Source organism: Nerophis lumbriciformis, linkage group LG09 (genome assembly GCF_033978685.3).
Source record: "Nerophis lumbriciformis linkage group LG09, RoL_Nlum_v2.1, whole genome shotgun sequence".
Lineage (NCBI taxonomy): Eukaryota > Metazoa > Chordata > Actinopteri > Syngnathiformes > Syngnathidae > Nerophis > Nerophis lumbriciformis.
Window position 1 is genome coordinate 38,939,349 of NC_084556.2, and position 69,615 is coordinate 39,008,963.

General features: G+C 41.1%; 1 protein-coding gene across 1 annotated transcript; it reads left to right on the plus strand.

The window, feature by feature from the left end:
• The first annotated feature begins 4,726 nt into the window (after positions 1-4,726).
• On the plus strand, positions 4,727-57,498 carry b3gat1b (beta-1,3-glucuronyltransferase 1 (glucuronosyltransferase P) b). Its single transcript, XM_061961825.2, has 5 exons — positions 4,727-4,756; positions 27,708-27,841; positions 47,671-48,050; positions 56,832-57,125; positions 57,209-57,498. Exons 2-5 carry the CDS (start codon positions 27,733-27,735, stop codon positions 57,293-57,295), a joined length of 870 nt encoding a protein of 289 aa, XP_061817809.1. The 5' UTR covers positions 4,727-4,756; positions 27,708-27,732; the 3' UTR covers positions 57,296-57,498.
• Positions 57,499-69,615: the final 12,117 nt, after the last annotated feature.

The window sequence follows — 69,615 nt, forward strand, 5'->3', positions numbered from 1 at the left end:
ACCCCCATAGCCATAGAAAGGGTGTGTTGTCTGTTGTAGTGTGTCCTGTATCCCAAGCCTTTGGAAAACATTAGTGGGAATGACATTAGCTGAGGCTCCAGTATCTAGCTTGGAGGTGACAGTAGTTTTACTTGGTCCAACCAACACATCTGCATATGCCTGTTCAGTTTCTCTTTTGTTACCCCTGCCTTGTGTAACTGCATCAATAAACAAGTCTTCATTGTCTGTCTTGCTGAGTGAGTCAATTTCACTTACAGTGTGCACTCCTGTACTCTGCTATGAGTGCCATACTTTTGCAAAATTATTCCATTTGCTGCATATCTTGCACTGTTTACCTTTGGCTGGACAGCTGTATTTGCTCCATGAGGCTTGTTTCCGCAGTAGCCACAACTTTTATGACGGTCTCTGTCCCCATCAGGTCTGTAGGTGTTCTCTGTTGCCTTGTCATGGCGCGTTTTCCAAGCTGTCTTCCTTGGATAATGGCGACTGATAGCATGGACAGTCTGCTCGTGCAAGCCGCTGTTGCCGCTAGCTATAGTTTTGAGCTGTGCTTGTGCCATGTCATGAGACCTGACTATATCTATAGCTTTATCCAACGTCAAAACGGAACCGACACTCAGTAGCTTTTCTCTTACTTTAGGTGAGTAGATCCCAAACACGACACGGTCTCTCACCATCTCCTCCTTGTTTGCATAATTACAGTCCTTCACAAGCAGTCTCTAATCTGTCAAAAACTGTTCAAATGGCCCGTTAGCTCCTTGGACTTTTTCGTGAAATTTATAACGAGCAAATATTATGTTTGACTTCAGCATGATGTATGCTTCATAGCGCTCATAGTACGTATTCAGTACCTTTTCGTTTGTCGTCTGTCAGTGTCCATGTGTTATATATGTCCCGTCCTCTATCGCCAATCCAAATGAGAAGGTAGTTGCACTTTTCGTCCACTCCTTTTTTCTTAAAAGGACCAGAAAACATCAACTCTACATGCAGCTTAAATTTCCGCAATGCTTCGGGCAGGTTACTCGCATCCCAATCCATACGAGGTGACGGAACTCCGGCGACGTCCATCTTGTTGCAAAGTTCTTCTTTCCTTTTATTCTGACACCATGTCTTGTTCCGTATTGTGGAAATAAGTTGAGCCAACACACGACGTGCTGCTAACTGTACTTTTATTCACGACTCCTGGGAATAACACATCACATTTCAGGCAACGCTAAAACAGGAAGTTCCTCGTTCCTTGGGCCAATCATATTCGTGTATACTTCAGGGACCGCTCGGAGATCATATTACCTAAGAATATTACACACGGTGCATTTATCCGTGTAAAAAATTTTCAGAGGAGGATGACCTTAAACGCTGATTTAGTGTGACTGAAACGGGGCTTAGGCCAAATAATTATTCGTTTAAGGAGTTATCTGGCTTAGTGTAGACATAGTTTTAGGAGAATTTTTTTTGACAAAGATTATGCAAAAGCCACATTTCCACCTAGTGATCTGGCATGTATACCCTCCTGAGAACCGGCATTGATTGCACTGTTATATACTGCAATGACCTAATTATCTTCATAACATGGTCAGAAGACAACTAGAAAATAGGACACCACCAACATGAGACTGCATAAATATCTATTTTAAAACTCCAATGCGGAACAGGCCACCACCTGTACAAACACACGCATTGTTTCACCATGAAATTAGCTCCCGGGAGCAAAACCCACAAACAAACCATTTAATACTCATTTAATACACAGCTTCATTACACATCAACCACTAGGCACACAATCTCACAACACAGAATGAATAATTTGAAATTACTTTGTTGTTAAATGAAATATATTAAATATATAGATTATTATTTTCAAAACAACTGACATCTGACAAATCATACTGTGATTATCATACTGTCTATAAAACACATTCTCATCTTCAATAGATTGATCGGTTAAATCATAGTCGGAAATTAAAGGGAGGGAGGGCGGTACGGATTGTCAGAAGTCATGATGCATGATGGGAATCCGGATGTTGTGTGTCAGTGTATTAACGTGCCGGCTGGAATAAACACACGTAGAGAAATAGCTCCGTGCCTGCCTACTTTATGGGTTATAGATAAACCTATGGATAACGGAGACATATATAATAGTCTCCTTCTCAGGTGAGAGAGGATGCTAAAGGCAGTGGCTTTAAGGCACGCCCCCAATATTGTTGTCCGGGTGGAAATCGGGAGAAATTCGGGAGAATGGTTGCCCGGGAGATTTACGGGAGGGGCATTGAAATTCGGGAGTCTCCCGGGAAAATCGGGAGGGTTGGCAAGTATGGATGGAGGAAAACATGACTTTTAATGTCAAAAATAAAATGCAGGAAACAGGCAAACTGGAAACAGCTCAATATTTATAAATATTAATCATGAAATGATGTTATTATATTAAATAAATACTAATAAAGATATATTTTACAAACATAAAGTTACAGGTACAGGTACAAATTATTTCCAAAGCAGGACCCCCACCCAGACATACAATACTAGTGCACAGCTCATGAAAAACAATATTTTTTGTTATTGTCATTGTAAGTGGGCCAAAACACTTATATTAGAAAATAATCTCATGGAAATGACTGCTGTCATTTGATTATAATAATACACCATTTAACTTATTTAGTCAGGTTTGAGACAGGTGTGCTGCTGGTGTGGCCACAGTGCATGTGCACGTCTGACGTCGCTCACGTGCTCCACTGAATGTTCAAGGAGTTTTTACGTTTGCTCATGTATATGGAAAATTAGAGGGAACATTGTTTGGGGGTATCCATAATACGTCGATAGGGAGAAGTTTTTATTTACACGATGAGTCTGATGTGTCTTGACCCCTGAGGCCGACTCACTGAACCCCTAGGGTTCGATCGAACCCAGGTTAAGAACCACTGGTCTAGGGACTGTAACGTTATGCACACACCTCCAATAAAAACCGTTGAATCGTATAATCCTGGTTTGATTGTACTATATTTTCATAAAGCCATAAAGGACTAGTGCAGGGGTCGGGAACCTTTATGGCTGAGAGAGCCATAAAAGCCAAATATTTTAAAATGTATTTCCGTGAGAGCCATATAATATTCTTTAACACTGAATACAACTAAATGCGTGCATTTTTAAGTAAGACCAACATTTTTAGAGTACCGTATTTTTCGGACTATAAGTCGCAGTTTTTTTTCATAGTTTGGCCGGGGGTGCGACTTATACTCCGGAGCGACTTATGTGTGAAATTATTAACACATTACCGAAAAAAATCAAATAATATTATTTAGCTCATTCACGTAAGAGACTAGACGTATAAGATTTCATGGGATTTAGTGATTAGGAGTGACAGATTGTTTGGTAAACGTATAGCATGTTCTATATGTTATAGTTATTTGAATGACTCTTACCATAATATGTTACGTTAATATACCAGGCATGTTCTCAGTTGGTTATTTATGCGTCATATTACGTACACTTATTCAGCCTGTTGTTCACTATTCTTTATTTATTTTAAATTACTTTCAAATTTCTATTCTTGGTGTTGGGTTTTATCAAATAAATTTCCCCAAAAAATGCGACTTATATATGTTTTTTTCCTTCTTTATTATGCATTTTCGGCCGGTGCGACTTATTCTCCGGAGCGACTTACACTCCGAAAAATACGGTATAATAAGTCTCTTTTTCTTTTTAATAACAGTAATTCTGGAGGTAACCAATAATAAATAAAATACTTCTTACCATTAATGCGACTTCTGGGGCTGTATGGTTTTGCTGATGGCTTTGTAGTCTGGTTGATACGTGGTTATTTTTAACACTGTGATTACCAGCGGAATTATTCATTACTTATCGTGTTAAGCAATGTCAGCTAGGATTTATCTGAGAGCCAAATGCAGTCATCAAAAGAGCCACATCTGGCTCTAGAGCCATAGGTTCCCTACCCCTGGACTAGTTGAACATTCTTTTGGATCAACTTCATTTTTTTTCAACTCACGTCTAAAAACCGTAGTTGCTCTCACGGATTTCGGCAGTATGAAGTCTTCCGCCGCTGCCTAATCGCAGTGCTTCTCGAACATAAAGAAAATATTTTGCGCCTCCTCACTCCCACTCTCCACCGTGACTATAAATAGTATAATTTTTCTATCAATATGTTATAACTTTACTTCTGCATTACATTGTAAACGTATTAACATTAAAGAAAACAACACACAGGTCTTTCCTGGTCTCCCAGCGTGGTTACAGTGAAGCCAAGTGCTACATATGCTTCATCATATTCTGGTAACGTGCCCCCCACGCCCTACTATTTGAGAAGGACTGACCTACTAGAAGTGTGGTCTTGTTTCTACCAGGGTGTTATTAGCCGATCATCACTCACTTGATAAAGACTGACAATGTCCCATTTTAGTAAAGTCAGATGTTTTTCAGACAAGTCACACTAAGAAGGTCTGATAGATCTTAGGAAGGCGGAAGTGTCAGCAGTAACCATCAAACAGGTAAAGTTGAATATTAAACTACATTTCATTGTAAAAGAATCTTGAACCGTCGATGAGAAATGATGTCTCATTGTTCTCGCTTACCGTACTTCTTTGATGCTTAGACACACCCACATGACACCTGTCAGCCTAACATTCCCTCCCACACTTAATGCAGGTATGAATACCCGTTTCATTCATGAATATAGCAGTCTACTAGTTTATTGGACTGTTCTTCCTGGTGGCGTAAACAATCTCTCTTCTGCTGTTATTCACAGGTGAGTAGCCACTTGGTTTATGCGGCTAATTAATTCTTATTATTCACTGTTATGTCCGCAGTTATTTGCGGTCCGTGGAATAGGGCTGCAACTATTTTGACAGTCATCGACTATCTTAACAATTAATCGATAAATTGAATTATAAAGCATGTTCAGTCGCTCTATTTAAGTCATTAGCTTTTCAATTTATCTTGAGATATTTTAAGGCATGCGCTAACCAACAATGAATATGACTCATTCATCCATTCACCATGCGTGTGTGCCTTTTTGTCCGTTAGTTCAGTAGACTTAATTATGTTCCTGTTTGTTTCTGACAAGGGTAATTTTTTTGTTTGAATGGGTTTATATAATAATTGTACTTTGTTACTCATTTTTGTATCATTGTTCAAATTGAATTGTATTATTTTTTGTTTTTTTATTTCTTGACTTGACTCTAGGTTCATGTTAACTGGTAAAAAAACACAAAAAAAAAACACCATAGTGGGGCGATTTGTTTTCTTTTATCCTATACCACAAAACTAAAGCTCTATAGCAGGGGTCGGAAACCTTTTTGGCTGAGAGAGCCATGAAAGCCAAATATTTCAAAATGTATTTCCGTGAGAGCCATATAATATTTTTTAACACTGAATAAAACTAAACAATTAAACATTTTTAAGTAAGACCAACATTTTTAGAGTATAATAAGTCTCTTATTCTTTTTAATAACATTGTTATTCTAAAGCAGTGGTTCTTAACCTTGTTGGAGGTACCGAACCTCACCAGTTTCATACGCGCATTCACCGAACCCTTCTTTAGTGAAAAATAAAATGTTGTTTTTTTCAAATTTAAGACAAAGTTATATGTTTTTGGTAACACTTTAGTATGGGGAACATATTCTAAGTAACAAAGACTTAATTTAGAGTTATTTGGTTAGGGTTAGCGTTAGAGGGTTAGGGCCAGGGTTAGAGGGTTAGGGTTATAATAAGGCCATGCCGAATAAGGTATTAATAAGTAGAGGTGGGTAGAGTAGCCAGAAATTGTACTCAAGTAAGAGTACTGTTACTTTAGAGATTTATTACTCAAGTAAAAGTAAGGAGTAGTCACCCAAATATTTACTTGAGTAAAAGTAAAAAGTATGTTGTGAAAAAACATACACATATCATATATATATATATATATATATATATATATACACACACACACACACACACACACACACACACACACACACACACACATATATATATATATATATATATATATATATATATATATATATATATATATATATATATATATATATATATATATATATATATATATATATATATATATATATATATATATGTATATCCACACACACATATATATATATACACACACACACACACACACATATATATATATATATATATATATATATATATATAAATAAATAAATAAATGGGTTGTACTTGTATAGCGCTTTTCTACCTTCAAGGTACTCAAAGCGCTTTGACACTACTTCCACATTTACCCATTCACACACACATTCACACACTGATGGAGGGAGCTGCCATGCAAGGCGCTAACCAGCACCCATCAGGAGCAAGGGTGAAGTGTCTTGCTCAGGACACAACGGACATGACGAGGTTGGTACTAGGTGGGGATTGAACCAGGGACCCTCGGGTCGCGCACGGCCATTCTTCCATTGCACCATTGATATATACAGTATATAATTTATATTTATTTATTTTGCCGTTTTAATGAATATACATGCATGTTTAACATATAGATTCCTTTCTTTCATGAAGACAATAATACAAGTTGGTGTATTACCTGATTCTGATGACTTGCATTGATAGGAATCAGACAGTGGTGCTGATAACGTCCGCATTTTCAAATGGAGGAGAAAAAAAGTTCCTCCTTTCTGTCTACCACATGAAAGTGGTTGGTTTTTGGCATCTTATTTGTCCAGCTTCCATATTCGTTTTTATACACTTTACAAGAAATACATTGGCGGCAAACTCCGTAGCTTGCTAGCTTGTTTGCGCTAGCTTTCGGAGACTCTTATTTGTTAGCGCATGCGCGATGGAGCGGCACTTTTATTGTGAAGACAGGAACTGTGCAGTCAGTCTTTAGGCTTTTGACGGGAGGTACGGTCATACTTGCCAACCCTCCCGGATTTTCCGGGAGACTCCCGAAATTCAGCGCCTCTCCCGAAAACCTCCCGGGACAAATTTTCTCCCGAAAAACTCCTGAAATTCAGGCGGAGCTGGAGGCCACGCTCCCTCCAGCTCCATGCGGACCTGAGAGAGGACAGCCTGTTTTCACGTCCGCTTTCCCACAATATAAACAGCGTGCCTGCCCAATCACGTTATAACTGTAGAATGATGGAGGGCAAGTTTTTGGTTTCTTATGTGGGTTTATTGTTAGGCAGTTTCATTAACGTCCTCCCAGCGCGGCAACAACACACAACAGCAGTCAAGTTTTCGTCTACCGTAAAGCAGTTCATCTGCCGTAAACAGCAATGTTGTGACACTCTTAAACAGGACAATACTGCCATCTACTGTACATGCATGTGGCAATAACATCTACGGCTTTTAGAGAGTGCAGTGCACAACTGCACACACAACAAGGAGACGAAGCAGAAGAACAAGGAAGATACAGCCATGGCGACGCCGATGACGAGTAAGATGAAGAAATATGCTTGTAAGTTCCAAGCCGCAGCTGCGATTGGACCTGGATAGCCTCCGGGAAGAAGTAGTGGAGTACCAAGTGCTTGGCAGTGAGGATCTTCCTCAGGAAGCAAAGATGGACCGGTTTTGGGCCATGCTAGGGAGAGATGGAAGATTCCAGACTCTAGTGCATTTGATGAAAGCACTTTTGTGCGTGCCACACAGCAATGCATCATCAGAGAGGGTGTTCAGCATGGTTAGAAAAATAGTGACAGAGAATAGAACAAGGATGGACAATTCAACCCTTAACTCAACAATGAGTAGATGAGTGTTATGTGTGTGTATATGTGTAAATAAATGAACACTGAAATTCAAGTATTTTTTATTTATATATATATATATATATATATATATATATATATATATATATATATATATATATATATATATATATATATATATATATATATATATGAAATACTTGACTTGGTGAATTCTATAATAGTAAATATACTCCTCCCCTCTTAACCACGCCCCCAACCACGCCCACTGCCCCACCTCCCGAAATCGGAGGTCTCAAGGTTGGCAAGTATGGGTACGGTTGAAATAAAAAAGTGTCTTTTTTTCTTCACACTTTTGATTGATTGATTGGAACTTTTATTAGTAGATTGCACAGTACAGTACATATTCCGTACAATTGACCGCTTAATGGTAACACCCCAATAAGTTTTTCAACTTGTTTAAGTCAGGTCATGTGACCGCCTGGCTCTGTTTGATTGGTCCAACATCACCAGTGACTGCATCTGATTGGTGGAACGGAGTGAAACGTCACCAGTGACTGTATTTGTTGAAACGCAGGCACTTTGAAGGTCTGTCTGACAGACCAAAACAAACAAAGCGTGCATTAACAGATCGATAAAAATTAGTAGCGAGTAGCGAGCTGAATGTAGACAAAAGTAGCGGAGTAAAAGTAGCGTTTCTTCTCTATAAATATACTCAAGTAAAAGTAAAAGTATGTTGCATTAAAACTACTCTTAGAAGTACAATTTATCCCAAAAGTTACTCAAGTAGATGTAACGGAGTAAATGTAGCACGTTACTAACCACCTCTGTTAATAAGTACTTAATAATGACTAGTTAAGAGCCAATATGTTACTAATTTGCATGTTAATAAGCAACTAATTAATGGTGAATATGTTCCCCATACTAAAGTGTTACCATGTTTTTTTACTGTTGCACAAAATGAACCATGCATGAACATCACCTTGTTCAAACAACAAAACCAACACAGTGCATAAACTCACAACAAATTACACACCTGCAAATCAGTGTGACTTCTGCTGTTGCCGTATCCGTAATACGCCGATAGGGAGAAGTTTTTATTTACACGATGAGTCGGGTGTGTCTTGACCTCCGCCGAACCCCTGAGCCCGACTCACCGAACCCCTAGGGTCCGATCGAACCCAGGTTAAGAACCACTGATCTAAAGCTAACCAATAATTATAATTAAACTGATGCTAATATGTCCTCACGTGTGTTTGAATAAAACATGTGTTATGCAAACATATGATGGCATTAGCTGCCAGAATAAACTTTTGCTGTGTTTCTGCTTGTTTTCTCTATAAATATGCCTGATGCTTTTTTTTTTAGTTAATCTAAATAAACAAATCTAAGCTTCTTTTTTTTTTACAATCAAATTAATCAATGGATTGCTGTAGCCCTAATTTTTGACCAATGAACTGTTTGATTTATGATGAGAGATGTTCTGATCCCGGGATTGGATGGACAGCTTAAATTTGCCCTCTTTAACTGATCGACGATGGGCTGGTGAGTTGATCTTTACTGCAACTGTGTCCCAATGTTTACATGCTTAAGATTGTACTCACGTGAAAGATTCCTTCAAAAGGGATGCACGCTCAGGGAGACAAAATTACATTTCCATATTCCTTGTTACACACATGTAGGAGATGCATGAATTCCAGGAGATACATGTCTTGCTAGAACACCAGCTCGGATTTGAAAGCAAGCTTCAACAAACGTGTTGTCTATCCACAGTGAGAAGCCGCTTCTAAGACACTAATACTCACCACCATGGCGGAAAATAAACCAAGTTTCTTTGAAGTACCATCATCACTGGAGGTCTAGAGTGAAAGGAATGGCTAAGCAGGCTACACTCACATACATCGAGCAAGACGACACTAGAGGCTAACCACTAAAGCTTCAATATAAAGTATGGGTGATTGATTCATATGCCAATACTATCAATAGTATCAGTTTATAAACTTAGACTTAGACTTCTTTTTTATTGTCATTCAAATTTGAACTTTACAGTACATATAAGAACAATATTTTGTTGCATTAGCTCGTGGTAATGCAGGATAAAAGAGCAATAAGTTGCAGACATAAATAAATAGATTACTGTACAGATAAATATATTGCACTTTTGCATATGCATCCACGTTTATGGATGTATGTTATATTGTCTTTATATTCCAGCGAGTTAATTCATTTTGGGGGGGAATTGAGGGGATTATTGTGATGCGTTCAAGAGTCTTATGGCCTGAGGGAAGAAGCTGTTACAGAACCTGGAGGTTCTTCTACGGAGGCTGCGGAACCTCTTTCTAGAGTCCAGCAATGAAAACAGTCCTTGGTGGGGGTGGGAGGAGTCTCTGCAGATCTTCTGAGCTCTGGTCAGGCAGCGGCTTTTTGCGATCTCCTGGATAGGAGGAAGAGGTGTCCTGATGACCTTTTCCGCCGTCCTCACCACTCTCTGCAGAAACTTCCAGTCTGAGGCACTGCAGGCTCCAGTCCAGACAGAGATGCTGTTGGTCAGTAGGCTCTCTATAGTGCCTCTGTAGAATGTGGTGAGAACGGGGGGAGGGAGCTGTGCTCTTTTCATCCAACGCAAAAAGTGCATTGGCTGCTGAGCTCTTTTTACAAGAGCTCCGGTGTGTAGGGACCAGGTTATATTGTCAGTTATCTGCACCCCCAGGAACTTGGTGCTGCTTACGATCTCCACTGCCGTGCCGTTGATGAAGAGTGGAGTGTGGCTGGACTGGTGCCTCTTGAAGTCGACGATGAACTCCTTGGTCTTGTCGACGTTCAGGACCATGTTGTTGGTTCTGCACCAGTCAACCAGATGTTTCACCTCCTCCCTGTAGTCCATTTCGTTGTTGTCACGGATGAGGCCCACTACTGTTGTGTCGTCCGCATACTTCACAATGTGGTTAGTAGTGGACCTGGCGCAGCAGTCATGGGTCATCAATGTAAACGGCAGCGGACTCGGACGCAGCCATGGGGGAAGCCGGTGCTCAGGGAGATGGCACTGGAGGTGTTGTCATCCACTCTCACAGACTGCGGTCAGTCTGTGAGGAAGTCAAGCAGCCAGTTGCATAGGAGGGTACTGAATCTAAGGGGGGGAAGTTTGCTTACCAAGTGCTGCGGGATGATGGTGTTGAATGCCGAGCTGAAGTCCAGAAACAACATCTGCACGTGTGTGTCCTTTCCTTCCAGATGTTCTAAGCTCAGGTGAAGTGCAGAGGAGGTGTCCTCTGTGGAGCGGTTAGGGCGATAAGCAAACTGGTATGGGTCGAATGTGGGGGGAAGTCTGGAGACAATGTATTCCTTTACCAGCCTCTCGAAGCACTTCATTATGATGACGGGGCGATAATCATCGAGGGAGGAGATTGTGGATTTTTTAGGTACTGGGATGATTGTGGCCATCTTAAAACATGATGGTACCACAGCCTGGGTCAGCGAGATGTTGAAGATGTCTGTGAGAACCAGTGTTGGGTTAGTTACTGAAAACCAGTAACTAGTTACAGTTACTAGTTACTTTATTTCAAAAGTAACTCAGTTACTAACTCAGTTACTTACACCAAAAAGTAATGCGTTACTGTGAAAAGTAACTATTTAGTTACTTCTTTTTTTTCTTCTTTTTTTTTTAAATCTCCCATTAATGCCCTTTTAGCCTTCATTTCAGTACTGTTATTGCACTGGAGAATAATACAATCTGTTGATCAACTTGACATGCATTTTTATTTTCCTTTTAACATAATGAAAAACAGTGCAACATAAAAAGGCATTTCTCCTTTCTTTAAACTTGGACCAATGACCATTAATAAAAAACAACTTAAAGTGCAACATAAGAAAGCACATCATCTTCCTTGAAAGATAGGTAGTGAAATAAAGCCTGACATCTGGAGTGATGCTGCTGTCTTCTACACTTGGAGCCATGGATTGTAGAATCCTTATTTTCAGTGGCAGGATCATTGACACAGATGGTGAAGTTTCAGTGCTCAGTAGAGATGTAACAGTTTTGAGGGGTTTAAGCACCTGGACGACCTCCTCTGCCACTCTCACATCATCATCAGAGAGGGTGATGATGTCTTTGACATTTGTCTTCAGGGTGTTGTGGGTCAATGCAGAGTATATAGCTGCCTGCTGCTCCAACACATCATAAGTGGAGTTCCACCTCGTTGGGACATCATGTATGAGCTTTATGAGTAGTCAGCTTTAGCATTTCTTGCTTTGTCTTAAACACATGAGCAGCTGTTGTGCTTGGGTGGAAGTAGGAAACATCCTTTCTGATCCTCCCAAGGAGGCGCTCCATCCTATTGACTGAGATGTGATGCCAAATTCACTACATGTGCAAAGCACCTATCTGTGGTCCCAGTCCTGCCTCATTCACTGCATTTATTTGATTTTTGGCATTATCACGTGTGACTGGGATATCTTTATCTTCCATTCCTCCACTGCTTGTGTCAGTACCTGCGCAAGGTGACTCTCGTAGAGGGGGCGTGTCTTCTCATCTCCTAGTCTGCTGTGACGAAGTGAGCGCGTATAGTTCCCCTGGACGTCCACCCGTCTGTCGTGAGCGCAACAGATGATGCTCGGGATAGTTCATCCACAACTTTTTTGTACTCCTGCTCATAAAGATCTGGCACAATCTTATCGCTGAAGTAGGTGCGCGACGGGGTGTCGTAACGTGGCTCAAGCACGTTCAGCATGTATTTAAAACCCTCGTTTTGCACAACGGAGTCTGCACCTATAAACACACCGATCTATAAACACACCGATTCAATGGCGCAGGGCGTTCAAGCTCCTCCGTTACTCCGCTCGCCATGACCGCGCTGTGTGTGGACTGAACGTGCGAACAACATTTTTTTTTTTGATGAAGTGGCGACTTGCCGCCTTCCGCCCGAATGCAGCTGAGATAGGCTCCAGCACCCCCCGCAACCCCAAAAGGGACAAGCGGTAGAAAATTGGATGGATGGATATCAAACCGCGGATCACGTGTGTCCCTCCCCTCCCCACACACGCCTCTTTTCTTCTCTCCGGCGTGTGACAGAGGAAGATTCAGAAGAACGACACCGCAGCGCTTGTTTCTAGTCGATACTAAAAAATAACGTAAAATAACGCAGTAACGCATCATGTAGTAACGGTAACTGAGTTACTGGATATAAAAAATAACGCGTTAGATTACTCGTTACCGCCGAAACTAACGGCGTTACAGTAACGCGTTACTTTGTAACGCGTTAGTCCCAACACTGGTGAGAACCCCAGCCAGCTGGTCTGCATTTCCCTTTAGCACCCTGCCCGGAATGTCATCAGGTCCCGCTGCTTTCCGGGGGTTCACTCTCCTCAGGGTTTTCCGGACATCCGCTGTGTCCAGGTTGAGCGGCTGCTCATCAGGGCGAGGAATGGATTTCCTTGCCGGAGTGGTGTTAAGTGCCTCAAACCTTGCAAAGTGGTTGTTGAGGTCATTCAGAAAGCTGTCGCTGTTGTCACAGGGACGGGGGGTGGCTTTTTAGTCCGTGATGACATGTATGCCCTGCCATATTCGTCTAGTGTTCGTGGGGTTCTCGAAGAAGTCCTGCATTTTCTGACTGGGAGCACGCTTTGCAACCCTGATGGCATGGTTCAGGTTAGCTCTGGCAGATTTTAATGCCACCATGTCGCCATATATAAAAGCGTTGTTCTGAGCCTTCAGCATTGCAAGTACCTCACAGTTCATCCAGGGTTTCTCGTTGGCCCGTGTGGGGATGTTCTTGATCACACTAACATCCTCCATGCACTTTTTAAGTTATGCAGACACAGACTCTGCATACTCCTACACATGTGTGATGATTTTCGGTGGCAGCTGCCTTGAACATGTCCCAATTTGTGCTTTCGAAGCAGTCTTGTAATGCTTCCATTGCTCCCTCTGGCCAGGTCCTCACCAGCTTCACTGTAGCTTGTGTATATATATATATATATATATATATATATATATATATATATATATATATATATATATATATATAAAGTGTATATATAGTCAAGGTTTCTGTGGTTTATCCGTTATACAGTGCTTAATACCGGGGTAGAGCGGAATATACATTAGGTCAGGAAAAAACACAGAGGCTATATCATCCCTACAAGCCTGTTCCGCAGTTTTCTGGTTTCTACAAGGTTTGTACCCTGCCTTCCGCCCGAATGCAGCTGAGATATGCTCCAGCAACCCCCGCAACCCCGAACGGGACAAGCGGTAGAAAATGGATGGATGGATGGATAGTTCTATTGTACTTATATTGTTTACCTTGGTTTATTTTTATATGTTTTGTTTAATATTGCACCATAAAACAAATCCTGGCAATTGACAATAAAAAGCTTTTGCTTTTGAATATGTTATCTTAGCTATGGGAAAAAAATGTAAGCTTTAAATATAAACACGTACCATATTTGTGGAGTATAAGTCGCTCCGAAGTATAAGTCACACCGGCCTAAAATGCATAATAAAGAAGGAAAAAAACATATATAAGTCGTACTTATATATGGTACGTGGCCGAGTATAAACAATAAATCTCCCCAATCTTTTTGGGGAGATTTATTTGATAAAACCCAACACCAACAATAGACATTTGAAAGGCAATTTAAAATAAATAAAGTATAGTGAACAACAGGCTGAAGTGTATGTAATATGACCAACTGAGAACGTGCCTGGTATGTTAACGTAACATATTATGGTAAGAGTCATTCAAATAACTATAACATATAGAACATGCTATACGTTTACCAAACAATCTGTCACTCCTAATCGCTAAATCCCATGAAATCTTATACGTCTAGTCTCTTACGTGAATGAGCTAAATAATATTATTTGATATTTTACGGTAATGTGTTAATAATTTCACACATAAGTCGCTCCTGAGTATAAGTCGCACCCCCGGCCAAACAATGAAAAAAACTGCGACTTATAGTCCGAAAAATACGGTAGTGATCCGACACATCGTGTTTACAGTACACTTAAATGGCTTTTGTTTTTTTTCATTAATCCATCAATCAGTCAAAGTCTATTTATAGAGCCCTTAATCACAAATGTCTCAAAGGGCTGCACAAACCACAGCGACATCCCACATCAGGGCAAGAAAAAACTGAACCCAATGGGCACAATGACACCTAAATACCTAAATGTTTCTATTGAGGTAGCATCTCTAACTGTTGCCCTAACCAGTAGGGCATTCTAGACTACTGGAGCCCGAATAAATAACGCTCTTTAGCGTGTAGACTTTTTTGGGGCTCTGGGAATCACTAATAAGCGGTAATTTTTGGAACATAGGTTTCTAGACGGAATGTAGTATAATACAATCAGCAAGATAGGATGGAGCTAGACTGTTAAGTATTTTATACGTAAGTAGTAAAACCTTGAAGTCGCATTTTAAGTGCACATAGAAGCCAGTGCAGGTGAGCCAGTATAGGCGTAATATATCAAACTTTCTTGTTCTTATCAAAAGTCTAGCAGCCGCATTTTGTACCAACTGTAATCTTTTAATGCTAGACATAGAGAGACCCGAAAATAATACGTTATAGTAATCGAGGCGAGACAAAATGGGACGAATTTTAGCGATAGTACAGAAATGAAAGAAGGCTGTTCTAGGAACACTAGAACACTAGAATGTGTGACTCAAACGAGAGAGTTGGGTTGAAGATAGTGCCGAGTTTCTTTACCGAGTCGTTTTGTATAATAGTTTTGTAAAATTTGGGACGGTCCCTAAACAGGATGCACTCCGTCAGCACGTGCTGCTTCAGTCAGCTGGCGACAAATTGACAGAAAGCTGGTACTTCTGACTTGAATGTCTGTCCGGGAATCGAGGAGGTGAATATCCGTCTGTGTGTCGCTGATTTTGAGCTTCTAATCCTCGGCACGGTTCGCCAAACAGTCGCTGTTATTGGAAGTCCGAATGTCTGTTGAAACTTCACCTTGGCGGTTCGACAGCGATCGTATCCAAAACAGCTGACTGTAATTAGCGCTGGCGGGAGTGTCGCAAAGCTTATTTTGATGCATCTTTTTTATCAAGCACTTTGTGTTGCACATGTATAAAAAGTGCTATATGAATAAAGTTTCATCATTTAAATCTGGGAACGCCGCCACAATCAGGCAGACTCAAAAAGGGACTAAATGTGACTACACCAAAGCATATCCAATATGTATTATCTGGACCATAAGAAATTGTTTTAATTGTAGTTTAAAATCCTCATAGATAGCAATTGCGTTTTTAATTCATACAGCACATTTTTTCCCCCATTCACAGTACCCGTGTGAGACAAGAACAAGCGCTTTTCTTTTTTTATGCATTCTGATTTGTAATATACGGTAAGTATATGGTGGCTAACAATGCAGCTAATGAGAGTCATCTATTGCGCCCATAAAGCCCTCTAAAAAAAACATCCCTAAACCGCCAACAGTACTCTATTTACATGTCGTGACCTGAATATTAACCAGGTATTAGCAATATTGTTATTATAAGTGCTAATGTCAAAGAACAACTTTTAGTGGCACCGTGATCACAGAGAGCTAACTTGCTTATCCAACTACTGATGTGTGACAAATAAAGCTCATTGAATCCTTGAATATACTGAGCTGCTAATGCATTTCCTCTGATTTGGTGAAATTGTATTTTAAATGAATATATGGTCTATTAATAACACTAATAATACTAATTCAATTCAATTTTGACATTCAACTTAGAATCGGATAGTTTTTGTGTTTGTGCCCACTTTTTTTCCCACCTGCATGAGGATTGTGACCATTGGCGTTGTTAGGCCTATTTATATATTTTTTTATTTTTTTTTATTTTTTTTACAAATTCATTATAAAGTGGCCCGAATATGAGTTTAAATAAATAATCATATAACCTGTTATTATTCACTCAGTTTCCCCTCACTTTGTAGCGTAAGGTAGAGAGCCCCTTTAGTGCGTCAGTATCCAATCCATTCCACTTGTTCATATAGAAAATGCCCACATCACTCAAATTCCAGTCTGCATTTTCTCTGCGACCTTGCTTGCGGTCCCGCAGGTGTACGAAGCACATTATCTTCCTTTACAATAAGTGAAGCTGCACGAAACCTTGTGTGTGCAATTGTAAATAATTTAGTTTTTACGTTTTGTGTTTCTTGTAGAATCTATATAAAGTAATGTACATTAGCCTATTGTTAAAATAATGAAAAAAACGTCATTAAATATATTTGTTTTATTGTATTGTTACATTAATAGCTGTTGTATTATTATAGGATGGCTTGTTAAACATTTCATAGAATTTTCAGAGGGAGGAAAAACCAAGACATTTAATATAAAATGTAAAATGAATAAATACATAAAAAGAAAAAGAAAAAAAATGGTTAAAAGCCATCGTCCCGGGGAGCATTTCATTTCGTCCCGTGCATTTTTTTTAAATACTAATAATAACAATGAATAATTTCTAAGTCTTTGTTAGCCATTTGTGAAGTTTTGTGCTTGTGCGTAACGTTCGCTCGCATCCTGTGCATCTCCTGGGGGCTAAGCCCCCCTGTCCTTAAAAGCTAGTGACGCCCCTCATTGTGACTAATTCTTATATTGTGTTGATATTGTTAAAGTGTCAGTAGCACTCACCATATACAAACCCCGTTTCCATATAAGTTGGGAATTTGTGTTAGATGTAAATATAAACGGAATACAATGATTTGCAAATCCTTTTCAACCCATATTCAGTTGAATGCACTACAAAGACAACATATTTGATGTTCAAACTCATAAACTTTTTTCTTTTTTTTTTAAATAATAATTAACTTAGAATTTCATGGCTGCAACACGTGCCAAAGTAGTTGGGAAAGGGCATGTTCACCACTGTGTTACATCACCTTTTCTTTTCACAACACTCAATAAACGATTGGGAACTGAGGAAACTAATTGTTGAAGCTTTGAAAGTGGAATTCTTTCCCATTCTTGTTTTATGTAGAGCTTCAGTCGTTCAACAGTCCGGGGTCTCCGCTGTCGTATTTTACGCTTCATAATGCGCCACACATTTTCGATGGGAGACAGGTCTGGACTGCAGGCAGGCCAGGAAAGTACCCGCACTCTTTTTTTACGGAGCCACGCTGTTGTAACATGTGCTGAATGTGGCTTGGCATTGTCTTGCTGAAATAAGCAGGGGCGTCCATGAAAAAGACGGCGCTTAGATGGCAGCATATGTTGTTCCAAAACCTGTATTTACCTTTTAGCATTAATGGTGCCTTCACAGATGTGTAAATTACCCATGCCTTGGGCACTAATGCACCCCCATACCATCACAGATGCTGGCTTTTGAACTTTGCGTCGATAACAGTCTGGATGATTCGCTTCCCCTTTGGTCCGGATAACACGATGTCGAATATTTCCAAAAACAATTTGAAATGTGGACTCGTCAGACCACAGAACACTTTTCCACTTTGCATGAGTCCATCTTAGATGATCTCAAGCCCAGAGAAGCCGGCGGCGTTTCTGTATGTTGTTGATAAATGGCTTTCGCTTTGCATAGTAGAGCTTTAATTTGCACTTATAGATGTAGCGACAAACTGTATTTAGTGACAGTGGTTTTCTGAAGTGTTCCTGAGCCCTTGTGGTGATATCCTAAAGAGATTGATGTCGGTTTTTGATACAGTGCCGTCTGAGGGATCGAAGGTCACGGTCATTCAATGTTGGTTTCCGGCCATGCTGCTTACGTGGATGATTTCTCCAGATTCTCTGAACCTTTTCATGATATTATGGAGCGTAGATGTTAAAATCCCTAAATTTCTTGCAATTGCACTTTGAGAAACGTTGTTCTTAAACGGTTTGACTATTTGCTCACGCAGTTGTGGACAAAGGGGTGTACCTCGCCCCATCCTTTCTTGTGAAAGACTGAGCATTTTTTGGGAAGCTGTTTTTATACCCAATCATGGCACCCACTTGTTCCCAATTAGCCTGCACACCTGTGGGATGTTCCAAATAAGTGTTTGATTCAAGATTCAAGATTCAAGATTGTTTATTGTCATATGCACAGTTAAACAGTTTGCCGTATCATGAAAATATTACTTTGCTAGTCCACCCTTCAACAAGTCACACGGTACTTAGCTAAAAAATAAAAATAAAAATGTATATACAAGGCACAGTAAGTAACATAACATTATTGCACATTTTGATTGACAGTCAACAGTATAAATATGGAGGTGACATTTGGTCACAGCAGCAGTTAAAGTGTCTTTAGTGATCAAAGGTGAAGTGTCTACAATGATGGTTCACAGGTTTGATGAGCATTCCTCAATTTTATTGGTATTTATTGCCACCTTTCCCAACTTCTTTGTCATGTGTTGCTGGCATCAAATTCTAAAGTTAAAGATTATTTGCAAAAAAAATTTTTTTATCAGTTTGAACATCAATTATGTTGTCTTTTTAGCATATTCAACTGAATATGGGTTGAAAATGATTTGCAAATCATTGTATTCCGTTTATATTTACATCTAACACAATTTCCCAACTCATATGGAAACGGGGTTTGTAGAAATAACAAATGTTACAGTTAATCATTGTGTTTAGAAGGATTTTTTTTAAATGAGGTTTTGAAGTTTTTAAAACTAAAGTCAAACTTTTGGCGAAAAGTACTCCTGTGGGAAAAAAAACTTTATATAATTCATATTCAAATTCAAAGTCAGTAAGTAAGTAAATTCTATTTATAAAACGCTTTTCACAGATACAATCACAAAGTGCTGTACAAAACATAGGTGAAGTAAAACAACAATTCAATTAAAACAACAGGGGCAACATCATAAAAACAATACAAAGTGGATTAAAATTGATAGTTAAAATGTACAAAAAAGCTTGACTAAAAAGAGAAGTTGTCAAATTTTTCTTAAAAATGTCAACGCAGTCAAGATCACGGAGGGACTGGTGCAAATTGTTCCAGAGTCTGGGAGCTATAGCCTGGAATGCCAGGTCCCCACGGGTTTTAAAACAAGTTTTGAGGATCTTTACTAGACCCTGGCCTGAAGACCGGAGGCTGGGCCAGGGCATAGCAAGTCAGTGATGTACTGAGGGGCCCCACTATGCAATGCATGGAATGTCAGGACTAAAATCTTAAATTCAATGCGGAATTTAAAGGGGAACATTATCACAATTTCAGAATTGTTAAAACCATTAAAAATCAGTTCCCAGTGGCTTATTATATTTTTCAAAGTTTTTTTTCAAAATTTTACCCATCACGCAATATCCCTAAAAAAAGCTTCAAAGTGCCTGATTTTAACCCTCTGTCCATTTTCCTGTGACGTCACATAGTGAAGCCAACACAAACAAACATGACTGAAAGAACATCAAGCTATAGCGACATTAGCTCGGATTCAGACTCGGATTTCAGCGGCTTAAGCGATTCAACAGATTACGGATGTATTGAAACGGATGGTTGTAGTGTGGAGGCAGGTAGCGAAAACGAAATTGAAGAAGAAACTGAAGCTATTGAGCCATATCGGTTTGAACCGTATGCAAGCGAAACCGACGAAAACGACACGATAGCCAGCGACACGGGAGAAAGCGAGGACGAATTCGGCGATCGCCTTCTAACCAACGATTGGTATGTGTTTGTTTGGCATTAAAGGAAACTAACAACTATGAACTAGGTTTACAGCATATGAAATACATTTGGCAACAACATGCACTTTGAGAGTGCAGACAGCCCAATTTTCATCAATTTATATATTCTGTAGACATACCCTCATGTCAGCAGGCCAGGGAAGCTAGGGTCGATATTCTTCTCTTGATCATCTTCGGGCCGGTGTGAGCCAAGACATCCAGGGGGGTTTAGCTCGCTCGTCTGCGGGAACAAACTGCCGCCATTGCTTGCCGTGCTACCGAGGTCCTTTGTCCCTGAATTGCTCACACACTCCGGCAGATTCAATGGGGGTCTGGCGGCAGATTTCTTTGACTTTATCGTTGGAAATGCATCTGCTTTGAGTGTCGCAGGATATCCACACATTCTTGCCATCTCTGTCGTAGCATAGCTTTCGTCGGTAAAGTGTGCGGAACAAACGTCCAATTTCTTGCCACTTTCGCATCTTTGGGCCACTGGTGCAACTTGAATCCGTCACTGTTCGTGTTGTTACACCCTCCGACAACATACCGACGAGGCATGATGTCTCCAAGGTACGGAAAACAGTCGAAAAAACGGAAAATAACAGAGCTGATTTGACTCGGTGTTTGAGAAAATGGCGGATTGCTTCCCGATGTGACGCCATGTTGTGACGTCATCGCTCCGAGAGGGAATATTAGAAAGGCGTTTAATTCGCCAAAATTCACCCATTTAGAGTTCGGAAATCGGTTAAAAAAATATATGGTCTTTTTTCTGCAACATCAAGGTATATATTGACGCTTACATAGGTCTGGTGATAATGTTCCCCTTTAACTGGAAGCCAATGAAGACTGGATAAAACGGGGGTGATATGGGTTGTTCTGGGTGCACCGGTCAAAAGTCTATGCAGCCGCATTTTGTACAGTCTAAGGTTTCTTTAGCGTTGTCTTGTTGAAAAAAGTGAAAAGAGAATAGCAATAGTCAATACGAGACAAAATGAATGTGTGAATGATCATTTTGAGATCCAATTTTCAGAATCAGAATCAGAATCAGAATCGTTTTATTGCCATTGTTTGAGAACGGGTTCACAAACTAGGAATTTTTCTTGGTGCAATCGTGCAACATAAAACACATATAACACAGATTTGGTAATAACAAGAGCTGTAACTGAGCTATCAGATCTTGTTATAGACTTAGAAGGAATTCTAGGGAGCTACGGTTAGGAGTTATTGTTCATGTGCCTGATGGCCGAGGGTAAAAAACTGTTCAGGTGGCGGGAGGTGTGGGTCTGGATGGACCGTAGTCTCCTGCCTGAGGGGAGAGGGGAGAATAGTGTGTGTCCAGGGTGAGAAGAGTCAGCTGTGACCCGACCCACACGCCTCCTGGTCCTGGAGGAGAACAAGTCCTGGAGGGATGGGAGCTGGCAGCCAATCACCTTCTCAGCAGCACGAACGATGCGCTGCAGGCGATGCTTATCCTGGACTGTGGCGCCGGGGAACCACACGGTGATGGAGGAGGTCAGGATGGACTCGATAATGGCTGAGTAAAACTGCACCAGCATCTCGGTCGGCACCTTAAGTTTCCCCAGCTGCCGCAGGAAGTACATCCTCTGCTGGGCCTTCTTGATGAGGGAGCTGATGGTCGACTCCCACTTGAGGTCCTGGGTGATGGAGGTGCCCAAAAAACGGAAGGAGTCCACAATGGAGACGGGGGTGGGAGAGTCAATCAGGTTGAGGGGGGATGGTGGGACTGTGACTTTCCTGAAGTCCATGATCATCTCCACTGTTTTCTGGGCGTTCAGCTCCAGGTTGTTGTGGCTGCACCAGGACGCCAGCTAATCCACCTCTCTCCTGTAGGCGGACTCATCGCCATCCGAGATGAGCCCGATGAGGGTAGTGTCATCCGTAAACTTGAGCAGTTTTACGGACTGGTGACTGGAGGTGCAGCAGTTTGTGTACAGGGAGAAGAGCCAGGGGGAGAGTACACAATTCAAATAATTTTGACCACAAATTTCTCACTTTAGAAATATTTCAGTTTTTGGTCAGTTGACGTCAGTGACCCTCCAAAGACATTGACGGATCCAACACAACCCCAAGGTTTCTGAGGCTGCTTTTAACAGATGCGCCCAGAGCACCCAGGGAGTTCTTGATCAGGGGGATCAAGTGTCACGGATGGGGATGGGGAGGCTTGGTGAGGAGGACCCAGTTGAAGCAAGGTGAAGGAAGACGTTTGTGCTGTTCACCAGTTTTATTCCAACAACGAGGAAAAGACATACGACGATCGGACAAACACGAGACAGCAATACATTGACTAATTAGATAACTGAATACACCTGGACGAGAGGGAGTGAAGTGAAGTATATTTATACAGCGCTTTTCTCTAGTGACTCAAAGCGCTTTTACATAGTGAAACCCAATATCTAAGTTACATTTAAACCAGTGAGGGTGGCACTGGGAGCAGGTGGGTAAAGTGTCTTGCCCAAGGACACAACGGCAGTGACTAGGATGGTGGAAGCGGGGATCGGCCCACTGGGCCAGCACTCGTTGGACTGGATGAAAAGCAGACGTGACGATTTTCGAGAGGGGCACTGAATTTTGGGAGTCTCCCGGGAGGGTTGGCAAGTATGAGCTGTATATAATCGGTGGGCCAGCTCTAGTGTTCATTTGATATTGCCTCAAGGGCCAAGTGAAATTACACGGTGGGACAAATTTTTGAGTTAGACACCCATGCTCTAACCACTAAGCCACTGAGTGTTACAGTTCCTCTTTTGGCTGTGCGATGTAAAAACTATTTAAATTAGTAATACATTAGCGGTGAATCATCGGTTCCAAGCTTCCTTTCGAGCGTTTTCTGGCAACCTCTCATTCCCTCCCACGCCCTTGATGGCCTCCACTGCCAACTGGTTACTGGAACTACATCATATCACTGGACAACTGCCACAACCTGTTGCCACCACAATCTGATTTTCGGGGAAAAGACTGGATCAAACTTATCTTGAGGAACAAAAAAACATGAAAGCTCTGTAGAAATATTCAAATGTTGAGTGCAAAACCCCCCCCCCAAAAAAAATTATAAATTTTCTTCGACTGAAGAGAAAAAGATAATTCTTTCAACTCAATTTAGTAGATTAAACATACGGTAATTTTGGTAGACGTGAAGCAAATAGTTTTTTTACTTTGAGTTCCTTACAGAGGTGATAGAAAGTGTCTACTTTCATTTTAATGAGTCTCACAGATTTCTTTATGTTAGGCGCAGGATACAGTGAGCAGCGCATTGATACAGTTGAGCAGTAGTGTGGTTATGTGATTAACTTCCATCCATCCATCCATCCATTTTCTACTGCTTGTCCCTTCCGGGGTCACGGGGGGTGCTGTAGCCTATCTCAGCTTGCCGTGTAATATGCCTCCACAGTTTTGCATTCCAGTAAAAGACATAGCAACTTTACATGGTGTGCTTATTGATGTGTTGCCAAAACACAACAGAAAGTGTTTGGCAAGTCTCAAGTCTTCAATCCCAAATCTCGAGTCAAATCTCAAGTCGCAAGTCATGACGAGACAAGAATGGTCAAGTCAAGTCTTCAGCTTGAAAATGTTTGAGTCCTTAGCTGTCATAATAAATGATAAATGGGTTATACTTGTATAGCGCTTTTCTACCTTCAAGGTACTCAAAGCGCTTTGACATAATCACCTTTTAGTGTTCATATTAACCAAATTAAATGCCATTTGTAAATGTTACATTTGACATACACAACACATGCATTATGAGTTGTATTATTTTGGTTAATACAATCTAACCAGTGTGACAATGCTCTACACTGCAAAAAGTCAGTGTTCAAAAACAAGAAAAAAAAAATACAAAAATGAGGGGTATTTTATTTAAACTAAGCAAAATTATCTGCCAATAGAACAAGACCATTCGGCTTGTCAAGACTTTCCAAAACAAGCAAAATTAGCTAACCTCAGTGAACCCCAAAATACCTTAAAATAAGAATATTCTCACTAATAACAAGTGCATTTTTCTTGGTAGAAAAAAAAGAAGACCTTTTTGCTCAATATGTTGAAAAATATTCTTAAATTAAGCAAATGCTAGTGCCATTATCTTGACATAATGATATGCGCTCGGCATTACATTTCTTGAAACCAGCAAACTTATACTAAAACGAATGTATTGTTCTTAATGGAAAGGCAACAAGGCAACCGCTTGCTACTCTCGGGGTCTCCTAGCCGCTCAGGCAAATCACATTGTCTAAAAAAGCATTTTTCCATCGACAACATGACATCATCACGCCAAGTGCGTGCTCTTTCAGTCAATTAGTGCGCATATATACAGCCCGGCCCCCGGCAAAACATTTTTTAATTGTAATTTTGAAGAATTTATCTGAATATGCGTGAACTATTTCTGTTCAAAATTGTTTGAAATGTTAAATGTTTAAATATTAACTGTCCGTTTACTGTACTGTGCCAACTGTACTACCATATGAGTACGTGTTTTCTATTGTTTCATTGAAAATAAAACAGCAAAGTCCATTTGGCTGTCATCTGTTTTAATTATGAGACACAATTGTGTCAAGGTCATGATTTTGTTTTTCATGCTTGAAGTAAGAAATTATTACTTTAAAAAAGTACTTTTATACTTGTGAGTGTTGATGACACAGCTTTGCAACAGTTCATGTTCTCGTTTCAAGCATGTTTTACTCAATATAGGTCATAAAATCTCAGCAACAAGCTGTAATATCTTACTGAGTAATTTAGGACCAAAACCCTTTAAACAAGTAAAACACTCTAACATAAAATCTGCTTAGTGAGAAGAATTATTTCATCAGACGGAAAATAAGCAAATATCACCCTTATTTGAGATATTTAATCTTACTTAGATTTCAGTTTTTGCAGTGTAGTTTCCTCAATTCACACCCTTGGTAGTCATTCTCAAATCTGATTGGTACTGTATAACGATAGTCACTACACACAAGACTGTCCTCACTGATGGTTTAACATAGATTAAAAGTTGCTCAACAGGTAAGTAAAATACACACATAGAAGGACTACTTCAGATCATGTTTACTCGTGCAAATCCGGACAGCTGGTTAACATCTGAAAGTCCTCCAATAAGCACACAAAATGGGTCTTTTCTTGTCATTTATTTAGTCAAGTCATTTACAAAAGGTATACATGGTTACTGCTCGCCTCGACTTTCCTTTCTTGGACACTTACAAATACTTTAAGTGGAAAAAATGTAAGGCACATCATGTCTTTACATCTGAGAGGTCTTCAAATCCAGCATTAATTTGTGAATGACGATGATGGATTTATTCGTTCATCGCTAACTAACGTAGTTGATTGACATAACGAGTGCCGTGCTGCTGTGATCGTGACGCTAATGAGAAAAAGGATAGGTTTGTTATCCTCTGTTTTCATCTACAATTCATGTCTGCATTGTTTTCATGGTGTGAAGTTCATATTTTGTCTCATTATTTAGCTATAGATGTCCCTGTTGTTCAGCAATGTTTGCTAGCGATATCAAGATTGGGTATTTGCTGTTGAGCCTACAAGATATTTATTAATCCATCCATCCATCTTCTTCCGCTTATCCAAGGTTGGACTTCCCTCTCCCCAGCCACTTCGTCCAGCTCCTCCCGGGGGATCCCGAGGCGTTCCCAGGCCAACCAGGAGAGATAGTCTTCCCAACGTGTCCTGGGTCTTCCCTGTGGCCTCCTACCGGTCGGACGTGCCCGAAACACCTCCCTAGGGAGGCGTTCGGGTGGCATCCTGACCAGATGCCCGAACCACCTCATCTGGCTCCTCTCGATGTGGAGGAGCAGAGACTTTACTTTGAGCTCCTCCCGGATGACAGAGCTTCTCATCCTATGGGAGAGCGGGAGAGCCCCGCCACCCGGCGGAGGAAACTCATTTCGGCCGCTTGTACCCGTGATCTTGTCCTTTCGGTCATAACCCAAAGCTCATGACCATAGGTGAGGATGGGAACATAGATCAAGCGGTAAATTGAGAGCTTTGCCTTCCGGCTCAGCTCCTTCTTCACCACAACAGATCGATACAGCGTCCGCATTACTGAAGACGCCACACCGATCGTGAACAAGACTCCGAGGTACTTGAACTCCTCCACTTGTGGCAAAATCTCTTCCCCAACCCGGAGATGGCACTCCACCCTTTTCCGGGCGAGAACCATGGACTCTGACTTATTTACTAATCAAGTTTATTAATACTGTTAAGGATATTTTCCTGATGCTAACAGATATCACCTAAAGCGCTATAATGTGGTCATCCATAGGCACTTGTCTTTCCTGCACAACAACAACTAAGCTTTTAGTTTCTGTTATGAAAATCATTACAATATTTATTACTAGGACTTAACGTGAGGTTAGTTTATTTGCACAACCAGGTCGTCGTAGTTATAGTTAGGCATAGCAACCACAAAATAACACAAACTAATGCTATCTATTGTCCTTTCACGTTTAGTTCTGCTCTCAAACACTACTAATATAGTAGAGAATAAACTCGATTGCATCAAAGGAAGCTTCTCACACATATCAAATGTCCAAACAAACATTTTACAAAGTGATCGCTGCAGACAAAAGCGGTCCGATTGTATTCCACAAGATGATGAAAGTGATATTTCTAAGAGCCATTTCCTTTTGACTCACTTTAGTTTTTCCCCTGAGTTAATTACCTTTATGAGCCACTTCTTTGGAACTCTATTTGAACGACTGGAAAACCCAAGAACAGAATAGCAATCTCTACACTCACTCTCACATTTTTTAAAGCCAAACTCAAGCTGGTTGATGACCATTATGTGAATTAAGCCGCAAAGAAGAAAAACAGACGTGACATCAAACGCAATACCATCGACCTGGTGGCCCTCCCTGCGGCCCTTCGGGGCAGGGGCACCATTTGGCGACCCCTCCGCCAGTCCTACCTCGGTTTTGGACTCTTTTTTTTACGCCTTTGTCAGCCTAGTAATGTCTGGAATCTGTGGTTTAGGGGGGACTGTCCTTTCATGATCCCTTATGATAGTTTGGCCCGTGTTATTACAGTATATACCTGTGTTTGTTTCGATTTCAGCGCTTCTTCCTTGCTTGTTTTTCACTTCCTGTTGGAGCGGTGATCCTGTACACCTGGTGATTGGTCTCTGGAGGGAAGACCAATTAGTTAGGCTCATAGATGGCATCTGCCTGCTCGCAAATGCTGTTTCATTGTGCCTCAAATCTTCTGTATGCTATAGGGTTATTTCGAGACACATAAGTTCCTGCACGACCTATATTATTTCCTACTGCCTGATACCTTAGTTAATGACCTTCTTATCTGCACTTCACCTACTGTCTCCGCATCCGGGGGTCACGCCAACAGCCGAATTGCGCCACCGTAACAATAATATCTGAAAAGTATTTTTCACAGCCTTTGTGTGATATTTGGTTTTGCTTCCTTTGCAGGTAGTGACCAGGGTCTATTGCAGAGATGTCTAAAAGTCAACACGTTTTTGCCGGTCTGTTGATCCTATTGCCGTGGGTATTGCTCCTCAATGTTTGGTACTTCGGCCCCGTCTATCTGCAAATTAGACAAAAAGGTAAGAAAACTATTTTTAATTCGTAGTAACAAGTCACCTATCAAAACCCTTTTTAACTGCATTTTAGACATCAAGTCATAGATGGCAGTGAACTTCCTACATTTCCAAAAGCGGTTTTAGTTATAAGTCCTGAAGTCCAGAAAGAGAAACATTTTCCAAAATTACAACACTTTGAACCAATAGTTATTATCCATCCACCCATCCATTTTCTACCGCTTGTCCCTCTTATTTTTTTTGTACATCCATTTTAAAAATATGTTTTATATTATTTTTTTATACTACCTAAAAGTTTAGTTATTCTCCAGTGTGTGTGCATGTTTTATTTGTTATTATTATTATTTTTGTTACTGGTGTAAAGCAACTAGCCTGTGCATGAACAGTGCTGCATCAATAAAATTTGCGTTGGCCCTGCGATGAGGTGGCGACTTGTCCAGACTGAACCGCCCAAATGCAGCTGGGATAGGCTCCAGCACCCCCGCGACCCCAAAAGGGACAAGCGGTAGAAAATGTCTAGAAAGATGATCATACTTGCCAACCCTCCCGAATTTTCCGGGAGACTCCCGAAATTCAGCGCCCCTCCCGAAAACCTCCCGGGACAAATATTCTCCCGAAAATCTCCCCCTCCAGCTCCATGCGGACCTGAGTGAGGACAGCCTTTTTTCATGACGGGAGGACAACAGGGTGACAAGAACTAAATCATCCAGACTAGAGATACAGTAAATTGTATTATTATGTTTATTTTACCTAAAAACAAATATATTTATTAATTTAAAAAAAAACAAAAAAAAACATTTTTTATTTTGCTAAAAACATCAAAATTAATTGTATTTTTATTTGTATTTTTTCGTGACTCCTTATTACATCCAGCCATAGAATTATACATTAAAATAAACATATTTGAAATAATTGATTTTAAATTATCATAATAATTCATTTAAAATGACCATATTTAATTATTAAAATAATTGCTTGTTTATCAACAACTTTAGCATTTTATTCATTACATTTTGAAACTCTCAGAAGCCAAGTTGTTATATTCCTTAATATCTATTTATGCAAGTTTGAAGTATCAATTATCTAAACACAGTTTTGTTTGCATATTTTCAGGATGTAGACATATATATATATATATATATATATATATATATATATATATATATATATATATATATATATATATATATATACAGAGGTGGGTAGAGTAGCCAGAAATTGTACTCAAGTAAGAGTACTGTTACTTTAGAGATTTAGTACTCAAGTAAAAGTAAGGAGTAGTCACCCAAATATTTACTTGAGTAAAAGTAAAAAGTATGTTGTGAAAAAACTACTCAAGTACTGAGTAACTGATGAGTAACATACACACATATCATATATATATATATATATATATATATACACATTTATATATATATATATATATATATATATATATACATATATATATATATATATATATATATATATATATATATATATATATGTATGTATATATATATATATATATATATATATATATATATATATATATATACAGTATATAATTTATATTTATTTATTTTGCCGTTTTTGTTTACATGTTAAAGGTGTTTTAATGAATATACATGCATGTTTAACACATATGGATTCCTTTCTTTCATGAAGACAAGAATATAAGTTGGTGTATTACCTGATTCTGATGACTTGCATTGATTGGAATCAGACAGTAGTGCTGATAGCGTCCACGTTTTCAAATGGAGGAGAAAAAAGTTCCTCCTTTCTGTCTAATACCACATGAAAGTGGTTGATTTTTGGCATCTTATTTGTCCAGCTTCCATATTCGTTTTTAAACACTTTACAAGAAATACATTGGCGGCAAACTCCGTAGCTTGCTAGCTTGTTTGCGCTGGCTTTCGGAGACTCTTGTTTTGAAAGCGCAAGCGCGATGGAGCGGCACTTTTATTGTGAAGACAGGAACTGTGCAGTCAGTCTTTAGGCTTTTGACGGGATGTACGGTTGAAATAAAAGGGTCTTTTTTCCTTCACACTTTTGATTGATTGATTGAAACTTTTATTAGTAGATTGCACAGTACAGTATATATTCCGTACAATTGACCACTAAATGGTAACACCCCAATAAGTTTTTCAACTTGTTTAAGTCAGGTCATGTGACCGCCTGGCTCTGTTTGATTGGTCCAACGTCACCAGTGACTGCATCTGATTGGTGGAACGGAGTGAACGTCACCAGTGACTGTATTTGTTGAAACGCAGGCACTATGAAGGTCTGTCTGACAGACCAAAACAAACAAAGCGTGCATTAACAGATCGATAAAAAATAGTAGCAAGTAGCGAGCTGAATGTAGATAAAAGTAGCGGAGTAAAAGTAGCGTTTCTTCTCTATAAATATACTCAAGTAAAAGTAAAAGTATGTTGCAATAAAACTACTCTTAGAAGTACAATTTATCCCAAAAGTTACTCAAGTAGATGTAACGGAGTAAATGTAGCGCGTTACTACCCACCTCTGTATATATATATATATATATATATATATATATATATATATATATATATATATATATATATATATATATATATATATATATATATATATATATATGTATGAAATACTTGACTTGGTGAATTCTAGTTGTCAATATACTCCTCCCCTCTTAACCACGCCCCCAACCACGCCCCGCCCCACCCCCGACCACGCCCCCACCCCCCACCTCCCGAAATTGGAGGTCTCAAGGTTGGCAAGTATGAAGATGATTGATTAAAAACCTGAAAATAGACAAGAAAACGGTGAGTTTAAAACTGGGCACTGGTGCAGACTGTAATGCAATGTCAGTCAAAACATTTAATGCACTGGATGTGAGAAGCAAACTCATAGCAAGAAAAAGCAAATGTGTTGCTTTCTTTGTACAGAAAACAGCCTGGCTGGGAAAAAACAAACCCTTGAACACAAGGGCCAAAAGTATAACATCGATTTTGAAATCACACACTTGTGTCAAACTTAGATTAATGGAAAGAATGCATCAAATATTAAAAGAAAATGACATCTTCAATGCTACGTGAGTCTTTTCCATAGTGGGGCCCTGGCATAAACTCTCTATGGCTGCGGTCGTTTTAAGGCCACAACAATTAAGTGGGGGCCACATGATTATGGCAACCAGTCACTTCAGTAGCTGGTCATCAACGTGACAGAATATAGGACCTACTTTCTGTCAAAAAGTGATGACGTCGTATAAATTTATTACCAAAAATAACAACAATGTATAAATGCTGAGTAGGTGACCACGCTTTCATTTCTGATTATGATTTGACATGTGTCATAGATATGCCAACTAGTCAGTGACTGTCAATATGTACAAAACCCAAAACCAGTGAAGTTGGCACGTTGTATAAATCGTAAATAAAAACAGAATACAATGTTTTTCAAATCCTTTTCAACCTATAGTCAATTGACTAGACTGCAAAGACAAGTTATTTAACGTTCGGACTGGAAAACTTTGCAATTTTTTTTGCAAATATTAGCTCATTTGAAATTTGATGCCTGCAACATGTTTCAAAAAAGGTGGCATAAGTGGCAAAAAAGACTGAGAAAGTTGAGGAATGCTCACCAAACACTTATTTGAAAATCCCACAGGTGTACAGGCTAATTGGGAACAGGTGGGTGCCATGATTGGGTATAAAAGCAGCTTCCATGAAATGCCCAGTCATTCATAAACAAGGATGGGGCGAGGGTCACCACTTTGTGAACAAATGCGTGAGCAAATTGTCGAACAGTTTAAGAACAACATTTCTCAACGAGCTATTGCAAGGAATTTAGGGATTTTACTATCTACGGTCTGTAATATCATCAAAAGGTCCAGAGAATCTGAAGAAATCACTGCACGTAAGCGGCAAGGCCTGAAAACCAACATTGGATGCCCCTTTGATCCCTCAGGCGGTACTGCATCAAAAACCGACATCAGTGTGTAAAGGATATCACCACATGGGCTCAGGAACACTTCAGAAAACCACTGTCAGTAACTGCAGTTCGTTGCTACATCTGTAAGTGCAAGTTAGCCAAAAAGCTCTCTCCCGGTTGTAGCTTGTCCAGAACGCGGCAGCACGACTTTTAACAGGGACCAGGAAACGCGAGCATATAACCCCAATTTTTGAGACTTAATACTGGCTCCCTGTTCATTTTAGAATTTATTTAAAAATGTTGCTGTTTGGTTTTAAAGCTTTGCATGGACTGGCAGCTCATTATATCTCGGACCTCATCCAAATGTACACTGCTCCCACAGTGGAGTGTTTTAAGTCTCGTCTTAAGACCCACTTTAATTCTCTGGCTTTTAACACTACGTGAGTTGTGTGGTCCTCTGTGTCTATGTCTCCCGAGGCGGGAGACATAGTCTTCCCAACGTGTCCTGGGTCTTCCCCTTGGCCTCCTGCCGGTCGGACGTGCCCAAAACACCTCCCTAGGGAGGCGTCCGGTTGGCATCCTGACCAGATGCCCGAACCACCTCATCTGGCTCCTCTCGATGTGGAGGAGCAGCGGCTTTACTTTGAGCTCCTCCCGGATGACAGAGCTTCTCACCCTATCTCTAAGGGAGAGCCCCGCCACCCGACGGAGGAAACTCATTTCGGCCGCTTGTACCCGAGATCTTGTCCTTTTGGTCATAACCCAAAGCTCATGACCATAGGTGAGGATGGGAACGTAGATCGACCGATAAATTGAAAACTTTGCCTTCCAGCTCAGCTCCTTCTTCACCACAGCGGATCGATACAGCGTCCGCATTACTGAAGACGCCGCATCGATCCGCCTGTCGATCTCACGATCCACTCTTCCCCCACTCGTGAGCAAGACCCCTAGGTACTTGAACTCCTCCACTTGGGGCAAGATCTCCTCCCCAACTTGGAGATGGCACTCCACCCTTTGCCGGGCGAGAACCATGGACTCGGACTTGGAGGTGCTGATTCTCATCCCAGTCGCTTCACAGTCAGCTGCGAACCGATCCAGTGAGAGCTGAAGATCCTGGCCAGTTGAAGCCTTCAGGACCACATCATCTGCAAAAAGCAGAGACCTAATCCTGCAGCCACCAAACCGGATCCCCTCAACGCCCTGACTGCGCCTAGAAATTCTGTCCATAACAGTTATGAACAGAATCGGTGACAAAGGGCAGCCTTGGCGTAGTCCAACCCTCACTGGAAACGGGTCCGACTTACTGCCGGCAATGCGGACCAAGCTCTGACACTGATCATACAGGGAGCGGACCGCCACAATCAGACAGTCCGATACCCCATACTCTCTGAGCACGCCCCACAGGACTTCCCGGGGTACACGGTCGAATGCCTTCTCCAAGTCCACAAATCCCATGTAGACTGGTTGGGCAAACTCCCAAGCACCCTCAAGGACCCTATTGAGAGTATAGAGCTGGTCTACCATTCCACGACCAGAACGAAAACCACACTGTTCCTCCTGGATCCGAGGTTTGACTATCCGGCGTAACCTCCTCTCCAGTACACCTGAATAGACCTTACCGGGAAGGCTGAGGAGTGTGATCCCACGAGAGTTGGAACACACCCTCCCGTTCCCCTTCTTAAAGAGAGAGACCACCACCCCGGTCTGCCGATCCAGAGGTACCACCCCCGATGTCCACGCGATGTTGCAGAGTCTTGTCAACCAAGACAGCCCCACAGCATCCAGAGCCTTAAGGAACTCCGGGTGGATCTCATCCACCCCCGGGGCCTTGCCACCGAGGAGCTTTTTAACTACCTCGGCAACCTCAGCCCCAGAAATAGGAGAGCCCACCACAGATTCCCCAGGCACTGCTTCCTCATAGGAAGATGTGTTGGTGGGATTGAGGAGGTCTTCCCCAAACTCCTCCCATGTCCGGGTTTTTGCCTCCGCAGCCGATGAAGCCTCACTTCGCTTGGCCTGTCGGTACCTGTCCGCTGTCTCTGGAGTCCCATGAGCCAAAAGGACCCGATGGACTCTTTTTCAGCTTGACGGCATCCCTCACTGCTGGTGTCCACCAGCGGGTTCTAGGATTACCGCTACGACAGGCACCAACCACCTTGCGGCCACAGCTCCAATCAGCCGCCTCGACAACAGAGGCACGGAACATGGTCCACTCGGACTCAATATCCAGTGCCTCCCTCGTGACATGTTCAAAGTTCTTCCGGAGGTGGGAATTGGAACTCTCTCTGACAGGAGACTCTGCTAGACGTTCCCAGCAGACCCTCACAATGCGTTTGGGCCTGCCAGGTCTGTCCGGCATCCTCCCCCACCATTGGAGCCAGCTCACTACCAGGTGGTGATCGGTAGAAAGCTCTGCCCCTCTCTTCATACGAGTGTCCAAAACATGAGGCCACAAATCCGATGACACAACTACAAAGTCAATCATGGAACTGTGGCCGAGTGTGTCCTGGTGCCAAGTGCACTTATGGACACCCTTATGTTTGAACATTGGGTTTGTTATGGACAATCCGTGATGAGCACACTCCAGTACTCCCTCAAGGGAATCCAAAAAGAGTGGGTACTCTGAGCTGCTGTTTGGTGCATAAGCACAAACAACATCCCCATACCCCCACCCGAAGGCGGAGGGAAGCTACCCTCTCGTCTACTGGGTTAAAGTCCAACGTGCAGGCTTTGAGCCGGGGGGGAAACAAGAATTGCCACCCCAGTCCGTCGCCTCTCATTGCCTGCAACGCCAGAGTGGAAAAGAGTCCATCCCCTCTCGAGAGAACTGGTTCCAGAGCCCTTGCTGTGCGTCGAAGTGAGTCCGACTATATCTAGCCGGGACTTCTCCACTTAGCGCACCAGCTCAGGCTCCTTCCCTCCCAGTGAGGTGACGTTCCACGTCCCAAGAGCTAGCTTATGTAGCCGAGGATCGTACCGCCAAGTGTCCAGCCTTCGACTTCCGCCCAGCTCACACTGCACCCGACCTCTATGACCCCCCCCATGAGTGGTGAGCCCATTGGAGGGGGTACCCACATTGCCTCTTCGGGCTGAGCCCGGCCGGGCCCCATGGAGACAGGCCCGGCCACCAGGCGCTCGCCATCATGCCCCACCTCCGGGCCTGGCTCCAGAGGGGAGCCCCGGTGACCTGCGTCCGATGGTAGAAATGGCTTTACAACTCGAGTCTGCTGCACAATTAGCATAGCAGGCCCCTCCCATGTACACTTTACGGTGCTGGCTAAGACAGTGGCCCTAGACGCTAAGCTTCCTGAAAACCCCTCCCCTAATGTGGACTTTGAGCTGCTCATCGACCTGGCCGTGTGACCTGTCATTCAACATCTGGGGCTTTTGCCCCTCAGCTTGCATGATGACATCACGATGGAGCTCAAGCCTTACCCTAAATTTTTAACCTGGTGGTGGCAAGGAAGAAACATTTTGGCCTGTGTCCCTGTATCGACCTGCGGCAGGCTTACAGAGCGGTCATCCCCGACAAATACTCTCTTACCACATCAGATAAGCTGTCTGCTAAGTTCCACGGCTCTACAGTCTTCTCCAAGCTGAACCTCCGCCAAGGCTACTTGCAGGTTCTCCTCATACTTGCCAACCTTGAGACCTCCAAATTCGGGAGATTTGGTGGGGGGCAGGGAGCGTGGTTGGGAGGAGTATATTTATAGCTAGAATTCACTGAAATTCAAGTATTTCTTGTATATATATATATATATATATATATATATATATATATATATATATATATATATATATATATATATATATATATATATATATATATATAAATAGAATAAATACTTAACTTTCAGTGAATTCTAGCTAAAAATAAATATGTATTTTATTATATATATAAATATAAATAAAATAAATACTTGAATTACAGTGTTCATTTATTTACACATATACACACATAACACTCCTCTCTACTAAAAATGTTATGATCCGCTGCCCGGATCATATTTTTGTTTACGTTTTCGAGGCACTTGTGTTTTTTGTTAGTTTTGGACTCCTTGAGTGCCTGTTTGTACACCTGAGTTTGTTGCCATGGCTGCTTATTGTTTTCACTTACCGTGTGTGTTCCCGACGCGCACCTGTTTGTCATCACTGACATTATTATTTAAGCCTGCTTTCCCTGTCCGTCTGTCTTGCTTCCTAGTTTGTTTCCATACAACAGATGACGACTTTTGTTTCCTGCTAAAGGCTCTGTTTACCTTCTAGCTCCCACGCTAGCTCCTTTTGTTTCTGCCTTAAGTGCTTTGAGCACGTTTTTGTATATTCCAGTATAATTTATTTCTTAAATAAATAATTTCTCACCTGCACGCTGTGTCCGAAGCCCGATCTGCATTCCTGGGAGAACGGAACCCCGCATCACCATGCGCCCCGGTCGTCACACATTGTTGTATTTGAAAGTGCAATGCTTTGCAGCCAGTAGCACAGCCTTTGAAGGAGCATAGGTATGTGCAGTGTAATATTCTGGGTTGGAGTCAACAACCAGGCGAGGTAATGAAGTTACGTCTCTGGGTGCAATACAACGTAAATCGTTGGCCAATATAGTTATATTAGTATATATCTGTATCATGAATCAATTTAAGTGTACCCCGACTTAAACAAGTTGAAAAACGTATTCGGGTGTTACCATTGAGTGGTCAATTGTACGGAATATGTACTTCACTGTGCAATCTACTAATAAAAGTTTCAATCTATCAAAAAACCAAAAAGTAACCACAGAACACTATAGTGTTCTGTGGTTACTTTTTAAACCGTTGGCCAACCAAAAAGTAACTTTTTGGTTGACCAACGGTTTACGTTGTATTGCGCACTCTGACGGCAAGTGTGGGAGTCGGTTCTGAAGTATGAAGTAAAGAGCGGACGTGACGACAGGCTGTCCTCACTCAGGTCCGCACGGACCTGGAGGGGGCGTGCCTTAAAGTCCGGCTGGAAATCGGGAGAAATTCAGTAGAATGGTTGTCCCGGGAGATTTTCGGGAGAGGCACTGAAATTTGGGAGTCTCCCGGAAAATTCGGGAGGGTTGACAAGTATGGTTCTCCTACACCAAGACAGTCACAAGATCACAGCTTTTGTGACCAATATGGGCATGTTCCAATACACAAGAATGCCCTTTGGCCTTAGCTCCGCCCCCAGCTGTTTTCAAAAAATTATTTCCGCCGTTTTTGCAGGCCTCCCAGGTGTGGTGGTGTACTTGGATGACATTGTGATACACGATGATCACCTCTCCAATGTACTTCAATTTCTTGCTTTACACAACCTTACCTTGAACAGTGAATTGTGTCTTTGCTGCACCTGCCATCGAGTTTGTATAGTTCCGCCTGACCGCTGTCGGTCTTAACCCCCTTCACTCAAATGTGGATGCTGTCTTGCGCCTCCTCGAGCCCTCCTCCCCTGCACAACGCTCATCATTTCTGGGCATGACTGCCTTCTACCTCTTTCTTCCCCACTATTCTGACACCACCACACTCTGTGCCCTCCTCAAACAAGATGCGTCTTGGGACTGGACACACACATGCTCAAGTGCTGTCCGTCAGCTTAAGTCACAGCTCACCGCTTACCCCGTACTTGCCCATTTTGATTTACAGTGGCCTAAGTTTGTGACCTGTGACGCCTCCAACACTGCAGTCGGTCGGTGCTGTCCTGTCTCAACTGCACCAGGGGACTGAGCGCCCAGTGGCATTTGTGTCAAGGTCACTCACTACAACAGGACAAAAGTATTTGGTTGGGGAGAGAGAGGCACTGGTATGTGTCTGGCCCTGTGAGAGGTGGCACATGTACCTCTACAGGCGACACTTCACACTTTGAACGGACCATCAGGCCCTCACAGCCCTCCTGATGACAACGGGCTCAGGTCGCAAGCCGCTGTGCTTCTACAGGAGAGTCTCTGGAGAGACTGCAGGCGTATAAATTTACCACCCAGTTTACACCAGGCAGGGACAATGTCGTGGCGGACTTGCTCTCCAGAGCCACACTCAGCACCGTGCCAAACGCCACTAAAGACCCCTCGGAGCCGTGGCTTTCCCTCATGCTGCACGCACTCCTTCAAGCAGCTATGTCACTGCAGGATCTCCAAACAGCACAGCACACCTACGTTTGTTCATCCTAGAGGGCTAGCCAGCAAAATTGCCAGAGGACCTAGCACCTTTCTATCGCATCAAGAGTGACCTCTCCTGTTGGAACAATGTCTGCATGGTACAGGGGCTGTGTACTGTGGTGCCCTACGCCTTAAGGGCACGAGTACTGGCCATGTTGCACAAGGGCCATCTGGCCACAGGCACCGTGCAATACGCCTCAGATTTGCTGTGTTGGACTGGGTCCGGAACCGTCAGGCCCAACGTTCCCACAAGCTGCTCTCCTTTTGGTCCAGGCTACGCCAGATTGCCGAACAACTGGGACCAGCCACCTTTCGCCTTGTTGACGGCTCATGTTGGCACGCCAGCCGCTTGATACGAGTGTTGCTGCCGACACCTATGCTTCCTGTTCCGGTGTCTTACGTTATTCTGTGTGTAGAGTGGCAGCACAGTAACGTTACTGCCGATACAATAAATATACCTACAACGCCAAAGGTAAAATGCGTCTGATGAGAGTTTAATTACATCTCCACCGCAACGCACGAAGCTCATCAGTATTTTTGGTCCAATATGGCTCTTTCAACGTTTTTAGTTGCCGACACACGTGCTAGCTCATGATCGCTCCCACTTCTCCCAGTGTGGTGATTCAGAGTACTACAAGAGGTTCTGCGCTACAGAACCCACTGCGGCTTTTTTCTCTCTTTAAAGTCCGATGATCAAGAACAGAATGTCACACTTTTATTAAAACAAAGTGGATGAAAAATCTACAGTGTACAAACTAGTAATTCATGGAGTGAAAATATTTCTGCAAACACTATTTTGGTGATATTGTGACGAGCTGACGAGCCACGCCTTAGCCTCTTTTACTTTTTACACTCAAGAACGAGAAACTGCACGATTGTGTGCAAATTTAGTGATTTGTATCCAAGTAAATACCAGAGGTGTGGACTCGAGTCACATGACTTGGACTCGAGTCAGACTCGAGTCATGAATTTGATGACTTTAGACTCGACTTGACAAAATGTAAAGAGACTTGCAACTCGACTTAGACTTTAACATCAATGACTTGTGACTTCACTTGGACTTGAGCCTTTTGACTTGACATGACTTGCCACTTTCCCCAAAATCCAAAGCTTAAAAAGTTATTTGGGAGCGCTCCGTATTTTTCATTTTCTTCGTCTGTCTATCAGCGTGTTGTTCCTGTCAGCTGGTGTGCTGTCAGCGTGTGTGCTGTCAGTACAACAGCCAATCAAATTAGATCTACGTTGTTTTCATCACACAGCATTCATCCAATCAAATTGCAGGAGAACCAATGAAGAAGAGTTGTCCAACAACGTGCCAGTGATAAACAATTATGCCAAAGTTGGTTTCGTTCGGGTATAAAAACTACGACTTGGTCAACAAAAAACGAATTGCCGTATGCAAATCACGCAGTTCGAATATTACAGACGGAGACGCAACTACTTCCAACTTCGTTCGACATTTGAAGTTGCACAAAGAAGGGTAAGTTTTGAATGTAAGATAAAGTTTATTGGCTAAGTAACGTGACTTTTATTTTCTGTGTAGTTAAATCAGTGAGGCTGCAAACTCACTGCTAACGTTATAACCATAGACATCTTATAAGTAGACGCAGCATGGAGCGCTACTGCCTACTGGCGCAGACGAGGCGCGGGGCCGCCATCTTGGAGTGGTGATCCGCTCCACTCAGTGCAATTCATTTGGCAGGAACAATGAACTGTCAGCGCATTTCATTCATTTTACCTCACTGAATACCACTGATTTTCACGCGCTTTTTTGTCATACGTGTAGCTATGATAACAGACACATGTTTTGGCGTGTTTTATTATTCATAGTTTGCTTAACAGTAATAGAATATTCTTATACGCTATAAGTGACCAGACGTCCGAGATCAAAACTGGGAATATAATCCCAGAGAAGGGGGAAAAAAACGGTCAGCTATTTTTAAATTGAAGAAACAATATGATTAGGTTATATATACATATACGTGTATCCTACATAAACAATGTATGAATACATTAGATATCTATATATCTTAGGGACTGTATCTCTGTTGCTTCAGCAGCAGAGAGTTTATTCTGTCTTGACACTTTGTATTGATATTTTCTATTACATTCTTCCCTTAAATGATAATGTTTGCAGTGATTGTTTTATATGTATTATTTTATGTAAGTCGCTTTGGATAAAAGCGTCTGCCAAATACTTAAACATATATAAACACCTGAAAGTCTTCATATCAGCTAAAACCACCAATCTGTTTCACTGGATTCAGAATAAAACCAAATTCTGTTTTACCCAACAATGTTAGTATTTGAATATTGTTACTTGAAGACTTATTCCTGGTTACAATTATATTGTTAAGAAAGTATTGTCTTATACTTTGCCTAAAATGAGAATGCATCATAATCAGTGGCGGCTGGTGAATTTTGTTTTAAGTGGGGCTGAAAGTTTGTAAACCAAACCCCTGTAGGGGCGTCATCTTCCCCCAGAATATTTATTTGTGATTTTCACATACAAATATTGAAGATCTTTGATCCTTCTCAACTCTGTGGTAAGATTATTTTCATAAAATACAACCAATAGTACATTAATGTTAAATCTTACTTGTGAAAAGTAACCCCCCGATTCCTATTTTCAACAGTCCGCTCATTTGAGCAGGAAAACGCTGAACACCATCTTTGTTTTCTACCTTTCAACTGTCAGTTTAGGCTGCTCGCCGGCTCCTCATCAGCACTTCAAGATGGCGGCCAAATTGCTCACGTCACAGCAACCAATGCTGCGTCTACTTATAAGATATCTATGGTTATATCGTCATTGCAAACACTGCAATATGTTGCGTCCACTGCAGTTTGCTACCTTATTCATACTTTTTGGCAAGTGATTTTTTTTTCAAGCAGGGTTGCATGAGGTACCTATACATAACGTAACGTTAGTCAATGTATCACACACAGTAACATTACGTTAGTCAATGTATCACACACAGTAAGGTAACGTTAGACGGTGGTCAGCAGCACCGCGTATTTTAGCCACCTACAAAAAGACAAACATAGTCAAATAAAGGTCAGTTAAAATGTATACTATATTAAGAATATGTGTACATATTGCATAGGGCCCTGACATCTAAAAAGTACAACTCTGTTCATTGTTATGTTCATGTATTTGTTATGTTTTTCATGTGTACTCACACATTAACACACATACAGTATGAGATGAGATCAATGAGATAAGGTAAGAACAGGATAGAAACTGCTGTGGAACTAGTTACAATGCAATATGCCATGGAAATACAATGTTAACACTTTTGTGCAAATAAGTACAGTTGCACTTGTTTTTTTCAAATGGGTTTATTCTGTAAAGGAATGAGTTACATGTTTAAAATGACTGGTTAATAGTGCTATTTTGAAGTGCAATGTCAGCACTATCTTTTTCCCTGCAATTTCAAATGCACTTGTTTTAATAAATAAATACAGCGTTTTAAAAGCATACAAAATCTGTGTAAATATATTAGTCTGTGGTTAAACGACTTGAAAGGACTCGAAACTCAAAATGCAAGACTTGGGACTTGACTTGAGACTTTCCAGTCTTGACTTTGGACTTGACTCGGACTTGCCCTGTCTTGACTCGGGACTTGACTCGAGACTTGAGGGCAAAGACTTGAGACTTACTTGTGACTTGCAAAGCAATGACTTGGTCCCACCTCTGGTAAATACAAATAAAAAATTCTAATCATACAGAAAATATATTTATAAAAGTTCAATGGACACATATCAATATTTATTTTCTGTTTTTTTTCATTTGTTTTTTTACATTTTTCATCATGTCATGTGATACTCAGACACTTCCTCACCTCCCTACCCTGACCACACATTCCTGCACACAACAGATAGTTAAATAAGTCACCCTATTTCAGCAGAACACATAGTCTTTTAACAGACAATTGGAAACCTCTTCATATTACAGCTAATCCAGGAGACAGGTTAGATTACCGGTCAGACATAACAACTAACGATTAATTTGATAATCAATTAATCTGTGGATTATTTCTTCGATTAATCGATTAATAATCGAATAAAAGAGACAAACTACATTTCTATCCTTTCCAGTATTTTATTGAAAAAAAACCAGCATACTGGCACCATACTTATTTTGATTATAGTTTCTCAGCTGTTTGTACATGTTGCAGTTTATAAATAAAGGTTTATAAAAAAATAAAAAAATAAATACATTAAAAAAAATATATATACATATATTGCCTCTGCGCATGTGCATAGCATAGATCCAACGAATCGATGACTAAATTAATCGCCAACTATTTTTACAATCGATTTTAATCGATTTAATCGATTAGTTGTTGCAGCCCTAGATGAAACTAAACTACTAAAACACTGCATGTTTTGAAACACGTGCAAAGCGTGATAGCGCATGCAAAACTTGTGCACAAAGGGCTGTGTCTCTTAAACGGACACATTAAGGAGTGCAATCCATTTAATATGCAGAATATATGCTGATCACCACAACTGGGAGGAGAAAACGCAAGTACAACTATTTAGCAATCATATTGCGTTTTATCAAGACCAAAACCGTTCTGCGGTACTTGTTTTCAGTCGTGTTGTTGGTGGCTTGTGCAAACTGCCAGTTGTGTAGAAATGGCTATGAGGAAGGGGGCGATCGCTGTAATATTCATGAGGTGTGATGACTGAGTGTCTTTTTTGAAGTATTTAACATACTGTTCCCCACTTTTCTGCGTAGACCTTTAACTCAGTAAGGGCATAGAGGACCACCTGGAACTGTCCAAACTCACAGTCCTTGGCCTTGTTTTTTTATATATTTTACATACAAACTAATATATTGTCATGATCTGTGGTCTGGATTATGTTTTTGTTATTTTTTGTTAGTTTTTGGACTCTTTTAGTTCCTGTTTGCGCTCTCTTGTTTGTTTAGTCACCATGGCGACTCATTAGTTTCACCTGCCTCATGTGTTCGGGACACGCACCTGCTCTAATCAGGAGATTATTATTCAAGCCTGCCGTTGCCAGTTAGTCGGTCTGGCGACATTGCTCTGTTCATGCTTGTTTTCATGCGTTACCATAGTTCTTGCTGCTCTTTTCTTGCAGTAAGTCGTGCTTATTTCATGCGATTCCATAGTTAAAGGCCTACTGAAACCCATTACTACCGACCACGCAGTCTGATAGTTTATATATCAATGATGAAATCTTAACATTGCAACACATGCCAATACGGGTTAGCTTACTAAAGTGCAATTTTAAATTTCGCGCGAAATATCCTGCTGAAAACGTCTCGGTATGATGACGCCTGCATGTGACGTCACGGATTGTAGAGGACATTTTGGGACAGTATGGTGGCCAGCTATTAAGTCGTCTGTTTTCATTGCAAAATTCCACAGTATTCTGGTGAATCTTTTGCAATTTGTTCAATGAACAATGGAGACAGCAAAGAAGAAAGCTATAGGTGGGAAGCGGTGTATTGCGGCAGGTGTTGTGCCGGATAACGCACCCCCGCCGTAGAATGCACCCCTTGACTGTTGTGCCGGATAACACAGCCGGTGTTTCATTGTTTACATTCCCGAAAGATGACAGTCAAGCTTTACCATCGGCCTGTGGAGAACTGGGACAACAGAGACTCTTACCAGGAGGACTTTGAGTTGGATGCGCAGACGCGGTACCGTGAGTACGCATGCAGCTGCGGCTTCCAAACATTTGATCGCTTGCCCATACGTGCGTGCCGCTATGTGCATGCCACGTACGTAACTTTGGGGACTTTGGGGAAATATATGTGCTGTATGAACTTTGGGGAGGTGAACGGTACTTTGGGCTGTGGGATTGAGTGTGTTGTGCAGGTGTTTGAGTTGTATTGGCGGGTTATATGGACGGGAGGGGGGAGGTGTTTGTTATGCGGGATTAATTTGTGGCATATTAAATATAAGCCTGGTTGTGTTGTGGCTAATAGAGTATATATATGTCTTGTGTTTATTTACTGTTTTAGTCATTCCCAGCTGAATATCAGGTCCCACCTGCCTCTCACAGCATCTTCCCTATCTGAATCACTCCCACTGCCCTCGAGTCCTTCATTCTCACTTTCCTCATCCACGAATCTTTCATCCTCGCTCAAATTAATGGGGAAATCGTCGCTTTCTCGGTCCGAATCGCTCTCGCTGCTGGTGGCCATGATTGTAAACTATGTGCGGATGTGAGGAGCTCCACAACCTGTGACGTCACGCTACTCGTCTGCTACTTCCGGTACAGGCAAGGCTTTTTTATCAGCGACCAAAAGTTGCGAACTTTATCGTCGATGTTCTCTACTAAATCCTTTCAGCAAAAATATGGCAATATCGCGAAATGATCAAGTATAACACATAGAATGGACCTGCTATCCCTGTTTGAATAAGAACATCACATTTCAGTAGGCCTTTAATGCTATTTGTTCATGCCATGTGAGGTTTTTATGTCCATAGTTTCATGTTTCATGTCCTAAGTTTTTTGCCTTAGCTTCTCGTGTGAACGGCACGTTTTCCTTTTGTTTTGGTTTCTGTCATTTCTGCTGTGTAGGATTAATTGATAATTAAATATGTTCCTACCTGCTAGCGTTGTCCGGAAAATTCCGTTTGCGTCTTGGGAGAACAATCCTCGCAGTTAGATGCGAAAACCCCCACGTTATGACTCTTGTAAAGAACTTATACCGCATTAAAAGTAGGTTTGTTCTCGGTTCACTAGAGTCCTGAAACTTCTCCTTGAGCACATTTATTTTGTCCTTCTCGTCCTTTCCTAAGATGAAATGGTTACATATTTGAATGGCTTCTTCTCCCGTGATGTCATTGATAGTCAGTGCAGAAGAGGGCAAACGCTGAATCCAGTGGAGATTGAAACTGAACTGTATTGTGACTTTTATTCCGCCGTAGAAATTTAACTGATGCATTTCCGAAGGTCCTGGGTTCGATGCTGCGGTCGGGATCTTTCTGTGTGGAGTTTGCATGTTCTCCCCGTGACTGCGTGGGTTCCCTCCGGGTACTACGGCTTCCTCCCACCTCCAAAGACATGCACCTGGGGATAGGTTGATTGGCAACACTAAATTGGTCCTAGTGTGTGAATGTGAGTGTGAATGTTGTCTATCTGTGTTGGCCCTGCGATGAGGTGGCGACTTGTCCAGGGTGTACCCCGCCTTCCGCCCAAATGCAGCTGAGATATGTTCCAGCACCCCCTGCGACCACGAAAGGGACAAGCGGTAGAAAATGGATGGGCATTTTTTGCAATTGTACACAGTCTTAGTAGATCATATGCAACACGCCCATTAAAAGTACATTCACTTTTTTAATTTGTTTAGCGGTTGAGATTTTATAGTCAGAGATTTTGACTAACATCTCTACTGTAGTGTGTCTTAATTGCAGTAGCAGTAAAGTGCTACCTCATCTTAGGAGTGCCCCAACTTAAAAGTGTTTTGAGAACATAAAAGTTGTCTCTTTGTGGAGAGGCAACACAGGCAGAGTCGGCAGGCAATCTGTTGGAGGGGGCGCCAATTTGCAGAAACTATAAATAAAATAAAACTAATTAAATAAAAAAATATAAATATATGTGACTAAATATAGATGTATAAAGAAACACACTCTGTACATTTAAAAGGGACTAATACATTGATTTTAATTCATTTCAATGGGCTACATCGAGTTTTTTAACGTTTACTTATTTAGTTTTGAGTTAAGAGCTCCGACTAGGGTTGCAAAATTCTGGGAATATTCAAAGTTGGAAACTTTCCATGGGAATTAACGGGAATTAACGCAAATTAAGTAATTTAACCTCTAAAGGCTTAGTGGCCACATGCGTGGACAGCACCTTTTAGCTCTTATTTCCAAAATTGTGTACACTACTAAATTGGGGTCTTATGGCCGCTTATGTGGACACGTATACTGCCATCTGGTGGTGTCAGAAGAGTATAAGATACAATGAAATTTGGGAAAAAAAGTGTAAAAATAAGAATTAGCATGTCACTAAACATGAAGTGCATGTTTGTTACTTATGGACTAAGTACATCATATCATTTGATGATTCTTAGTTTTTATTCTAATTAGGGTCCAATAAGCCCAAATAGCAAAGAGAAATAAAAAAAAGCATGTAAACAAACAGCTTGGGCCTTAAAACATTGCATGTAACATGCTAGATCTTGCAGCATGATTATTAGCTAAAACAACCTGATTCAACCCTGGACTGTGCATTCCTCCATCACATGTGCAGTGCATTCTTCCATCACATGCACAGATAATTCCCAGCATGCTACACACTACAGCAGGGCTATTGAAGCCACACTAGTATTTGAGCCCAAAGACTTCATCCAGTCAGGTAAGTTTTGATGACACTACTGGGGTAAATATATTTGATGTACGGTATTTAAGTTTAATAGAGGTGTAATTGCTTGTTACTGTATGACTGTAGACTACTCCAGCAGACTTCCACTCAATCCAGCTAGCTGTTCCTGTGCTTGTTAAATGATTTGTGGGCCAATATCTCTAGCTAGCTAGGTTTATGTACCACCACAGTCTCATAATGTCTAGAAAATATTTCTCCGTTAGTCGTGATGCTAATTTCCTCTATGTTAAATCCCATTCATTTATGCTAACAACGTTAGCGATCCGAATGTACCTTTTTGTGATCTGTAAAGTTCAACTAGTAAATACTAAATCAAAACGTGTAGTTTCCTCTGCCTTCTGTTCTGCTAGCCATTCTGTTGTCATACAAGAATGTAGGTTATAGTTTGATTTAGCATGCTGATTGAGTGTTCATTTATTCATCTAGCCTATTTCTATTCATTTGTCCATCAGTAAAATATTTTTAAAGACTACTCCAATTGTTTAGCTGACTATTTATATCCGTGTGTGGCATTGCATTAGTGTTTCACAAAAATAAATAAATACACACAGAATAATGCCACGTACACCATCTGATGTGTGGAGACATTTCACCCCAACCAATGTAGGCGGAAAGGCTGTGTACATTTGCAAATACTGTGCAGGGAGCTCAAAAATGCCACAAAGATGCAGCAAGTGCCCAATAATATATAATTATTGTAATTCCCCATTAATTCCCATATATTCCCATTAATCCCATGGACCGTGTCCAACTTTGAATAATCAAAAAATGGTCAATATTTCCAAACTTCCCAAGCTTAATTTCCCGTGGTAAATTTCCGGAAAGTTTCCGGAAATTTAACGGAAACTTTCCACCTCTTTGCAACCCTAGCTCCGACACAGAACCAACTGAGCTCATAGGTTGAATTATGACTGTATTTACAATGTGCAACATGCTTGTTTTGGTATTTGGCAAAAAGAAAACAAAATGTTTAATCAATTGGGTTCAGTTTGAAGTGAGCCAGTTAATTAGATCCTCTTTCAGAGCCACTGTAAAATGAAAAATATGCGTTAAAAAAGAAATCTTATGTGATACTAAGCCTTGCGGGTGTAAAAAAAAAAAAGCCCTGTGTTTTTTGGTAAACCACAGAGGAGAAGTTTGTTCACTTATCGCTGTCAAATTTGCGGGACACAGCTAGAATGTGTAGTATTAAACGCTCTATCTGGGCTGTTGAATAACATAGCAGTATGTTGCACAGTATGCCATTTAATACTTCATAAAAGACACTTGTTCATCAAACCTCATAAATACTACAATAGAAAATGGGTGGATGCATGAGTGGCAACCCGAGTCCTTTGCATTGTTTCAAAGCAGTACAGGGCTAGAGTTACATTGCGTATATTTTCAAATGAGTATTTTGTCTTTCTCATGATATCTCACATAGGATACATAAGAGATGGTGAATACCAGAATCAGCCGATAATCTACGCCATCACGCCTACCTACCGTCGAGCAGTGCAGAAGGCCGATCTGACTCGTCTCGCCAACACCTTTCTCAATGTGGTCAACCTGCATTGGATCGTGGTGGAGGACTCGCAGAACAGGACGGCTCTGGTCAGTCGTCTCCTTCAGACGACTGGACTCCCCTACACCCACCTCAATGTGCCGTCACCTACGACATTCAAAACCAATGGAAAGGGTACCTTACAAAGAAACAAGGCCTTGGAATGGTTGCGGGAGACCTTCAACGTGGACGACACCCATCTTGGCGTGGTCTATTTTGCAGACGATGACAACACTTACAGCCTGCAACTGTTTGATGAGGTGATTACACTAAAAATATCCACACACTGGAAAAACTCACAATCTCACCAAGTATATATTTCTAATTTCTAGTCAAAATGTCTCAACAAACTTACTACTAGTCACAGTTATTTTTCAGTGAGATAGAAAAACTTTCTTCTGAGGAAAATATACTACTTCTGATCATCACAAGTTTCTTATAAGACACAAAACTAGTAAGTATAGCTAATAATAAGCTGCAATAGCTATTTTCAAGATCATCTCAGGGCATTCAATCGATCGCAACTGGAGTGCTTGGTTTGTCCTAGAAATCCATAGTTGACTTGTATTATGGGTCAGTGCCTGGTGCCTTCAGGTCCATGTCTATGCCTCCCTTTGAAGTATCTTATCACAGCAGTGCCCTGCTGATGCCCATCTATAAACCCATCTGCAAGAAGCAGGTGCAGACAGTAAACACAGTAAGATGTTGGACAGAGAAAAGTATTGCCACCTTACAAGCATTCTTGGATTTGACAGATTGGGATGTATTTTATAGTTCATGTGGCAATTTAAATGTGCTGACATTAACGGTGTCCTCTTATATATATACATTTTTTTGTGCTGACTAATATTCCCTGTAAGGAAATTACCATATATTCCAACAACGAACCGTTCGTCACTAAGGAACTAAAAAGTGTCATGCAAATGAAGAAACGCATCTTTTACACAGAGAGCATGCAGCAAAGAAAAGACATTAACAGAGTGGTAAAGAGCGAGCCTAAAGAGTTTATAGGGATAAGGTAGAACATCAAATAAACCAGTGGAGATTTTCGGGCAGCTTGGAAAGGAATAAAAGCAATGACCTCCATCTCTCAGGGAAGTAGTGTGAGTGACAGGAATCCTTTAAAAATTGAGGGAATAATTATGGCTGACCTCCCAGATGAATTTAATAATTGTTTATATTATTAGGATTCTGTGTGATACAGTATGTACATTTTCAGAATGTGCTTGTTCTATTTTGGGCCAAAGTAAAACAATCTGAAGTTGTCATAGTTGTATTTTTAAGTTATTGTGCCATGATTTTACCAGTCCGGGCCCACGTGGGGATATATTTTCCTCCATGCGGCCCCTGAGTTTGACGGGAGGAGTGTAGTCACATTCGGTGCTACTTCGAAGACCGAATTGTACAAAACCCAAAACCGCTTTACCCGTAAGAAATAATGTAAGTCCAATTAATTTGTTCCAGAAGAGTGCCATGTGGACGCCACGTCATACTTTGCTATGAGTTATTTCCGGAAGTCAGTAATGTTTCTCAACTTCTTAATCAAAATGCCGGCATTTGCAACTTTCTGTTACTTTCTTGTGGCCTTTTTTGCAGTCGTAGGCAATTTTGGAAAGAACCAAAAAAGCACAGAGATTAGAGATGACATTTTTGGCTCTTTGAAAGGAGACGTTTCTTTTAAAGATCCGTTCAACATATACTTTGCTATGAGTTATTTCCAGAAGTCAGTAATGTTTCTCAACTTCTTTATCAAAGTGTCGGCATTTGCAACTTTCTTTGTCTTTCTTGTGGCCTTTTTTGGAGTCGTAGGCAATTTTGGAAAGAACCAAAAAAGCACAGAGATTAGAGATGACATTTTTGGCTCTTTGAAAGGAGACGTTTCTTTTAAAGATCCGTTCAACAGAGCTCAGTGGCCTTGTGGTTAGAGCGTCCGCCCTGAGATCGGTAGGTCGTAAGTTCAAACCCCGGTCAAGTCATACCACAGACTATAAAAATGGGAGCCATTACCTCCCTGCTTGGCACTCAGCATCAAGGGTTGGTATTGGGGGTTAAATCACCAAAAATGATTCCCGAGCGCGGCCACTGCTGCTGCCCACTGCTCCCCTCACCTCCCAGGGGGTGAACAAGGGGATGGGTCGAATGCAGAGGACAAATTTCACCACACCTAGTGTGTGTGACAATCATTGGTACTTTAACTTAACTTAACTTAACTTAACTTGACAGACGATCTCGTTGTTAATGTTCTTTTTTTTTTTTTTTTACCCTCAGAGTATATTAGGGACTTTTTCGTCCTTTCAGGTACATTTTTGCTCTGTTTTTGGCCATTTTTTTGTTTTTTGGAATAGAATAGTTTTTTCCTTTAGAGGGATTTTTTTTAATTGTAATATTTTTATACTATTTTTCAAAAGACCTAACCTCGATCCTGACCTCATGGTAAACTACCGGCCGGTGTCCCACCTTCCGTTTATCTCGAAAATCCTCGAAAAAATTGTTGCACAGCAGCTAAATGAACACTTAGTGTCTAACAATCTCTGTGAACCTTTTCAATCCGGTTTCAGGGCAAATCACTCTACGGAGACAGCCCTCGCAAAAATGACTAATGATCTACTGCTAACGATGGATTCTGATGCGTCATCTATGTTGCTGCTTCTTGATCTTAGTGCTGCTTTCGATACCGTCGATCATAATATTTTATTAGAGCGTATCAAAACACGTATTGGTGTGTCAGACTTAGCCTTGTCGTGGTTTAACTCTTATCTTACTGACAGGATGCAGTGCGTCTCCCATAATAATGTGACCTCGGACTATGTTAGGGTAACGTGCGGAGTCCCCCAGGGTTCGGTTCTTGGCCCTGCACTCTTTAGTATGTACATGCTGCCGCTAGGCGACATCATACGCAAATACGGTGTTAGCTTTCATTGTTATGCTGATGACACCCAACTCTACATGCCCCGAAAGCTGACCAACACGCCGGATTGTAGTCAGCTGGAGGCGTGTCTTAATGAAATTAAACAATGGATGTCCGCTAACTTTTTGCAACTCAACACTAAGAAAACGGAAATGCTGATTATCGGTCCTGCTAAACACAGACATTTATTTAATAATACCACCTTAACATTTGACAACCAAACAATTACACAAAGCGACTCGGCAAAGAATCTGGGTATTATCTTCGACCCAACTCTCTCGTTTGAGTCACACATTAAGAGTGTTACTAAAACGGCCTTCTTTCATCTCCGTAATATCGCTAAAATTCGTTCCATTTTGTCCACTAGCGACGCTGATATCATTATTCATGCGTTCGTTACGTCTCGTCTCGATTACTGTAACGTATTATTTTCGGGTCTCCCTATGTCTAGCATTAAAAGATTACAATTGGTACAAAATGCGGCTGCTAGACTTTTGACAAGAACAAGAAAGTTTGATCATATTACGCCTATACTGGCTCACCTGCACTGGCTTCCTGTGCACTGAAGATGTGACTTTAAGGTTTTACTACTTACGTATAAAATACTACACAGTCTAGCTCCATCCTATCTTGTCGATTGCATTGTACCATATGTGCCGGCAAGAAATCTGCATTCAAAGAACTCCGGCTTATTAGTGATTCCCAGAGCCCAAAAAAAGTCTGCGGGCTATAGAGCGTTTTCTATTCGGGCTCCAGTACTATGGAATGCCCTCCCGGTAACAGTTAGAGATGCTACCTCAGTAGAAGCATTTAAGTCCCATCTTAAAACTCATTTGTATACTCTAGCCTTTGAATAGCCCCCCTTTTTTAGACCAGTTGATCTGCAGTTTCTATTCTTTTCTCCTCTGCTCCCCCTATCCCTTGTGGAGGGGGAGACACACAGGTCCGGTAGCCATGGATGAAGTGCTGGCTGTCCAGAGTCAGGACCCGGGGTGGACCGCTCGCCTGTGCATCGGTTGGGAACATCTCTGCGCTGCTGACCCGTCTCCGCTCGGGATGGTTTCCTGCTGGCCCCACTATGGACTGGACTCTTAATATTATGTTGGATCCACTATGGACTGTACTCTCACAATATTATGTTAGACCCACTCAACATCCATTGCATTCGGTCTCCCCTAGAGGGGGGGGGGGGGGGGGTTACCCACATATGCGGTCCTCTCCAAGGTTTCTCATAGTCATTCACATCGACGTCCCACTGGGGTGAGTTTTTCCTTGCCCTTATGGGGGCTCTGTACCGAGAATGTCGTTGTGGCTTGTGCAGCCCTTTGAGACACTTGTGATTTAGGGCCATATAAATAAACATTGATTGATTGATTGATTGATATTTCAAATGTTTAATCACCAATACACTGGGAGATAATTTTATGACAGTTAAGTTGTGTAAAGACGAAAAAGTCCCAGGCAGTTAAGAGTGTATACAAAAAGTTTTGTTTTCTTTCTACTTCTTTTGCAACTTCAGTCCTAAATAAAAATAGCAAACATCATGTCAGGACTTATCTTTACTCCAGTACCCTAGCCCTTTAACATGTATTAAGTATATGGATGATAACTCATTTTAAGCACTTTTTTCAGGATATAAAATACATAATTAGATGAAATGAGCATTCAAGGGGTTAAACTATAAAGTTATTTAGATGACATGTTAGCTATTTTTATTAGGACTGAGGTTGATTAGGAAATTTGAGCAAAAAAGCACAATAAAATATGAATCCAAAATGTTTTTATGAGGACTGACAAAGTTAACATGATAACGTGTTAACAATAAATTGACGGCACGAATTGTATTAAAGCGCAAATAACACGCATGCGTCCTGACTCCTTTTTGACCCTTGGTCCGTGGGAAAAATATTGGCATTTAGTTACTGTTGAGCCACAAGCTTGAAGTGGTTAGAGTGTACGCCCTGAGATCACAATGTATACCAAAGACTATAAAAATGGGACCCATTACCTCCCTGCTTGGCACTCAGCATCAAGGGTTGGAATTGGGGGTTAAATCACCAAAAATGATTCCCGGGCACGGCACCGCTGCTGCCCACTGCTCCCCTCACCTCCCAGGGGGTGAACAAGGGTGATGGGTCAAATGAGGACATATTTCACCACACCTAGGGTGTGTGACAATCATTGGAACTTTAACTTAAAATAGCAAGTAGAAATGCACAAAGTAAATGGCACATTACAAAATCCCCTGTTCAAAGCCGTAGACAAGAAAATGCTTTTATCTTTGATCGCCATGAGACAACATCATTGGAGCAAAGGCGTGCTGGTGCATTTTACCACTTGCAGGGGAAGAATTTTACTTCCGTGAGCACATAACGTGTGGATTGTTATCGTGATTTGTTTAGTAAGATGAGGTAAAAGTAGGGATGTCCGATAATGGCTTTTTGCCGATATCCGATATTCTGATATTGTCCAACTCTTTAATTACCAATACCGATATCAACCGATATATACAACCGTGGAATTAACACATTATTATGCCTAATTTGGGCAACCAGGTATGGTGAAGATAAAGTACTTTTAAAAAAAATTATTAAAATAAAATAAGATAAATAAATTAAAAACATTTTCTTGAATAAAAAAGAAAGTAAAACAATATAAAAACAGTTACATAGAAACTAGTAATTAATGAAAATGAGTAAAATAAACTGTTAAAGGTTAGTACTATTAGTGGACCAGCAGCACGCACAATCATGTGTGCTTACGGACTGTATCCCTTGCAGACTGTATTGATATATATTGATATATAATGTAGGAACCAGAATATTAATAACAGAAAGAAACAACCCTTTTCTGTGAATGAGTGTAAATGGGGGAGGGAGGTTTTTGGGTTGGTGCACTAATTGTAAGTGTATCTTGTGTTTTTGATGTTGATTTAATAAAAAAATAATAAAAAAAATGATACCGATAAAAAAAAAAAACGATACCGATAATTTCCGATATTACATTTTAACGCATTTATCGGCCGATAATATCGGCCATCTCTAGGTAAAAGCGCAGCAGAAAGGAAAGGCAGGAAGTCTTTAATATCATTTTTTGTCCCAACGTCAAAAACCTCTTCTTAAAGTTAAACCATTCACAAACAACTGACTTGTTCTCAATAATAGCACTGCGCATGTTGGTAGAGCGGCCGTGCCAGCAACTTCAGGGTTGCAGGTTCGATCCCCGCTTCCGCCATCCTAGTCACTGACCAAGACACTTTACCCACCTGCTCCCAGTGCGACCCACACTGGTTTAAAAATGTAACTTAGATATTGGGTTTCACAATGTAAAGCGCTTTGAGTCACTTGAGAAAAGCGCTATATAAATATAATTCACTTCACATCCGGTCTAACCAATGTTCCCTCTAATTATTCATGTGTGTGAGCAAACTCAAAAACTCCCTGAGCATTCAGTGGAGCACATGTGAGCAACATCACACGTGGCAATACCAGCAGCACACCTGTCTCAAACCAATCTTTTATAAAAACACTCAAATGAGAGGAGTCATTTTCATGAGATTATTTTGTAATATTAGTGATTTGGCCCACTTGTAATGAAAATAAAAGAAATCTTGTTTTTCATAAGCTATGGATTAGTATTGTACAATATGTCTGGGTGGGGGTCCTGCTTTGGAAATCATTTGTACCCCTTTCAGAGATCACATTTAAACATCCTCATGTTGCACAATGAAATGTAAGCATAGGATGAAGTGTGCATTCCTGTAACTTTCTCTAGTAACAGCATTCCATCATTAATATCAATAAATTAACATTAATAATAAATGACAATAGAATAAGCACACGTATGACTGAGGAGTCATAGTGTAACTTTGTGTGGTGTTTGAGTTGTCCGACTTTTTGTGTGGCAATAAACGCACCAGTGGCTTCGTGGTATGCGTGTTGGTGACAGACGACAAGTTGGTTTTGGCCTGGTTTGTACGGCAGAAAATGACTAGTTTTTCGAGATAGAAGTTGGTGTGGTTATGGCCGAATATAAACAGTTTTGCTCAATAAAGTGATCGATATAATTCCTGTCCTCGAAGCATCTCGATAGACGTTACAATAATTGAACGGTGTTCAATTAAACGGTGTTGATGAACACCGTTAGGGCCGCTTGTTGTCACTGTCACTCAGAGTTGCATTGCAAAATTATACAGAATAAATGTGTTTGTTTTGTTTAGAATTCAGATGGGATCTGATTTGGTGCGCGGCATATATTTGCTGTGCGCAGAGGACGATTGAGCAGTGCGCAATTGCACAGGTGCGCACCTTAGAGGGAACGTTGGGTCTAACTACAGTAACAAAATGAAACATGTCTTGCATTGCCATCATGCTTTGATTGTGGGGATGTTTTGTAATGTTATTGTCAGAGTTTGTTGGTGACGAACCCCAAGATGCAGAGATGGCGGCAGGTGTGACACGAAGGAACTATGACATGAGCAGAGTGAACAAAAGTAGACAGAGCTACAACGACAAGTATTATGACAGGTAGTAGTGACATCGACAATGGCAATAATCCAGCACTGACTGGAGGGGAAGGCAGGTTTAAATCATACTTGCCAACCCTCCCGGATTTTCCGGGAGACTCCCGAAATTCAGCGCCTCTCCCGAAAACCTCCCGGGACAAATTTTCTCCCAAAAATCTCCCGAAATTCAGGTGGTGTTGACAGCCTGTTCACAACATTGCCGTAAACAGCAATGTTGTGACACTTTTAAACAGGACAATACTGCCATCTACTGTACATGCATATGTGACCCACCCATAATGTGTCACATTTTTGTGTTGATTTATTTATTTTATTTTGTGGTTTGAATTCGTTTTTGGAGCTGTCATTACACATTTATCAGTATTCACATTGGTCAGTAGGGAGCAGTAGGGCGTTTCTTCCCAATTGAATGCTATCACCTGCAGACCGGAAGTGTTTTGTCATTCTGATGAGCGCGACCAGTCTGTGAACAATTGAAACGCTTTTTCCTCCTGTATAACAGGTTAGTTTTGGTGAATCAAATCACTGAATAATATCCATGTGATCTTTATAAGTTTAAGTACACATTCTGATGGTGGAGCCTAATTCTAAAGTGTTTGTGAGTTGTAGTTTGTATTTGTGAATGAATCCAGTGCACAGCTGAAGTAATCAATACAAAATGGCGACGTTAGTGCGCAATGTTTGTATAGGAACTTCTGATCCTAATTCAGACTCCCAAATTAGAGCTCCCGTTTTCTTATTGATTTTATAATGTATATTTGTATAATGTGTGTGTTCTGAAATCGTGACAGAGAATAGAACAAGGATGGACAATTCAACCCTTAACTCAACAATGAGTAGATGAGTGTTATGTGTGTGTATATGTGTAAATAAATGAACACTGAAATTCAAGTACTTCTTTTATTTATTTATATATATATATATATATATATATATATATATATATATATATATATATATATATATATATATATATATATATATATATATATATATAAATCTCCTGATGATTGAGGGAACCCCCCTCATGAAACAGGCCTGTAGAGATGAAATAGTCTTGTGATTTTTTTCCCCACACATACATATATATATATATATATATATATATATATATATATATATATATATATATATATATATATATATATATATATGTAATAAAATATATATATAGCTAGAATTCACTGAAAGTCAAGTATTTCTTATATATATATATATATATCTTAACCACGCCCCCGCCCCACCCCCAACCACACCTCCCACCCCCCACCTCCCGAAATCGGAGGTCTCAAGGTTGGCAAGTATGGTTTAAATAGCAGCTGGCTGATTGACACCAGGTGTGGCCAGGTGCCAATCAGCCACAGCTGAGGGGAAGCAGCACTCAGGGAGACAATCAGGAAATGAAGACAAAATAAAAGCGCTGACAGAAAACTAAGACAAACGCAGAGGAAAAACTAAAACACAGTCAAACTGTCAGGGACAAGCCTGACAGTTATCTGTAGTATTTCTGCCTAAATAAATGCTAATGCATTAGTTGAGGAATATAAAGGAGAACATTTTGTGGCAGAAAGTGTATGTTATGTAATTTTTTTTGTCTCCAACTACCAGATGCGATTGACCACAAAAGTCTCAGTATGGCCCGTCGCATTTGCGGGAGGCGTTCGTTACGAGTCCCCCAAAGTAAACGCCATGGGTAAAGTGGACGGCTGGAACGTTTCATATGATCCTCATCGACCCTTTGCCATTGACATGGCTGGATTTGCAGTCAACCTGCATCTCATCCTGTCAAAACCTTCGGCTAATTTCGAGCTGCTAGCGAAGGGAGGACGCCAGGAGAGCAGCCTACTAACCCAACTAGTCTCCCTTGACGACTTGGAGCCCAAAGCGCAAAACTGCACCAAGGTAATGCAAAACAAGCTCAAAATACTCAAATCACACCGGCTTTGAAATCATACAACGATGCGTTTTTGTCTTCTGACCTGCAGGTCTTAGTGTGGCACACCCGCACACAAAAGCCAAACCTGGCAGGCGAGGTCGGGAAAGGATTTACAGACCCTAATATGGAGACATGACATCCACTACCAGAAAAAGGTCATTTGCTAAGTATCTGTATTATATTATATTATTATATTTACCCTGGAACCTGCTAAGTTTCTCCTGCTTATGTTGACAACTATTGAGCTCAACTAGGGACACAAGTTTTGTTCTTGAAAAAAATCAACTTTGACGCTGAAAAATGTTAAATATAGAAAAAAAAAATAAGTGCACAAATTGTGTTGGGTTTTAATTCTTTTAAACTAATAATTTATTAATCATTTAAAATTTGAGCTTCTATTTTCTTTGCAGATTAAAATATTTTTTACAGTGTGGATTTTTGTCAGTTTCATATCTTTCCTCTTTTTTGCGTTTCATATCTCTCTCTTTTTTCAGATTCAAGCTATTAGCTCGAATTTAGCAAGAGGGGGCGTGGCATCATGACAGCTTAGCAAAAAGGATAGGGACAGTCTTCTATTATGTTGCCTTCAGTGAACGTAATGTAATGTGATGCTTTTCCTTATTCTAAAACCAAGCCAGGCTCAACGTGAAAGTAAAAACACAAAATCAATACGGAACCTACTGCCCAATGAAGAGTTGACACACGGGTTCATGAAACAAATTAGTCATTGAATCATAAAAATAACTACATTGTGAAATAATTTAATTATTGAATAATTAGTTAAGTATACGCAATGTCCTTTCCATCCTTACACTTTCCATCATTGTAACTGAGCTGCTGTGTGGAACAATTTCCCTTGTGGATCATTAAAGTTTGTCTAAATCTTTGTCTAAGTATTAAAATGATTGAAAAATTTAATACTTTTACGTTACATAAAGTATACCATTTTTGAATTAATTTCAAAATACAAACCCCATTTCCATGAGTTGGGAAATTGTTTTAGATGTAAATATAAACGAAGTACAATGATTTGCAAATCATTTTCAACCCATATTCAGTTGAATATGCTACAAAGACAACATATTTGATGTTCAAACTGATAAACATTTTTTTTTTTGCAAATAATCATTAACTTTAGAATTTTATGCCAGCAACACGTGACAAATACGTTGGGAAAGTTGGCAATAAATACCGATAAAGTTGAAGAATGCTTATCAAACACCTATTTGGAACATCCCACAGGTGTGCAGGCTAATTGGGAACAGGTGGGTGCCATGATTGGGTATAAAAACAGCTTCCCAAAAAATGCTCAGTCTTTCACAAGAAAGGATGGGGCGAGGTACACCCCTTTGTCCACAACTGCGTGAGCAAATAGTCAAGCAGTTTAAGAACAATGTTTCTCAAAGTGCAATTGCAAGGAATTTAGGGATTTCAACATCTACGGTCCATAATATCATCAAAAGGTTCACAGAATCTGGAGAAATCACTCCACGTAAGCGGCATGGCCGGAAACCAACATTGAATGACCGTGACCTTCGATCTCTCAGACGGCACTGTATCAAAAACCAACATCAATCTCTAAAGGATATCACCATATGGGCTCAGGAACACTTCAGAAAACCACTGTCACTAAATACAGTTGGTCGCTACATCTGTAAGTGCAAGTTAAAACTCTACTATGCAAAGCAAAAGCCATTTATCAACAACATCCAGAAACGCCGCCGGTTTCTCTGGGCCCGAGATCATCTAAGATGTACTGATGCAAAGTGGAAAACTGTTCTGTGGTCTGACGAGTCCACATTTCAACTTGTTTTTGGAAATATTCGACATCGTGTCATCCGGACCAAAGGGGAAGCGAACCATCCAGACTTATCGACGCAAAGTTCAAAAGCCAGCATATGTGAGGGTATGGGGGTGCATTAGTGCCCAAGGCATGGGTAATTTACACATCTGTGAAGGCACCATTAATGCTGAAAGGTACATACAGGTTTTGGAACAACATATGCTGCGATCTAAGCGCCGTCTTTTTCATGGACGCCCCTGCTTATTTCAGCAAGACAATGCCAAGCCACATTCAGCACGTGTTACAACAGCGTGGCTTCGTAAAAAAAGAGTGCGGGTACTTTCCTGGCCCTCCTGCAGTCCAGACCTGTCTCCCATCGAAAATGTGTGGCGCATTATGATGCATAAAATACGACAGCGGAGACCCCGGACTGTTGAACGACTGAAGCTCTACATAAAACAAGAATGGGAAAGAATTCCACTTTTTAAAGCTTCAACAATTAGTTTCCTCAGTTCCCAATCGTTTATTGAGTGTTGTTAAAAGAAAAGGTGATGTAACACAGTGGTGAACATGCCCTTTCCCAACTACTTTGGCACGTGTTGCAGCCATGAAATTCTAAGTTAATTATTATTTGCAAAAAAAAATAAAGTTTGAGTTTGAACATCAAATATTTTGTCTTTGTAGTGCATTCAATTGAATATGGGTTGAAAAGGATTTGCAAATCATTGTATTCCGTTTATATTTACATCTAACACAATTTCCCAACTCCTATGGAAACAGGGTTTGTATCATTAATTAATGACACATTTAAGTCATTATTTAAAGATGTATTATTTATTTAATGTTGTCCCATTTGACCCTCTATAACTCCACCTCTGTAAGTAAGCTTACTTATAGGTTCAATATGTAAGTTAATTTCAATACCAGAAACTATTGGTTCACGCTCCTGTGACCAACAATATTTTGTTGAACCGTCAGAGGTTGTCTCTTCTGGAAGATTTCACAAGCATTTAATTAAACAAGTCACAGCTAAATGTTATGTTGGTCTCACTGCAGCAAAAGCATTGTCAATTGCGTACGTAAACATCACGAGCGGATGATTCCGTATGAGCGAGCTATTGCAAAAGTCAGCCCCGATGAAGAATTCTTCCCCCCACTCCTTTTCAACTGGCAAGAATTTAACAAGTCACGCTAAAGAAGAAAACCACATATTTACATCCAAGGTCCTACTACTAATACATTTTGTAGAAAAGGATGAAGATGGCCAATGCAACACACCCATTGTTTTACAGAAACGCATGCGTGTACCCAAGACAGAAGACTGCTTCTATTTTCTATATTTCACTTACACAACTCAGAATCAGTGCCATCAGGTTACAATAATAAAAAAATAAAAATCGGATTATATTAGGGTTGGACATCCCTGTGATGGACCATTCGATACGCATCTAGCTCAAAAGAAGGGTGACAATCCGATTAAAAAACGATTAATTTTAAACAGAACGATTTCATAAAATTCGATACAGTGTGCAGGAGAAGAAGATATTTTATTGTCACAATTCGATTCTAGGGTTAACATTTTTTTTATGTATAGATGAATCGTTTTTGTTGTAATGTTAATGTGCCATTTTTGATCAGGCAGCACCGAGACCGCCATCAGGGGTTCAGGCGGGGTCCTAGGCAACGGGGCCAGTGGATTGTTTACAGCAGTAGCGCTAGCGGCTGTGTATAATGTATCTGTGTGTTGGGCTTCATTAAAAGTTCGAGTTGAGCATTATAAGTCCCTTTACTACATTGGCGACAAGGATAAATCAAGACTTCAATGGCGTTGTTTGGAAATTTTACGGAGTTTGACCAAGCTACGGATGATTGGCAATGGTATGCGGAATGCCTGGACTTTTACTTCATGGCTAACAAAATCACAGACGAAGGACAACAGAAGGCAATTTTCCTGAGTTTGTGTGGGGCCAAAGTATATGCAGTGTTGCGGGGTTTGTGCCAGCCCGGTAATCCGGCGGATACAGACATGACATTGACAGAGATGCTTCAGAAATTAACGGATCACTTTGCGCCAAAACCCAGTTTGATTGTGGAACGATTCAAATTGAATTCCAAATTGAGACAACAAGGTCAATCCGTTTCTTCGTTTGTTGCGGAGGAGGCTCAAGGAACATTGCAAATTTGGAACGGCATTAGGTGACATGCTTTGAGACCGACTCGTGTGTGGTATCAACGAGGATCGCATCCAACGTCGTTTGTTGTCTGAGAATGATGAAAAATTTACTCTGGCACAGGTCATTGACTTGGCCACATTAATGGAAACAGCATCCTAGGACCTGGCGGACTTGCAACTAACTGGGGCAGATGGAACGGTCCACAAAGTCCAGCCAGGAGCAGATCGGCGCGTCCCACTGAGTGGCTGTTTCAGGTGCGGTTGTAGTCATTGGCCGACAGACTGCCGGTTCATTGATGCAGTTTGCAACAATTGCCACAAGATGGGGCACTTGGCCAGAAAATGTAGTAGTGCCAGGCAGATAAGGAAACCTGAGGGACCAACATCAGGTGCAATTTACAGGTTGGGAAATGAGAACGAAAATGTAGAATATGCACACACACTGTATAACCTGACTATGGAGGAGAATGTGGAACCATACAAAGAGCACATACAAGTAAATGGACATGACGTTGAATTCGAAATTGACACTGGAGCAGGCGTGACGATAATTACTGAGGACACGTACCAAAAGATGGGTGGAGGAAGACTCCAACACACACGTGTGAAACTATACACCTACACCAAAGACAAGGTGGGAGTGTTAGGGAAACTGCAGGTACAAGTCAGCTACAGAGGGCAGGCTAAACAATTACCATTACTGGTGGTAAAGGGAGAGGGCCCAAATCTCATGGGCAGAAATTAGCTGAAAGCAATTAAAATAGATTGGAGCACTGTATTTAGCCTGAGGTTAGGTATGCAGCAGGACTTAGATGAGCTACTCACGAGACATGAGAATGTTTTTAAGAAGGAACTGGGCAAGTTAATCGGGGCCTCAGCAAAAATCTATGTTGAGCGAGATGCCAAGCCAAGATATTTCAAAGCTCAACCACTGCCATATGCACTAAAAGACAAAGTTGAGGCTGAATTAGTAAGGCTGGAGAAGGAAGGCATTCTTGAACCCGTGAACTTTTCGGAGTGGGCCGCCCCCATTGTGCTCATCATAAAACCGGACAAAACAACTAGAATCTGTGGGGACTATAAAGTCATTGTAAACCCAGTGTCAAAATTAGATAACTACCTGATCCCAAAAACAGAAGACTTGTTAGCAGTATTGGGAGGTGGAAAAAAATTCACCAAACTGGACATGTCTCAAGCTTACCAGCAACTCAGGTTGGATGAGGATTCAAAGAAGTTCACAATAATAAACACACATCGAGGACTATAACAGTACACAAGATTGCCGTATGGGGTGTCTTCGGCACCAGGCATTTTCCAGCGCACCATGGATGGTCTATTGCAAGGACTGCCTTAAGTAGTGGTGAGAGTGATGACATCTTAGTGACAGGGAAGTATGATGCTAGCCACTTAAAAAATCTTGGAGCGGTGCTTGATAGAATTGCAGCTGCAGGCCTTCGCTTGCGATGACAAAAATGTGTGTTCATGGCACCCGAGGTAGTGTATCTCGGTTACAAAATCAACTACAACGGCATCCATCCAGTGGCGGACAAGGTTGAAGCCATCTGACCAGAAACAGCTGAAATATTTCCTTGGAATGCTAAATTACTATCACAGATTCTTGCCAAAAATATCCACCATCTTGGAGCCTTTACACGAACTGTTGATAAAGGGAAATGTGTGGAAGTGGACGACAAATCAGAGTCGAGCATTCGAGGCAGCAAAAAAAGTGTCTCCAATCTGATAAACTGCTGATACACTTTGATGACGGAAAGCCACTTTATCTGGCCTGTGATGCCTCGCCATACGGTGTGGGGGCCGTTCTATCTCACCGTTTCCTAGATGGTTCAGAAAAGCCCATTGGATACATGTCCCGTTCACTAATAGTGGCTGAGAGAGGTTACTCTCAATTGGAAAAGGAGGCACTAGCCATTGTGTTTGACCTAAAAAAATTTCATCAATACCTTTTCGGGAACCACTGCACCATCGTCACAGATCACAAACCGCTGCTGGGTCTTTTGGGTGAGAGCAAAAGCATTCCACAGTTGGCGGCAGCCAGAATGCAGAGGTGGGCCTTGCTTTTGGCAGCTTATGAATACACCTTAGAATACATGGAACGCTAGAAACATGGGAACGCTGATGCCTTGAGCCGGACTGGACCAGAAATGCCGGCTGTTACATGATTCCTTACCCAAGGTATGTGCTGATCCACGAGTAAAGCCATTTATGAAAAGACAGTATGAGCTGAGTGTGGAGGGTGGCTCCCTTCTGTGGGGGACAAGGGTGGTAATACCACCTCGGGGTCAGCAGGTAATTACGGAAGAGCTACATGCAGCTCATCCAGGGGTCTCACGGATGTAATCCCTAGCCTGGAGTTATGTGTGGTGGCCCAACATGGAGGAGGAGTTGGAGGCAGCAGTGCGCAGATGCCATACATGTCAAGCTAACTAGGCCACACCTCCGGCCGCGTCGCTGCATCCCTGGGAGTGGCCAAATCAGCCATGAATGAGACTACATTTAGATTTTTGCGGGCCCATTCTGGGAAAAATGTTTTTGATTGTCATCGATGCTTACTCCAAGTGGATGGAGATCATCCCAATGCAGTCCATAACCTCCTCAATGACCATTGAGAAACTGAGAAGCATCTTTGCCACTCATGGCATCCCACCAAGTCTGGTTACAGACAATGGGCCAAGTCTGGTCAGTGCAGAGTTTGAAAATTTCCTCAGCAAAAATGGCGTAAAACATGTGACAACAGCCCCATACCATCCGTCCTCAAATGGCTGTGCGGAGCGTGCTGTACGGGTCTTCAAGGAAGCCATCAAGAATATGGGTGGAGGGAATGTTGTAATGTTAATGTGCCATTTTTGATCAGGCAGCACCGTGACCACCATTAGGGGTTCAGGCGGGGTCCTAAGCAACGGGGCCAGTGGATTGTTTACAGCAGTAGAGCTAGCGGCTGTGTATAATGTATCTGTGTGCTGGGCTTCATTAAAAGTTCAAGTTTAGCATTATAAGGAGTCACTTTACTACAGTTTTTACACCACAAAAGAACAGAAAATGTTTTGCTTGTGCATATGCCCCTTAGGATAAATAGTATGAGACTTGGCACCAAGCGCTCAGCCAAGACCTGTTCACTCTAAGTCTGTGAGCACGAACTGATGACGACTACTCCGATGAATACGTCAAACGTCAAAATAAACTGAACAGTCCAGTAGCAATCATTTAATGCCCTAAGCAACACATTCTGGGTCCCCATACTACAACTTTTTGAACAATTCACCCCCCTAGGAAAGAGCGATATGGCCTCAACAACAAGGACTGAACCAAAGACAAGGCAGGAACATTCAACTTAATGGCAAGGACTACTTCCTAACTACAGCAACACATTTAGGACAAACGAAGTGAAATGATACTTACAAATGAGACTTAGAAGTGTAAGAAAACAAGAAATAACAACTAAATAGTATACAGTCCATTCCAAACTGCGACCATTCAAGCTCTTCTATCCAGCATGCAGAGCCCGTGTGATCACAGCAACGTATCACATGATCAAGCCTTTTTTAATATTCCACACTAGAAAATAATAAAAGTATTGGCTCAATATCAGCCAATGCTTAAGTCTGCAAGATCAGAAGGGAAAAAGTTGAACACTCCTAGTAATAGCAAGTTCACCATAAGCACATGACAGTGATAAAAAATAAACATCCTCAAAAGAATAGTCAAAGTAACAGACTGTGCTTAGATTTAGCTCCCCACTCAGTCAAAGTTGAACTATGACTGAGTATACAGAAAAATAAAGACGTGAACTTAATTTCGTAGAGGATGTGAACGATGCAACTTCCTTGGGACTTGTGGAACATTCCACATGTTTATGTCAGTAATGGGTTAGCTTAACAGCACTGAGTGAAAACCTAGAGTCACGGCTTAAATATTAATTTTAACAAATTTTTCACAATGCACCTAGGCTGATTACGTTTGTACACAAATACGTTAAAAATAAGTGTATTTCTAAAGGCTTTAAATTATTGTATTTTATAGAAAAGTCAAATTTTAGAAAGCGGAGGTACAAGCAACAAATGTGCATTGTGTTGAAGTCCGATGAAAAATCAATGAATAAAAGTCTGGCATGTGAGCGTCACCCAATTTGCTCAACATGTTTGACAATCTAGTTAAACAGGGTGACAGTGGCATCCTCCACCACTCTATTTGGTCTGTATGCGAACTGCATTGGATCTAGTGTTTGCCCTGTTACTTTCAGGATATTGGTCTTGACAATTCTCTCAAAGGATTCCATAACCATTGATGAGACAGTCACTAGTCTTAGATCATTTGGTGCAGCTGACCTTAGGGACTGGAACTACTATTGTATCCTTCCAGATTGCAGGGACAACTTGTGACTGTACAGACTTGTTAAAGATAAAATGAAAAAGAGTTCTCTGGCAAAAAATTTGAGTCGGCGTTCACACATTTATCTTTCTTACTTTAACTAATAAAAAGGCATGTTCCACATCTCTGAGGTCTACATTAAAAAGCTGGTCATTCATCAGTTCATGCCTCAGCTCCTGGACCTCTCTATTAAAATCATGCTTGTTGTCAAATGGTTGGAAAATACATTAAAGGGGAACTGCACTTGTTTGGAATTTTGCCTATCGTTCACAATCATTATGAAAGACATGACGACGGATGGATTTTTTTTAATACATTCAAAATATTAAATGAACGTAAATTAAAGTGCGCTTACAGGGGAGCCAATGGGAGGTACTCTATTCCAACAATAAAATCCAATAAATCACCATTCAAAAGGCGCCAACAATACGTGATATTGTTATTATAAACGCTAACGCACACAAACTATTAATAGCGGCGACGCGATCACTAGCATGTGTCCCTATGTTTACATCATCGATTGGTCTGCTGCTTCCTCGCTTCCCTGCTCCTTGGAAGTTTATTGTAGATCAGTAGAAGCATTTAAGTCCCATCTTAAAACTCATTTGTATACTCTTGCCTTTAAATAGACCCCCCTTTTAGACCAGTTGATCTGCCGTTTCTTTTCTTTTCTCCTCTGCTCCCCTCTTCCTTGTGGAGGGGGGGGGGGGGGGGGGGGGGCACAAGTCCGGTGGCCATGGATGAAGTGCTGGCTGTCCAGAGTCGGGACCCAGGGTGGACCGCTCGCCTGTGCATCGGTTGGGAACATCTCTGCGCTGCTGACCCGTCTCCGCTCGGGATGGTGTCCTGCTGGCCCCACTATGGACTGGACTCTTACTATTATGTTGGATCCACTATGGACCGGACTCTCACAATATTATGTCAGACCCACTCGACATCCATTGCATTCGGTCTCCCCTAGAGGGGGGTGGGGGGGTTACCCACATATGCGGTCCTCTCCAAGGTTTCTCATAGTCATTCACATCGACGTCCCACTGGGGTGAGTTTTTCCTTGCCCTTATGTGGGCTTTGTACCGAGGATGTCGTAGTGGCTTGTGCAGCCCTTTGAGACACTTGTGATTTAGGGCGATGTAAATAAACATTGATTGATTGATTGATCATAAATCATGCCTCTCACTGAGAAAGTAGATGGCAAAGGATGTATTCCAACAAATTGATACACTTTGACAGCCATTTAGGACCCGGAACTGGCGAGAACGACACGGAAATGTCTCTCATAATGATTGTTAAACGATCGGCAAAATTCCAAAAAAAGTTGCAGGTCCCCTTTAGCGCATTGTCTTAGTTGAAGCCATTCATACTAATCTGGCTACTCTTTGAGCTTTGGCAGTCTGCTATGGTTTTCATACTAAAACAAGCAGAGCCAAGGTTATTAGTAAACAACTTATCCTCTAGCTCAGATTTGTATTTCTGTTTGGTCTTTAAGATTTCTGTACTCAGCTCTCTAATAACTGTGTGCAAGTCAGAGGAGAATGCTCCCTCTTTAAAAGCAGATTTTTTTCTGTAGACTGAGCATCACAGACTTGTTTACCAATGGTTTATTAATCGGATGAGTTTTCACCCGCTTACGAGGAATGATCATGTCTCTACATAAAATAATGTAAGAGTATACAATATGAGCCAAGACATCCAGGTTGTCAGCACTGTTTAAACATGCCCCACTCTGTGCAGTCGAAGCTTCCCGTGTCAGGACCCTGATGTCCAGAGTTTTATATGTGGGCAGCAAAGGTGTACGCGGTTATAGTCCGCTCAGCCCCACAAAGTGTTTCTGTCAGTGTTTTAAAAATTGCAGACCAATACGAAGCCGGAGATAGGCAGGACCAGAACATATGGGTTAAGTTAGCAGATGTATTTTGACATCTATTACATCTTGCCTCTATACTAGGGTATATTATTGCCAGTCTTGCATTTGAATAGTGGCAGCGATGTAAGATCTTAAATTGTATTACGCTCAGTTTTGCACAGGAGGTGCTGTTGATCGCCCTCTGCAGTGCAATACTCCAGGTGTCATCTTCCAAGTGTACTCCCAATTCACTCTCCCAGTCTGCCCTAATATTTTGAACATGAATGTCCTTGAGAGAGGCAATACAGTCCTTAATTCTTGAAATTAGTTTATTGGGGTTAAAAAGCCTTTCCAGCAGCTTGTCTAATGTGGACATTGAAAGTATATATGGAAAATTGGGGTCGTTGCACTACAGGAAGTGACGTTTTTTTTCTGATGTTAATAAATTATATTGTGTTTGAAGGTCCAGTTTATTTTTAAATAATTCTGGGGATGAAGAAATACAGTACTGTGCATCCACAGCATTTATAGATTTAAACAGGTCCTCTTGCTTAGTATTATTTAGTCTCTTCATTTTGACTGCATTAATTTCACCTGCTTTCAGTGTTTCCCTGAGAAGAGAGGGGGAGATACCGTCATTTTTGTTCAATTGTAAGAAGTCATCAATTTTTTTAGATATCAGTTTACAAAAGGCTTCGTCAGCCAGCAAGGTTCGGTCGAGTTTCCATGGGAGGTGATCTAGTTTGTAAGGAGGGAAAGTAAAGTCCAGCAATACTGGGGCATGGTCTGATTCTATTATGGTTGAGTATTCAGTTTTTGTAGCAAAGGAATGAGATTTTGGTTAAAAAAAACACAATCTATTCTACTATATGATAGATGCACAGGGGAGAAGAAGGAGAATGCCTTGCTTTGAGGGAATAGGAAACGCCATGGGTCAACACTCCCAATCAGGTCCTTATAGGTTGACAACAGCCCGGCCATCCTTGAAGTGTTTTAGATTTAGGATTGGAACGGTCGAGTACAGGGTCGATCACACAGTTTAGGTCTCCTCCGAAGATCAGTTGTTGTGAGTTTAGGTTTGGGATTAGTGAGATTATTTTCCCCATAAAGTTATCGTCATCCCAATTAAGGGGGTAAACATTAATCAGCACAACGGGTCTTTGGTAAAGGAGTCCAGTGACTATTACAAATCTTCCTTGTGGATGTAGAGTAATGTTAGCTGCACTGAACTGTATTCTTTTATGTATCATTATGGCAGTGCCACGTGATCTGGAGTCAAATGTTGAGTGGAATGCATGGCCAACACAGCCGTTTTTTAGTCTGAATTGATCATTGATTAACAGGTGGGTTTCTTGAAAAAATGCAATGTCACATTGTATGCGTTTAAGGGGATTAAATATCCTGGCTTTTTTAACAGGTCCATTTAGCCCCTTAATGTTCCAACTAATAAAAAGTATAGCAGTTTTCTTTGTAATATTGTTGTTTCCCATAATTATATTTAAAGCGAGAGAACTTAAAAGTTATATGTTAAAGCATATAACAAATAAAGTTGATTTGATTTGATTTGATAGTAAGGTACGGTAGCAGAGTATTTAGAATTTCCCTTTTTCCTCTAAGGTGATTAAAGAAAAGCCTTGTTTGCAATAGTCTGATGGTGCCTTTTCCCAAAACCCATATTCCCATTCCCCCTACACACAGAAAACACAATACATAGTTTGAACTGGGCCTATACCTAACCCTCCCACTGAGGTTAGCTGCAGGCTAAACGCTGATCTACGAGACTTCTTGTTTAACAGTTACATGTTGCAATAGCCAGGAGGGCTCCCAACCATGTAAAAGGGGAATATTTACACAGTTTAAATGCAAAAAAAGAGGAGGCACGTCAAGTAAGGTATTTGGTGTAACACCTAGAGTTCACGTGTGTAGTAACTAATATGGCTCAATGTGCATAACCTTCTTGCAACAAATGTTGACACTATATGTAGCGTCGCAACGACCCACAATAATAAGTTGACCATACCTTACATCCGAACACAGCTTTGTGAGCGTTTGAGAGTAAGGAATCAAATGTCCAAAATCCAAACAGTAAAAATCGAGTGTGTAAGTGATGACCTATCTTGTCCGTCGCCGAATCTCCAGTTGAAAAACTTCTGTGCTTCATCAGGTGAGTTGAAGGTTAGTCTCCATGTATAATTGCATTGTCTCCATGTGTAATGTGCAGCCAGGATGGATACGACATGTGGAACTTGATACTCTTCTGGTACAAAGCTC

Excerpts from the sequence above, each read along its gene's own strand:
- b3gat1b (XM_061961825.2), top strand. The coding sequence starts at position 27,733 with ATGTCTAAAAGTCAACACGTTTTTGCCGGTCTGTTGATCCTATTGCCG. Across the intron at positions 27,842-47,670 it reads TCTGCAAATTAGACAAAAAG|GATACATAAGAGATGGTGAA; the intron begins GTAAGAAAACTA and ends TATCTCACATAG. Across the intron at positions 48,051-56,831 it reads GCCTGCAACTGTTTGATGAG|ATGCGATTGACCACAAAAGT; the intron begins GTGATTACACTA and ends TCCAACTACCAG.